The sequence below is a fragment of the Carya illinoinensis genome, chromosome 10 (assembly GCF_018687715.1).
Source record: "Carya illinoinensis cultivar Pawnee chromosome 10, C.illinoinensisPawnee_v1, whole genome shotgun sequence".
In the NCBI taxonomy this organism is placed as follows: domain Eukaryota; kingdom Viridiplantae; phylum Streptophyta; class Magnoliopsida; order Fagales; family Juglandaceae; genus Carya; species Carya illinoinensis.
In genome coordinates this window covers 24886240-24958328 of record NC_056761.1, presented here as the reverse complement: position 1 = coordinate 24958328, position 72089 = coordinate 24886240, and the positions used below count along the sequence as shown (strand labels likewise).

The following is a 72089-nucleotide window of genomic DNA, read 5'->3' as shown; positions in this document are numbered from 1 at the left end:
GTGCACGTCTTTTTAAAAGAAAAAATTGTTTAAATTTTAAAATAAGATATTAAGCATTTTTTCTCTATAAATTTTAAAATAATTGAACATGGAGAATCAAACGTGTGTTGCGCGAGGCCTCCTAACTTCCTAACTAGTTCTTATCAAAAGACTTGGTTCAATAGAGTTGTAAATCCATTTAGGTTGAACTTAGAATACGTTGGTTCAAAATGAAGGTTCTTTGTTGGTAAGGATATATAAAACTAAATACTTCCCAAATGGAACTTTTTTCCAAGCGAAGCTGGGACTACATCCATCTTATGCATGGAAGGGAATCTTTGAAGCAAAGAAATGGTTGCTAGCAGGCTATCAATGGAGGGTAGAGTCTAGAGCTTCTATTTCTATATAGAAGGATTATTGGGGTTCCAGGTCAGAAGAACATAAGAATGAGTTGTGAGAATGGGTTACCTGCTTCTCAAGAGAATGCAACTGTTGATAGTCTTATTTGTCAGGACACAAGAATGTGGAAGGTAGAAACTGATAGAGCTTTCTTTAATCCAATAGTAGCTGAGGAAATATTAAATATTAGATTGCCCTTCATGCCTTACAGAGATAAATTGTATCTGGACAGAGGAAGCAAGTGGTTGTTTTACTGTGAAAAGTGATTATAAATTGATTCAAGCTCTGAATTTGAGGGATATGACTGAGTCTTCAAGCTGGATGCGAGATAAGCAACTTTGGAAGAAGTTATGGAAGATGAATGTGCCACAGAAGATTAAAACTTTTGCTCGGAGAGCTTGCAGGAATATCTTACCGACTCTAAAAAATCTTAGGCAAAGTAATATTGGAATGGAAGAAAGTTGCTGTTTTTGTGAAGAAAGGGAAGAAGATGTTAATCATGCGTTGTTCTGTCCTCAGTTAAGGGGAATGTGGGAAAGGTTTGGTCCAACAGGGTTACGGCTCCAACCAAATAAATGTTTTATGGATAATGTGAAATATGTGCTGACTGAAGAAAGTGATGCAGATTTTACTCTAATGTTTGTGTTGTGTTGGGGCATGTGATATCAAAGGAATAACCTGGAGATGGAAAATGAGCATATCACTCCTTGTGTAGAAGCTAATATTGCTATCTCTTTGTATAAATTCTTTTCAAATTTATAAAGGTCTTGAGTGCTGAAAAAGTGAAGAATGTGTGCAGGTGGAAATCCCCTCCTAATGGTTTTTTGAAGCTTAATATTGATGGGGCGGTTTTTTCAAAATTTAGAAAGGCTAGGATTGGGATGATTTTACATGATAGCAATGGTAATGTGGTGATGGCAGCTACTGTCCCAGAAAATGCAGTGAATTATCCAACTACAATTGAGTTACTTGCATTTTTTAGGGGGTTGCAAATGTGCATTCCCTTGGGCAAGCTGAACATGAATCTCTTTGGGCTAATGGTAAATTAATTATAGAAGTTAAGAGTCTAACGAGCTTTTTCCAGGAAGTTATATTTGAACATGTAAATTGAGAAGAGAATGGAGTGGCTCATACTTTGGCTAGATATGCATGGAATGTTCTGGATGTTAAAATTTGGTGGGGGAATGCCCGAGTTTGCTGGTCATGCTATGTGGTTTGATCATGCTGTTATGTAATTGTTTTTCTGATTTTGAATTAAATGTTCTGTTTATCAAAATAATATAAAATAAAATTGTAAAAATGACAAGTTTGCTGGACTTCATGAGATTCACCTTATTGAAGTAAAACAGTCATAACTCTTGATCCGTGCATCAGATGAAACTTGCATTCATAGCAAAAATAATTACGCACGTTATAAATGGTGAAAACCCAAAAGGAAATCAGCCGGTTCCATTGGAAACGAGGACGAATAGGCACATAATATAAATCATGAATACCTATGGCATGCCTGTTTCAATGGAATTGGGGGATCAGAGAAAGAACCACCAACAATTTGATCAAAAACCCATTTGTTAGCAGCCTGAGTGTAGTGGACGCCATCCCAGTTTATCCAAGCTGCTGGATCTTTGCAGGGCTTCCCCACCAAAACCTCTTTTCCATGCACCTTTATCTTTCCCCCACATCCCAAATGCATGTTGTAGTTATACTTCCCACCGTGGCCACAACAAGCTCTCAACGACTCCTCAAACCCTGCAAATGCACGTCATCTTTATAAATGCGGCTATAAACAAAGAAATTTATAGCAATACTTAAAAGCATTTAACTGTTTGACGTGATTGCCAGTTGAAGTGGTGTCATATTTGAATTCTAATGCCATGACTAATGCAAGAGTTCCATTCATTTGACTTCAAACGATATTACTGGGTGCAAAGCCTAAGGGACCAGATAAGATAAGGAAGCACCCTTACCAATTGGAACACTGATTCCGGCAGCCTTGAAAAGCTGGACCATAATTTATTTTAGTTTCAAAAGTTAGCAGAAATGTATTTTTGCAGTTTACATCGCAAACTATCAGCAGTTTTGCACTTTACATCAAAGTATCGAACCAATACATTACAGTCTAATGCTCCTAAAAACTGACAAATAATGCCATCCATCGTCTAATTTTGACACAAAAGATGAATGAAAAGTGGGTATCATGACACAGTCAAGACAGTTTTTGCAATTTACCTTATTAAGGAGAATACTTTTAATAGTTTGAGATTTGCAAAGTAAAGTTACCAATCATCAGCACCATGGCCAAAGAACTCAAGAGTGCTGATAAATGATGGATAGAGGTCTTACGTACCATGTTTCTTTGCTTGACTAATGAGAGAGTACTTCACCGAGTAAACATCAACATAGGTGATCGCTGCCCGAGGAAGATCCTTCCGAAGTTGGACCACAACCTGTTTTAACTTCCTATTGAAATATTGAGCCACATCATTGAATGGAGTGGCACATCCAGCCTTGTCCACTTGTGCAGCTGTGAACTTGAGACGATCCAAGATATAAGGCAAACAACCAACCGGACCGGTATTATGTATCCAAAATGACCTGCCTCCTTGACCATAGATATACTGGAAATGCAAGCATTCAACAGTTAAGTTGATCCAGACTCTACCCCATCCATGTTGTTCACTTAGAATGGAGAAGTAACATAAATATGAGCAAAATTTTGTTTACTTTTTCTAAAATTACATGGTTTCAATATTAGAACATGGCGTTTTGTTAAGTGGACTTCCCTCATTTTTATCTCATCATGCTGATATGGTGCTCCATAATCCTTGGATCAACTCTCTTTATTCAAGAAAAAATTAATTGGTTAATAGGCAATGCTACGTCAACATAGTGGAATATGAGGATAACATGTAGCATAACTTCCTCTAATATATGCACCTTAACAATGTCTCTGAACTGAGCCAAGACATCAGGAACATATGCTCTAACTTGATCGGTTGACATATTGAGGAAGTAGCCTGCCGTCAAGTCATTCTGACCAATATCAAATGTGTATAAAGCACGAGAAAAATGTTCCTTCTTGGGCAACAGTTCATGGAAAACCCGTTCTACAAAAAGCACGAAAGTACACGTAAAGAGAAGCATTTTAGTATGTTATGAAGGCATACAAAAATGAAATGTCAATGTGGTAAAGGAAAATGTTACCTTTATTGAGAAAGACTTGTGTTCTACGATGGAAGTCGTTGAATTGATACCACTGAACATTCAAAGAGAAAGGACTAAAACCACTTTGATGAAGGGTTGTGTTCTGGGGTCTAACGGTGGAGCCAGCAGTGGCAAAGTTGGCCCCATGCGTGAAGTTCGATCCCACAGCATCAAGGTAAGCATTCAAATATGGCAATCCCAAGCTCTCAGCTGCAAATACCAAACTTCCTATCGGCTTGAATTTTTGAAATAAGTGGTAATTTCGCATGATATATATTAAAGCAGATATATTAAATTCAAATCCTAATTATACACTTCACCAATTTCACTTGTTAGACTCACTTATAAAGAGGAACTCTTACTCATTCGTGAGAGTATTAAGAAAAATATAAATAATTATATGTACCTTTCTACCAGTATAAGATTTTGAAATAATTGGTGATTTCACATTAATCAAATCTCACTCCGGACATTGTTCATCACTTTTTCCGACCCAATTTAAACAAAGCTCACATGAAAATATGTAAATTTCTTTATTTAGAGAGAGAGAGAAAAAAAAAAAATCAACAACAACAACAGAGTTTTTCTTCTTAAAGCTTCAATCTCTTTACCAAATAAGTCTCCGGCCCAATTTTTACCCCAGTTAAAACCTCATGTTGCTAAATTACTGTCCATTGAAAGTTCCAACTAATGTACAAACAAACTGTTTTTGTTTTCACGTCTCTTTTGTTGGAGCTATACTCATTACTCATGCTCTGTTTTATCAGTGAGTGCCCTCTAACTAGGGGTGGCAAATCGTGTTTTCACATCATGTTCATGTCATTTCAAGTCATCAACATTTAACTATATAGGTCAATCCAAACCCAACTCGTTAAGTTAAATGTGTTAAGATAACGGATCGTGTCGTGTCACCCATTTTGACCCATTTAATAATTAATTACAAATATATTAATACAACATATCATTTAAACTCGTTTATTGCATGTAAATGGATTAAGCTAAAATGCATAACTCATTTACTTGATTAACATAATTTCATATCAAAGTTAAAATCTATATTTATTAATAACCACAATATCTTAAAAAATATATCAATATTTTTCAAATTTTAACATATAATAAAACTAATATTACAAATCATATAATAGCAAATATGACGTAAGTCTAAAATTTCAATCCTAACAATAAAAACAAAAAAAAATATACATACTAAGAGATATCAATATTAAACTTAATAATAACAAAATCTTAATTTTGAAATAAATTCTAAACGGGCCAAAATAGATTAATTTTGTGTTAAGCAGGTTGACTTATTATTAATCCGTTTATAAATCGTGTTTTAATAAGTCAACCGATTTTGATCCGAACTCAATAATATCAAAACTCAAATCTATTAATTTCATATCACATTCGTATTAAATTTACAGATCATATCACATATTATTACTCCTAACACAACCAAAAGACATACTCTAATCCTCTAAGAAAAATACTCGTATTTCCACCGACTACCCTCGCATTGACCAAAGAGAATGGCACGTGATTTTATACCCGCAGGAAAACCCTCTCTTAAGACCGACAAAAAAGATGGCAGGCGATAGACGCATCTTTCCATAGAAAAAAAATATATATATACATACATATATATATATATATATAATAATACAAAAAAAAGTACGTGAAAATAAAAGCCAAAAGTAATAGCGTGATTTAGGGCGGTTTAAATTCAGAATTAATACTAACTTATCTCGTTTAATTATTATAAGTTTTTTTTTAATTTTTATACAAAATATAATAAATAATTTAATTTTTTTAAATCTTAAATTAATAATAATATTAAAATGTCGTTTAAATAATGAGTTAAGATGAAAATTAAATAAAATATTATTAAAAAAATATTTTTTTAATATTATTATTATTTTAAAAATTGAAAATATTGAATTATTTATTACTTTTGTATAGGAATTTAAAAAAATTATAATGATAAAATTAGATGAAACGAAATACTTTCAGCATCTAAAATTTCAATAACACTCTTAACAATAATACTTTAACAATACTCTTAACAATATTTTCATCACCTAAAAAATAATATTCTCGCAATATTTTACTTAATTTTTAACTTTTATCTTAACTCATATGTGACACAACCTGTGAATCCAATATAAACATGACACGAAATTAAACTGATTAGATTTTTAATGCTAACAGGTTCAGGTCACAACAGTTTGACCCGTTAAGACACGATTTATAAATTGATCGATAACAGGTCAACCTGCTTAACATGAAATCAATCTTTTTTGATCCCGTTTAAAATTAATTTCAAAATTTTAATTTTATCATTGTTAAGTTGTAAAATTTGTATTTCTTAATATGCTTAAATTTTTATTGTTTTTATTATTAAGATTGTAATTTTAGACATATGCTCATATTTGTTATTGTAAGGTTTATAATATTAATTTAATTATATGTTAAAATTTAAAAAATATTGATATATAATTTTTAAGATATCGTGATTATTAATAAATATAAATTTTAATTTTTATATGAAATTATATTAATTAGGTCAAATTTATACGTTTTAGTTCAATCCATTTATATTAAACAAACAGGTTTGAATAAGTCATATCATATTAATATATTTCTAATTAATTATTAAACGGGTCAAAATGATGTCACAAAATGACCCAACCTATTATCTAAACGGATTGAATTAGAGTTTAGAAGTTTGACATATTTAACTCTAACAGATTGGATTCGACTTGATTTATAAAATTGAATGTTCATAATTGAACCTAACACAAATATGATTCAAAAATACAATTTGTCACCCCTAACTTTGAGGGTAGGTCTAGAAAATATTGTTTTTTTCTTTTTCATAGTATAATAATGATCTATCTGTATATATAATATTATCAATTTAGAGAATACGACGCACGTTTATAAAAATAAAAGATGAAAAATTACAGACGAGGGCTTCACTCTTCAAAAAGACTTGTACGTTGGGCTTTAATATTTTATATTTTTGAAGGAACGTTTGAAAAAGACTATGGCGATGCAGTGGCCCCACTCTTTCCTCATAATCATTAATCTGCCACTAACTTAAAATAAGAATACAAAATAAACAGAGACAAATAAAAAGACAAATTTGCCATTCAATAAATAAAAAAACAAAAAAAGGAAAAAACAAAACAAAAAAAAGGCTCCATCCTGCCCTACTATTTATAAATTCTCTTTGTTAAGAAAAATAATTTTAAGTGTAGTTATTTTTATATATTTTAATTATATTATTTTTTTAATATAAAATAATTATTTTAACAACTCATATTAATTAAAAAAATACAATACATAAAAATTGCTTAATAACAGAAGTCTCTGGAGAAATGAAAAGCTAGAGAACAGAAAATAAATTCGGATTGAGCATCGTATTCCAAAAAACTCTAGGATGAACCACAACATAACTTTCCAATATTAGTAATTGCAAATTGAGAAAGTGCATATAAAAGGCTTTTTTTTCTTTTTCTCTTTTATGTTTTAGAAGAAAGAGATAAGAAATCTGGAAATGGTAGTGATGGATTGATTATCTAGTTAGAGGTGCAAAGGCTTTGTACAAGTTAAGGGAAAAGGATCGCATTGGACAATTTAAAAGAGCAAGTGAGAAAAGCAAAATGAAGTAATTTACCTATGAAATCAATGACCAGACGGCCATCACAATACCGTCCGGCTGGGCCATGAAAGTAGGACTCTCCATGTGGGGCAGCAGCTTGCCCAAATGCTGCCGACAAACCTCCGGTGTCCGAATTCGAGTCTCCGAAGTTGAAGATGGCTGGAAAATCACAGTGAGTTGAAGAAAGAACTGTCTTTCCAAGCGATGTCAGTGAGAGTGCAAGGCCAAAAATGACAAGCCAATGGGGTTCCATTTCTGTCTGTGAGAGAGAGAGAGAGAGAGAGAGAGAGAGAGAGAGATGTGAAAGTAAGATAAGGAAAGCTGTAACACTATATGCCAGAGGTAAGAGAGAAGAATAAGATAGCTTTTGCATACGGACAAAGAGCATGGAGACTGGGAGTATGGGCCATTGCTTTACTGTTTGTCCGTGGTCCCCCCGTTGATCCTATTTTAAGACACAGACGCCAGCTCAGTGAATTGGTTTCGACCCACGTAAATTGGACCGCCAGTTTTTACGGTGGGCGTGTTTATTAGTATAAATTTTTCTTTTTTTATAATTTTTTAATATATTTAAATATTTTTAAAAAAAAAGAAAAAATACACTAATATATTAAAAGTCACTTATTTAATTATTAATTTAAAAAATATTTTAAATATATAAACGGTGAAAATGAAGTTACAAAGTTAAGGAACATACTAGCATTTTCTAATTGAAATTGCACTACCTCCTCTTAAGTCTTGTATGGATTTCAATCATCTTAACTTCATCCAACTATCCGATTTGTCTTTTTTTTTTTTTTTTTTCTTTTAAATGTGTTTATCAAGCTCGTAAGGCCCTCAAATAATAGGTTGCTACTACAGCCCTCACAGGGAAGGCATTTTCTTGACTGAAGATAGAGATGTGCAACAAACCAGAGGTAAATTAGTGGATATAGAAGCTTAGGGAATCATTTTGGACAGATCCATTGCTTGAAGCCTCTCTCTCCACAGACCTCGGAGGATTTATTTAAATCCCTGATGAACAAGACCAACGACACAAAGTAATAAAAAGAACGTGTAACGTGCCCCACGAGCCCAAGAACCTACAAGGACACTGTAAGTTAACTACCACGAGATCATATTGCCCCTACTAAAATCATTATGGCAACTAATTCTAATAAGAGATATTTCTCGAGGAAAAGGGCGAGATATTCAAGATAGGAGAAAATCTAGACTTAGTCTGATCTGAACGCCAACACCACACACTGTGACATAGTGAACCCAATCTGACCACCATGTCATGGTTTTTCACTTACGCGGCTCGAAAGCCCCCCAAGTAGAAAACCCCCCAACGAGTCCTCTCCTTCCTTCATCTTTCTTAACCCCAACTCCATTTCTAATTTGTCTATTTTTGAATCGCAGAAAACCTAAAAACCCCAACACCATTTCTCCTTCTTTCTCAAATCCCAACTCCATTTCTCCTTCATTTTTCTCGGAAGCGTAGAAAACCCAAAAACCCCCCACACCATTTCTCCTTTGTCTTTCTCAACCTCTAACACCATTTCTCTTTCATCTTTCTCAGAAAACCAAGAAATGGCATTTCATCCTCATCTTTCTCTGAGAATTGCACAAACCCTAAAGGGGTATGTAGAGAACCCACTGTGAGTGTCTTTGACTATTCGCCTTCGTCTTTCTCTGAGAAGCGCAGAAATCCTAAACGGGTACGTAGAGAACCCACGGCATTTCTCTCTCTTGTCTTCGAGTGCTGCGTTTTTGTGCCCATTGGTGCGGGTCTTCCACTCCATGACGGTAACGTAATTCCTCTCTCGCTCTATGATAACTGAATAATTTTCTCTTTCTTTTCTTCTTGATTAACTCTTCAAGACCCTTCAAAGGCTTATAAGTTGTTGAGAATTCAAAGGGAGTTGGATGAAACTAAAATTATACTTGTAAGTGTTGAGTTATCACTATGATAGTTTGTTTAAAGTTGGACAATGACACATTGAGTTGCGTTCCTTCAGTTTTCTTGATTGTGGATTCTAGAGATTCTTTTTAATTAAGTTGGATATGTGCTTTTTCTTTAATTAAGCAATCATCCATTTTTAGATCTTTTGTTGCTATATAATTCTCAGATTAGTTGTGCATGATGTTTGGCAGATTTTTTTTTTTTGTTTAACATTCTAGCTTGGCTTTGATAGAAAATTCCTTCCCTTTTCTATCTTAGAAGGTTAAAAAGGAATTGTAGGAAGCATTAAAGACAAATTGCAAGAAAATATGTGTTTTTTTTGGAATGCTATTAATGAAGAATATATTGGAGAATTTGTTGGGTGGGGGAGACGGGGGAGGGGGCTCAATGTTTCTTTAAAAAAGGGGTTCAGTCTTGCATGGTTTCTTACATTTTGTTTCTACTTTATTTTTTGCCTCTCTCTCTAACTCATGAGCATGTCTTTTGTTTGATACAACATAAGACTATTGATAGTGTACTTGCACGGGGTGAGAAATTGGGCAACTTAGTTGAGAAGAGTTCAGATCTCAGTGCAGCATCTCAAGTTGGTTAAGAAAATTTATGTATCAGCAATATGCATTTGCCACTATACTCATCCTTAGATCTCACACAGTACTGCATGAGCTTATTAGTTTAACGCAATTATGTTTTTTGCTCATACCTCTAGTCATCTATGGTGCTATTGTACGCATTGTTAGAGTTGGAATTTGCTGTATTTTTCGCCTTCATTGGACCCATTTGTTGTCTGTAGTCTTGAGTTGAACAATTTACCTTCTTGAAACCTGAACACTATAGCAACAATATTGAAAATTGAAGTTGATGCTTTTATCTTAAGGTTGAAGAAGTGTCATGAAATCAATTCAATTATGGTCAAGTCTACTTTACTTTCATAAATTGGTTTAACAGTCTACGTTAAAACTCATATATCCTCTTGAAATGAACCATGGACCTAAACTGGTTGAGCTTATCTTGAATACTTAGACTCAAGTATCAGCTTGCATACAAAAACATTATTTCTCTCACCATTATTGTATTGTAAATTTGTCTAGACATTGGTTTTACTTGTACCACGTTAGAATATTGTTCACTGTTTCATTTAGATCACCTATGGCATCGAGTCAATCATTATGTGTAGTTGATGCATTCTAAATGGAACCACCAACCTATTAGTGTGACTTAAAAGCCCCATTAAAGACCTCTCAAACTAACAAAAATCCTTGAATGAATTTTACGCATGCCCGAAGTACAACACGGTAAAACATAGACTTTTTTGTCATACTTTTGTATTGCTTTTTAACGTGTCATATTTTATGTTTGTCAAATTGTCAATTTGTACTACAGGGAGAAGCAAAGTGCCAATTCTTCATTTGGGCAGATATACTTCAACTAATAAAGGAGAAAATTCACACAAAAAAGAGTGTAGTTCTAAAAGTGGAGGATGATTTATTGATGTGTGAGTATGAAATTCACAAAAAGGAAGATAAACTAGTTGGGAGAGAGAATGTTCTTTACAAGTAAGAGGAGAAAATTGGAAAGTTGTTCGTAGAGAATAAATGTGCATGCATATTATTGTGTATGTATTGGGTGTTATCAATTGTAATAATTTTTGGTTGGCTTGGACCATAAATGTATTTTGAAGAAGTTAATTGTAAATGGATGATTCGGATAATAATATATTAATGTATTTTTCTTTTTGTTATGAATGGAGATCTCGCATGCAGTGGATTGTAAACTTTTGTTACTCATGCAAGCACGGTTCTTGTGTGTTGAACATGGCCCGATATTGATTTTGAATACCGTCAGTTCTTTATTCAAACTTAACTTAGATTTTCCTTTGGTTTAACCAAATAATTCACCTAATTTGAACCTGACTAAAATGTTCCTTTTAGACCAAGCATTTAGTTAACATAAAAAGTGAGTGATTTTTATTTTCATTATACAAAAATTAACATGGGGCAAGCCTCCATGTTATTCTTGCCTTCACACTTGTTATGCCTATAACAAGAGCTAAAATCACTACCTGATATAACCAATACATCCTATAAATAAGGACACATTTCCAATTAAGACAAATACCACCAATATCAATATAGAATTTTCTCCTAGAATTATAAAGTAGAAACATCCAAAATACATCAAAATACATCACAACACCCAAAATACATCAAAATACATCAAAATACCCAAAATACATCAAAATACTTGCTTGCAGCCACAACCTCTCATCTCCTCATTACCCGATAGCATTGGTTGTGTGATAGTATTGCACTGTGTTAGAATAATAAAATCATCCTTGCTGTATTGCACTGTGTTAGAATAATAAAATCATCCTTGCTGGCACTAAGTATCTAAAAAAATTTAAAATAAAGAAATACAAATCTATTATAAAAAAAAAAAAAAATATATATATATATATATATGCATTCAATGAGAAGCAATATAGAATTAATGCATAAAAAAATTTATTACTTGAGCACTTTCTAGAGCTTCTGATACCTCACCATCCTGTGATGCATCATCAAATATTTTTCTGCAAGTTTAAATAAATTTTAAATAAAAAAATACACATCCGGTAGAAAGAAATATGCATGCAGTGAGAAGCAATATAGAATTAATACACCAAAAAATTTATTACATGAAGTAATCAGGCACGATATTGGTACAATGTAAGAAAACAAAAAGGTTAGAAAAATTTCTACCTAGCTCGTTTGTTGAACATGGCCTGACTCCTCCGCATTAGTGGGTAGATGAACGTTATTGGAATATGTGGAATTGGTGGGACTATAATCAGGCATGATATTAGAACGGGTAACAACGTAAGAAAATAAAATGTTAGAAAAATTTATGCATGGCTCGTTTGTTGAAGAAGGCCAGAGGCCTCCACATTACTCGACGAAGGGTAAATGAACGTTGTTGGAAACATTGACATTAGGGGGGATTGTAATCAGGCACAGTGTGGTGTTAGAACGAGTAATAATGCACTTAAGGAAAACAATTTAAAGGTTAGAAAGGAATCTACCTAGATCGTTTGTTGAAGACAGCCCAAACCCTCCACATTACTCGAAAGAGGGTAGATGAACGTTGTTGAAAAATGTGCCATTGGTGGGGCCTACAATCAGGCACGGTGTTAGAAAAGATAACAATGCACATAAAAAAATAAAAGGTTAGGAAGGAATCTACCTCGCTTGATGTAAATTTGCGGAATTGGAATCTCTTGAACCCACAATCAATTTGAAAATTCATTCAAAAAAGCCAAAATCAAGTCAATTGGATAGAAGAATCTAGACCCATTGAGGAACTCATTTCAAGAACCTAGATTACATTAAAATCCAAACCCCGTTGAAGAATTTATCTCAAGAATCCAGATTACAAAGAAGGGGTTATGATTTATTTTTGATAAGTTCAAACGTTCAATCAAAAACAAGAGGAGATAAATTCAACTTACAATCAATAAAATTCATTAATTTCATAAACTTTCATATATTCCAAAATGGAGCAGTAAAGAGTATTTAAACTAAAATCTCACAAAACCCTAGGTAAAATAAAGCCCCCATCTTTCAAAAATGTCCCTGAGTGAATAGTATCGCGGCTACAGTGTCACGCTACAATAACTTGGCTACAGTAACCCTCTTGAAACTCTAGTTCAACAAAATAATTACTTCTCCAACATACCCTTAAGTCCTTCTCATTATAAACCAAATTATTCTAAACTAATGAAATAAAACTTTTTAATAAGATAAACAAGTCCAAGGCCTTCAATCACATAAACATAACAATAGGTCATAATTTATGTTGCACTCTTCTATTACTTGTATCACGTGGATAAAAATTGAATCTCCTTCTCTCAAGCCCATCTTGAATATTGGGCTCTTGTTAGACTCATCCCTAGTGGATTACACCAATTTTTGCATTACTTTCTTACTCTTCTTGACTCTCGATCTTGTGATTGTCCCATCTGAAACTTGCAAGGGATCTTTAGGACTGAGTCCACCTTGGAGCCCATCATGACTTGTTTATTGAACACAACCCGACTCCTCCACATTACTAGACTGAAGATAGATGAACATTGTTGAAAACGGTGGCATTGGTGGGGGCTATGATCAGGCACAGTATTAAAATCGGTAATAAACAGGAAAAAAAATATGTTTCAAAAGCTATGTACCTGGATCATTTGTTGATAATGACTCGATTCCTCCCCACTACTCAACGGACGGTAGATGAACATTGTTGAAAATGGTGGCATTGGTGGGGGCTATAATCAGGCACGGTGTTAGAACATGTAACAATGAACTTAAGGAAAAAAATTGAAAGTTTAGGAACCAACATACTTGGCTACCCCATGCGTATGTATATGAATTTGGATATGCATTTTTGGATGCATCATAAATTGTAGATAGTAAGCATCTTTTGGACCATAATATCCCTACAATACACAAATAAAAATACATTAACTAGTTGAAATCGAGACACCTTCCTTTGTTGAATGACCAATATATCATACATGAGTCAGTGAAATTGGTGAAGGCCTGGGTGGCCTTTTTTATGGGCACCAAGGTAGACCAAGTCTTAAAGATCCTTTGCAAGTTCCAAATTGGGTAATCAAAAGATCAATAGCTAAGAAGAGCAATGAAGTAATGCAAGGATTGCTACAATCTATTTGGGACAAGTCTAGCAAAAACCCAATATTCAAGATGGGATTGAGAGAAGGAGATCCATATCTCATCCACGTGATATAAGCTATGGAAGAGTGCAATATAAATTAGGGTCTATTATTATGTTTATATGATTAAAGGCCTTGGACTTGTTTGTTTTATTAAAATAGCTTATTTTATTAGTTATAAGAATTAGTCTAGAATAATTGGGCTAGAGGATACTTGGCCCACATATATTTTATTTTGTTAAACTAGGGTTTCAAGAGGCTAAGTACTGTAGCGGTACTGTAGCCATGCACTATTCATTCAGGGGCATTTTTGGAAGAGGGAGATTTTTATGTTAGCTAGGGTTATGTTTTTAGAAGAGTTTAAATACTCTTTGTAGCCTCATTTTAAGAAGTTTATGAAAGTTTATGAAATTTGATTAATTTTATTCATTGTAAATTGAGTTTATCTTCTCTTGTTCTTAAATGAACTTTTAAACTTATCAAAGGTAAATCACAACCTCTGTAGTGTTTCTCCTTCATAATCTGGGTTCTTGAGATAGGTTCTTCAATAGGTCTAGATTCATATAATCTATGTTCATGAAACGAGTTCCTCAACGGATCTAGATTTTTCCATTGACTTGATTTTGACTTTCTTGGGTGAGTCTTCAAATTGATTGTGGGTTTAAGGGATTACATCCCCGCGGGTTCATATCACTTTTATCTTCATCTCTGTCCATCAAGCTATTTCAACTGAGTTTTTAGATCGACATTACAAGAAACAAAAACATTCCTAAGTTATTTCAAGTCCTGCTCCTATTTAATAATCTACTTAAAAAAGGTGTTGAAACTTGATGTGTTCTCCCAAGCTCCTCTCTCTCTTGCGCCCAACCCCATCCCAAATGGCCCATGGGAGAACATAAAAGTCTAGATAATTAATAGAATAATGAAGTTGGTCTTAAAACCAAGTTTGAAAAACTCCGTAGTCCAAAAAAAAAATAGAAAGGAAGAAAAGTCCAACATTAGTTATCATAATATTACTATGGCCACAGATTGAAAGAAAAAAACTCTAAGAAGAGGAGAAAAATTAGGGGTGAATTTGATAGCCTAGTGGTGCAAATTCTTCATTTGAATATATAAGTTAGACATTACAGTCCCACAAGTTAGTAGTGTTTATATCTCATCACTATCAATTACACAAAAATGCACAATAACTAAGATGAGAAACTAAACAGTGCAACAATAAATCATCTTTACAAAACCATACCCAACATGAAGATAACTGCCCAAAATCACAGCATGTATTACAAAGCAGGATGTTGTCAGGCTCAATAAATTTATTTATAATATGACAATGATTGAATAGAGTAAGTTCATAATGTTTAACCCTACAATATCACCACATTGAGAATCATTAAATCATGAAAAAATATCAAATAAATAGAATAAAGTACGGATCTTTAAGAGGTTTATTATCTTTGATAGCTGAGTAAACTATAAATGATTGCTGCTGCAATTGATATTGGACTCCTCCTGGAATTTGGCAAAAAGAAACCATCAATATAAACCAACCCATAAATCCCCATTCCCCCAACCTAGAAGAAATACCCACACAAAAAATGGGTGACCTAGCAAAAATAGCACAATAGAGGGCAAACGGCAGACCTCGTAGAAGATGGTGGAAGAGCAATGGGAACCAAGCAGGAGGGGTGAAGTTGGAGGGAGACCAAATTTGAATACACTGATTTCATTTGGGAATACGAGCAGATGGGAATAGATTTCATATTGAGTAAAACGCATACATTTTACTGTAGAAATAAAAAAATTTGAAAAAAACCACATAGGTAGTGTGTGGTGTTGGCAAAGTAGGAGGCTAAAGTATAGAAGAACTCTTCAAGATAAAAGACCGTGATAAGTTAACCCTTTCCTTTTGCTATCATATCCCAAGAATTAGGCAATCAAGAACCTGAGATTTGGGGAAAATCCACTATCCTTATCAAATAGTAATTTACCCCTATATAAAGGACCTTCACCAATGAACCCAAGTACGATAGAAAATTTTCCATTTTCCGTTAAGATACATTTATTCATTCCAAACTTAGGCATAAGAGATGTGTTTAGCCCACCAAGGCCTCCCCCATCTTTTGGTTCCTTTTGCAGGACATCAATTGGTATTAGTTAGTGGTGAAAAACATCATCAACAAACCCCCTACCTAAAACTCACCGAGTTTGGACCATTAGAGAGACGGAGAACTCCCTCTCCTATTCCCCAATCCTCCCAATTTACCCTGCACACAGCTACCAATTCCCCCTCTCTTTTTCCTCATTTTTTTATTGATTTTCTCTCCATGTTGGTCGAACAAAAATCCAAGATTCATCATTGTACAAACACCAACCACCGACACACGCCATGCATGTAGTTAAACTCAATATATATCCAAGAAGGAACTTATGATTAAGAGAACCTTAAAACTAAGTAAGCTCATAAGACATGTCAGCATTTAACACTATGAAAATCTTGACTTATGCTAAAATAAGTTACGATATAAATCCTAACGTCATGTCGAACCGAAGGAGCTACATCTATAGATTAATAGAACACGACTCAAAATGAGCAATGTGAAGCATAGGGACGTCAAACCAAAGTCATCTAGACATTAAGGAGATGCTTGGGAATGAGATGAGATGAAAATTTTGTGAATAATAGTAAGATAGTTTGTGAATAATAATGAAATGGTTTGAATTAAGTATTATTAAGTTTTGGAAAGAATAGAGAAAATGTTAAATAAAAAATATTATAAAGTTAAAATATTGTAAAATATTATTTTGTTGTGATATTCAAAAAATTTAAATTGTTTTTATTTTTTGTTTGGAAGTTTGACAAAGTTGTAATGATTAGTTTAAAAGTGTTAGTATTTGAATGATATTTGGAAAAAAAAATGAGATGGGATGAGATGAGATTAAATAAGATGTGATGGGATGAAAATTGTTTCCAAGCATCTCCAAGGTCTCATAATCCAAATGTTAACATAATCGAGAAAAGTTGCATGTTGTAGATTGCATCATCACACAATGAGGTGCCCAGTACCTTTAATGTTAGGCATGAACATCTCTAATCACAATAAGTGACCATGTTCCAATGGTCTCAAGAAAGTCACATTCTTGACATCCACAATGAAAAAACACATGTTCTCTCTACAAATAACAAAACCTATGTAGAAACACGATATTTTGCATGTAATTGACTATAGGAGGCTTAACAAATGACGAAAAATGTACCGTCCCATCCCTCGATAAAGGTCTGGTGAGGATCGGTAGTGCCAAAGGCGCCACCTAGTCGGCAACACATGGGTTTAGATCGGGAATAGGCGTGCAATTTTTATAAGGAAATGCATGTGTAAGCAAAATAGGCATATATGCATAAATCACAATGGAATAAGTAAAATTTAGTTAGATACTAAATGTTAGTTGTACCAGAGGTTTAAACCATAAATAGGTTCATTCATTAACACAAATATCATATGTCACTATTAGTTCTCAAATAATATTACACAATACAATCCATTCATTTCCTATGCTCAAGTACAATAGACCAAACATGATTCATTGCCTAACTAAATAGTACACCTTCCAAAAATACAAACAACTATTAACGGAGACATACCTCCCTTACTGTTGTTCGGGCAGGTTTGGTCTTCTTCCTTGGAGACCTCTCATGGGGCTACCACTGCATGAAAGTTTACAATTCTAACAAGCGAAACCATAGGTAGGTTAAACTGCTAATGAGAGACAATGCACGTAAAGATGTAATTCATAGTTTCATGTAAAAGATCAGTGAACACATATTTGTGTGTCGTGAGGAATTACCCCGAGGAAAAAACACATACATTCATAGTTATGGCAAGTAAGCACCCTTTAAATAAAACACAAGTATATAAGCATAGTGAGAAATTACCTTCTTTGCAAATTTTAAGTAAACATTTTATCACTGAGGCAAGGAATCACCCTCTTCTCAAGCACATAAGACTCACCATGTGGCGCCCCCAAAATCCCCACGCCCGAACACGGGGAAATTGAGACGTCCGGATGGTGACAACCCGGGTCACCATCCCATCGTCGGGTGCCGAGTGTGTGCAAGGCAACAGATGTGTACAGAGAAACTCGCAGCGGATAAAGAAAGTCATAACTAAGTACCAGAATTTTTCTTAACGTAATACAAGCTGTTTAAAACGTACATAGATAAATATTACAAAACACGACTACAGATTTAAACAAATATAAAGATAGCATCAGCAACCCGGCGGAGCCGCATCCTCGGGCTCAGCCTCCTCCTCTTCGTCCTCAAACTCTGCACCAAAAGCTACGGAACCACGAATGGTACCGCAGGTAAGTAAAACCCAAACACTACCAGATAAAAACACATAAAACTCATACAAGATGCATGAAACATGCCCAATGCACAAAGCCCACAAAAACCCAAGTTTTCCACATACGCCAAAAAAAACCCTTTTTGGCCCACAAATACATCCTTTCCGAAAAACACGCCAAAAGTCACATTTGGCCGCCAAAAGTCCATTTGGCCCAATATCTCGCCGGAAGTCCATCCGGCCCAATATCTCGCCAGAAGTCCATCTGGCCCACGCCAAAAGTCCCATTTGGCCTCATAAACCATTATCCAATTTTAACCGTATGCACCATGACCTCCCCTAGGGGTCATCCGCACACCCTGGCTCCAGTGTCACACCGTAGAGTACCACTACGCATATGACACCTAACGAGCGATGCCCAGTTCCGCGCCCCGCGCGTGCGTAGCCAAGCATCCTCTAGCCCTCGCCAGCGAAGGGCCACGGAGTCGGTGAGTAGGGCGATGCCCGGTTCCGCGCCCGGCGCGTTCGTAGCCAAGCATCCCCTAGCCCCGCTCCCGTCATCTCTCTCGACAACTCAGGGGACATCACTCAGTTTATTCCGCTCCCGAGTGACCAGAGGAGCTCCACCGAGATAATAACCCATCCCGGCTTGGGCTCGTGATACACACGCACCCGCAATACACTTACGCCAATACACATGCTTTTCACATAAATCCACAAACACGCGTGCATGCACCATGTAATGCCAAATCAATGCATAATAAAATAACCAACCAACATAATCAATTAAACAGACAACTCCGTCCTCCATCCATCCGACCCCCGAAACTCCTCGGACTCAGTCCGGAATCAACAACCAACAACAATAAATAAATTGAATGAGCGATATATATTTAAATCTGAAAATAGGGTTTGGAAAATACTTACAGCGCTATATGGCAATTTTAGAAAACAAGCGGCGTTGCAAACGGCGGAAAAACAGCAACGTCACAGTGAAAATTCACTGTGGCCGTGGGTCTGAAAAACCCACTTTTGAACGGGGACAAACTAGGACACGGGATTGATAGGGAATGGTCTAGAGATGGTTGTAAAGCTATTGGAAGTGACGGACGGCCGTGGGTGGCGGCGGAATGGCCGGAAATGGCCGAAAATGGCAAATCGGAAAACAAGCTCGTGGGAGCTGCTCCGGTGGTCGTTGGAGGCCGGAAATGGGTGGGTTAGGACGGCAAGAGGCCGGTGATGAAGTGGTGAAGAAATGGTGGCCGGAGGTGGAGCGACGGCGGCGGATCGGAGTGAAATCCGTGCGCCCTTTGGAAGCTTTTTCCGGCCAAATGGCCGGCCGGTTGGGGGTGGGTTTTGGAGGGGTGGTGCACCGGAGGGAGAGGAAGAGAATGGGACCGGTGGGAGGCCGAACGGTGGCCGGACGGCGGCGGTAGGGGCTGGGGAAGGTGACGCCAGCGTGAGGGAGAGGGAGGAGAGAGAGAGAGCACGGGGGGGGGGTCCGAATCAGGGAGAGAGAAGAGAGAAAAAGAAAAAGAAAAAAAGAAAAAAAGAAGGAAAAAGGAAAAGAAGGGAAAAAGAAAAAAGGAAAAAGAGAAAAAAGGAAAAAAGATGTGAAAAGAGATGAGGTCCAGTCCTCACTCCGGGAAAACGAAACAAACCGCCAAAAGATTAAAAACCACAAAACAACTAAATAAAACACAACATCAAATAAACTAAATTAAATTAAAACCCAATTTTTAAAACGCAATTAAATTAAAATAAAATAACTGATATATTAATTAAAATAAAAACAATTATTTCAGCGAAAATACACTTAAAAGCGGGTCATCACATCCTCCCCTCCTTAAAAAACAATTTCATCCTCGAAATTGCAAATCAACTACCAACTTAAAGCAAGCCACATAAACGCTCAAAAACCAACTGAGATCAAAATTAAAATACATACCTTCATCATTCGAACAGATACGGGTACTGCTCCCTCATGTCCGCTGCTCGCTCCCAAGAGAAGTCTTGAGCTAACGGATCTCCCCAAGCCACTTTAACTAAAGGTATCGTCTTGGACCTCAACTGTTGCTCCTTCCAATCCATGATCTGCGACGGAACAACTTCATAAGTGAGATCCGGTTGTAACTGAATACTCGTTGGTTCGACGAAGCGTGGCTCTTGCTGTCCAAAGCTCTTCTTCAGGGATGATACGTGGAAGACATCATGAACATCCCCAAAATAATCCGGCAAAGCAACTCTATAGGCGACGGACCCTACTCTCTCCAGAATCTGAAAAGGGCCGACATACCTCGGATCTAGTTTCCTTTTCTTACCAAAACGCTTAACACCTCTCATGGGAGAGACTTTAAGATAAACCCAATCACCAACATCAAATGACAATTCTCTCCTCCTGGTATCAGCGTAGCTTTTCTGGCGACTCTGAGCTGCCGCCATTTTATCTCTAATAATCCGGACTTGGCTTTGCATTTCCTGAATTATTTCGGGTCCAATTACCCTACTCTCCCCAACTTCATTCCAACACAAGGGCGACCTACACTTTCTCCCATAAAGAGCTTCATAGGGAGCCATCTGAATGGTCGCATGGTAGCTGTTATTGTAGGCAAACTCAATGAGCGGCAAGTGATTTTCCCAACTTCCTTGGAATTCCAGGACACATGCTCGCAACATGTCTTCCAAGGTCTGTATGGTGCGCTCTGACTGGCCGTCTGTCTGCGGGTGATAAGCAGTGCTGAACTTCAACTTAGTACCCAAAGCTGCCTGCAAACTCTTCCAGAACTGCGATGTGAACCTCGGGTCCCGATCCGACACTATACTCTTTGGTATGCCGTGTAGCCTCACTATCTCCTTGACATACAAACGGGTCAACTTACCCAAAGAGTCGGTGTTGTTAACAGGCAGAAAATGAGCACTCTTCGTTAACCGGTCCACAATCACCCAAACAGAGTTCTTCCCACTAGGCGTTCTCGGCAAACCCACTACGAAGTCCATCGTGATGTCATCCCACTTCCACTCAGGTATAGGGAGGGGTTGGAGCATGCCTGCAGGTCTCTGATGCTCAGCCTTTACCTGACGACACGTGTGGCATTTCTCCACATATAAGGCAACGTCCTTCTTCATTCCATCCCACCAGTAATTTTTCTTCAAGTCTCGATACATCTTTGTACTGCCGGGATGAACTGAATACGGGGCCGCATGAGCTTCCGCCATGATCTGTTCCTTGAAATCTGAGTCCTTTGGGATCACTCTGCGATCCCGGAACCGAAGTACCCCATCACTATCCATGCTATAATGCAACGGCCCTCGAGATTTTTGGACTCTTTTCCTGATGTTCAGCAGCTTCTGATCCTTTCTTTGGAGAGCTTTCAATTCTTCAAAATCTATTACCCGAATGTCCAGAACTGAAGACAAAATCTCTACTTGCTACGAACTCTCTATAAGGAGCCTTCTCATCCCATAAAGTAACGAATCCATTTCTGACGGTTCGGCTTCATCCTCCAAATGAGACTTCCGGCTCAAAGCATCAGCAACTATGTTAGCCTTCCCCGGGTGGTACTTGATCTCACACTGATAGTCACTGATTAGCTCTAGCCAACGCCTCTGCCTCATATTCAAATTTTTCTGGGAAAACAAATGCTTCAAGCTCTTATGATCAGTAAATACCTCACAAGCTTCCCCATACAAGAAATGCCGCCAGATCTTGAGTGCAAAAACAATCGCAGCCAACTCTAGATCATGCGTCGGATAATTCTTCTCATGGTCCTTAAGCTGACGAGATGCATAGGCTACAACCCGTCCTTCCTGCATAAGGACACAACCCAAACCGAACTTAGACGCATCACTGAAGACTACAAACGGCTTATGCGGTTTTGGGAGTGCTAACACTGGTGCCGTCGTCAACCTGTTCTTCAATTCCTGGAAGCTTCTCTCACATTTCTCTGACCAAACAAATTCTCTATTCTTCCGAGTCAAAGCTGTGAGAGGTCCGGATAAGCGAGCAAAACCCTCTACAAACCTTCGGTAGTAACCGGCGAGCCCCAAGAAACTCCTGATCTCGCGTACTGTAGTTGGGCGTGGCCATGACAAAATGGCTTCTACCTTACTAGGATCAACTGCCACTCCACCCTGGGAAATTACATGCCCAAGAAATTTAACTTCTTCCAACCAGAACTCACACTTGCTGAGCATGGCGTACAACTGGTGCTCTCTCAATTTCTCAAGTACCAGACTAAGATGATACACATGCTCTTCAACATCTCGGGAATAAATCAGTATATCATCGATAAATACTACCACAAAGGAATCCAGGTAAGGTTGAAACACCCTATTCATCAAATCCATGAACGCTGCAGGGGCATTAGCTAACCCAAACGGCATCACCTTAAATTCATAATGCCCATACCTCGACCTGAAAGCAGTTTTAGGCACATCCTGGTCTCTGATTCTCAGCTGGTAGTATCCCGACCTCAGATCAATCTTAGAGAACACGGCTGCTCCTTGAAGTTGGTCAAATAAATCATCTATCCGCGGGAGAGGATATTTATTTTTGATGGTCACCTTGTTCAACTCCCGATAGTCAATGCACATACGAAGGGTTCCATCTTTCTTTTTAACAAATAAAACTGGAGCACCCCACGGCGACGTACTAGGCTGAATAAATCCCTTCTCTACCAGTTCTTGCAACTGAGTCTTCAACTCTTTCAATTCAGCCGGTGCCATGCGATAAGGAGCTTTATGCACAGGAGCCGCTCCAGGTTCCAAATCTATGACAAACTCCATCTCTCGAACAGGGGGTAGTCCGGGCAAGTCATCCACAAACACATCGGGGAACTCTTCCACAACTGGAATGTCTGCCAAGGACTTCTTCTCAGACGGCGTGGACACCATCTGAACCAAGAATGCATCCGCTCCCCATGCAATCTCTCTTCTTGCCTGTATCGCCGATATAATCATCGGCTTTTCTTTTAATCTACTCCCCGCGAATTCCAGACAATCACCATCCGGAAGCTGAAAGCTAATTGTCCGACTTCTGCAATTAATAGTCGCAGAATATCGGTATAGCCAATCCATCCCGAGGATGATATCAAAACCCAACAGCTTGAATACCACCAGATCAGCATCCAAAAACCTTCCCTCAAAATTTAACGGGCATCCCAAAGCAACCTTGGAACACCACACCATCTCGCCATCGGGTAGCGCCACTACCATAGCCTTCGGCAACGGTTCCGTGACCAAGTTACACACCCGAGCAAACGTGGAAGACACAAACGATCGTGAAGCACCGGAATCAAACAAAGTACAAGCATAAAACTCATACAAACGGACTCTTCCTGAACCAAACACACAACCCATGAAATCCAAAAAAAACAACGAAGAAACCAAATGCACCAAAAATTAAATCCAACTTAAAAATTAAATTAATCCATACCTGTGATTACTCCAGCATCATGGGTCGCTGGTGCCTCATCGTCCACCTCTCCGGGCGTGACAGCATAAACCCGGGCTTGCACTGCTTGTCTCGGGTTGGTTCTTCCACCGTGTCTACCTCCACGGCTTCCTTGAGCTCTAACGGGGCAATTCCGAGCAATATGCCCCACTTGGCCACACCGATAACACTGGGGTCCGCTACTCGTCCGACACTCGCCCTCATGAGCTCTATTACAAACTCCACAAACAGGCATACGTCCTCCCATGCGAACACTGGAGGATGCTTGAGATCGGGTTCCAGTTCGCTGAACAAACTTCTGAGGCGAACCCGAGCTGCTTCCTTCACCAGAAAAACTTCGCCTCTTTTGCCCTGAAGGGGAGCCCAAACTCAGATTATTTTCCCTCTCTATAAGGGTGGCCACATCCACTAACTCCTGAAAAGTGGATATCCGATGGCTGACCACCATACGGCGTATATCAGGGCGTAGCCCTTCCTGAAAACGATCTGCTCGCATCTCCTCAGTGGCAACAAGATGAGGAGCAAATCGCTCAAGTTCTATAAACCTCCGGGCGTATTGTTCCACTGTTGCGCCCCCTTGGACCAGATTGGAGAACTCCCTTGCCTTTTGCTTCCTTACCGATGCGGGAAAGAAGCGGTCATTGAACTCTTTCTTGAAACGCTGCCAGGTCACCGCAGCGAAAGATCCCAATTCAGATTCCAGCATCACCCTCCTGGAATCCCACCAATCAGAAGCGATACCCTGCAAAAGATAGCTGGCGTAGAGTACTTGCTGAGCTTCAGTGCATCCACACACCTCAAAGGTTTTCTCCAGATCCTTGATCCATTTTCCAGCCTGGAGTGGATCCTCATTCCCAGTGAAGTGTGGGGTCCTATGCGCCAAGAAGCGCTCATAGGTGCATCCGGCTTGCACCATGCTACTGGACCCTCCTTGATACATCCAAGGCCCTCCCTGATATGGCCAGGGACCTCCTGGTTGTGGCCAATACCCTCCTTGTTGTGGACAAGGCTCTCCTGATGGTGGACAAGGCCCTCCTGATGGTGGACAAGGCCCTCCTGATGGTGGCCAAGGACCCCCTTGTGGTGGCCAAGGTCCTTGTGGTGGCCAAAGCCCTGCCTGTTGAGACCTCGCACTCTGTTGCATAAACTCCGTCATCTGCCGAATTGCTTCGGCTATGGAGTCATCCCTGGAGGTATTATCCTGTGGTTCCTGAGTATTTTTCCTTGGTCTCCCTGGTCTCCCCATAATCCTGCCACAACACTACTCTTGACCCTCCTTTAAGAAAACAAGAAAAAACCATCATAAAACCAACAAAAACAAAAACAGCACAACACAGCAAGAAACAAAAGAAACCAGCATGCCAAAACATAACTAAATAAATAAAAACAAACAAACAAGCTCACACAAATAAAACAAATAAGATAACTATACTTAACATAATTTTCAAAACACAACTTTAAAAACATTCTGGTACTACCTACGGGACATGTGGTTTTACCCAGAGCCAAACCGCTCTGATACCACCTGTGGCGCCCCCAAAATCCCCACGCCCGAACACGGGGAAATTGAGACGTCCGGATGGTGACAACCCGGGTCACCATCCCATCGTCGGGTGCCGAGTGTGTGCAAGGCAACAGATGTGTACAGAGAAACTCGCAGCGGATAAAGAAAGTCATAACTAAGTATCAGAATTTTTCTTAACGTAATACAAGCTGTTTAAAACGTACATAGATAAATATTACAAAACACGACTACAGATTTAAACAAATATAAAGATAGCATCAGCAACCCGGCGGAGCCGCATCCTCGGGCTCAGCCTCCTCCTCTTCGTCCTCAAACTCTGCACCAAAAGCTACGGAACCACGAATGGTACCGCAGGTAAGTAAAACCCAAACACTACCAGATAAAAACACATAAAACTCATACAAGATGTATGAAACATGCCCAATGCACAAAGCCCACAAAAACCCAAGTTTTCCACATACGCCAAAAAAAACCCTTTTTGGCCCACAAATACATCCTTTCCGAAAAACACGCCAAAAGTCACATTTGGCCGCCAAAAGTCCATTTGGCCCAATATCTCGCCGGAAGTCCATCCGGCCCAATATCTCGCCAGAAGTCCATCTGGCCCACGCCAAAAGTCCCATTTGGCCTCATAAACCATTATCCAATTTTAACCGTATGCACCATGACCTCCCCTAGGGGTCATCCGCACACCCTGGCTCCAGTGTCACACCGTAGAGTACCACTACGCATATGACACCTAACGAGCGATGCCCAGTTCCGCGCCCCGCGCGTGCGTAGCCAAGCATCCTCTAGCCCTCGCCAGCGAAGGGCCACAGAGTCGGTGAGTAGGGCGATGCCCGGTTCCGCGCCCGGCGCGTTCGTAGCCAAGCATCCCCTAGCCCCGCTCCCGTCATCTCTCTCGACAACTCAGGGGACATCACTCAGTTTATTCCGCTCCCGAGTGACCAGAGGAGCTCCACCGAGATAATAACCCATCCCGGCTTGGGCTCGTGATACACACGCACCCGCAATACACTTACGCCAATACACAGGCTTTTCACATAAATCCACAAACACGCGTGCATGCACCATGTAATGCCAAATCAATGCATAATAAAATAACCAACCAACATAATCAATTAAACAGACAACTCCGTCCTCCATCCATCCGACCCCCGAAACTCCTCGGACTCAGTCCGGAATCAACAACCAACAACAATAAATAAATTGAATGAGCGATATATATTTAAATCTGAAAATAGGATTTGGAAAATACTTACAGCGCTATATGGCAATTTTAGAAAACAAGCGGCGTTGCAAACGGCGGAAAAACAGCAACGTCACAGTAAAAATTCACTGTGGCCGTGGGTCTGAAAAACCCACTTTTGAACGGGGACAAACTAGGACACGGGATTGATAGGGAATGGTCTAGAGATGGTTGTGAAGCTATTGGAAGTGACGGACGGCCGTGGGTGGCGGCGGAATGGCCGGAAATGGCCGAAAATGGCAAATCGGAAAACAAGCTCGTGGGAGCTGCTCCGGTGGTCGTTGGAGGCCGGAAATGGGTGGGTTAGGACGGCAAGAGGCCGGTGATGAAGTGGTGAAGAAATGGTGGCCGGAGGTGGAGCGACGGCGGCGGATCGGAGTGAAATCCATGCGCCCTTTGGAAGCTTTTTCCGGCCAAATGGCCGGCCGGTTGGGGGTGGGTTTTGGAGGGGTGGTGCACCGGAGGGAGAGGAAGAGAATGGGACCGGTGGGAGGCCGAACGGTGGCCGGACGGCGGCGGTAGGGGCTGGGGAAGGTGACGCCGGCGTGAGGGAGAGGGAGGAGAGAGAGAGAGCACGGGGGGGTCCGAATCGGGGAGAGAGAAGAGAGAAAAAGAAAAAGAAAAAAAGAAAAAAAGAAGGAAAAAGGAAAAGAAGGGAAAAAGAAAAAAGGAAAAAGAGAAAAAAGGAAAAAAGATGTGAAAAGAGATGAGGTCCAGTCCTCACTCCGGGAAAACGAAACAAACCGCCAAAAGATTAAAAACCACAAAACAACTAAATAAAACACAACATCAAATAAACTAAATTAAATTAAAACCCAATTTTTAAAACGCAATTAAATTAAAATAAAATAACTGATATATTAATTAAAATAAAAACAATTATTTCAGCGAAAATACACTTAAAAGCGGGTCATCACACACCATATATCATCATATAAATCCCGCAAAAAATCACTTAACCATTCGACATGCAAGTTGAATCTCTCAACTAGTCAACGTGCAAGTTGACTCACTTGTTTCAAGTCGTCCATTACACACAAGATATACTGGACTGGCTCGAGGCATATTCTACTTGGTCAACTGATTTGAAGACACCACAAAGGATACACCCAAGTAGAATATCTCAACCCGTCTATCAAGTGAGACCAATACAAAAGCATTCCACCTCGATCATCATAAGACCAATACTATCTTAGAAGCTAACCTACCTCAACAATATTAAGAATACTTCAACAGTGCTGACATTGCTCCCTCTGTTGGCCTCTTTGAAGACTCCGACTCCAAAGATACTTCAACGTGTAAGATCTCAAAAGTGAGATTTATCCCTTATCCAATCCCTTTTATAAGGCAAGATCGTCAGGTATCCCTTCAGTCTTAGCCATCCATCTATAGGATGATAGAGATAGACTAATGGGATAAGAAACGCATATTTTTATGGCTTGACTTTAGTCCAATCCGTAGTCCCTTCTTGAAGAAGGGTCTCCCACGTGGCATCGGATCATATGTGGTGTATCGCTCCTCAATAAAGGGACTAACAAGGATCTGTAGTGCCAAGGGTGCCAACTGATCGGCAACACCTAGGATTTTAGTTAGATCAGGAATAGACGTGCAATTTTCACAAGAAAGTGCATGTGTAAGTAAATAGACATCTATATCGAAACTAAATAAATAAATGTTTACTAAGAGACTAAATACTATTTGTATCAAAGGTCTTAACCATAAGTTAATTCATTAGAAGACAAATATGCATATGTCACTGCCACTTCCCAAATAATATTATACAGTACCATTTGCTCATTTCCTACATCCAAGTACAACAAACCAATACAGAATTTGTTGCCTAACTAAATGATACATCTCCAAAATAATACAAAAGCATTAACAAAGACAAGCCTCCCTTTCTACTTGCTCAGGCGAGGTTGGTCCTTCTTCCTCGGGTACCTCTTTTGAAGTACCTCAACATCAAAGTCTACAACTTCAATGAACAAAACCATAAATAGGTTAAACAATTATGCAATCTAGGCAAAAATGCTTGTATTCATAACTGTGGCAAAGAACCACCCTTTAAATAAAACACGTGTATATAAACATGGTGAGAAATCACCCTCTGAGTAATTATCCCCTGTTGCAACATCACGTTCCTTCTTTCTCATATGGTTACAAGCCTTGTTCTATGTGTCAAGTCTTGATGGCTTGTTTATAAAGATATCAAGTGATTTTTAAAGCAAGCCCAGTATTTTAAAGTCTATGAATATTTTAAATGTCCTAGAAATATTGATATGGGATTTTTAGTGTTATTGAACGAGGCTTAATTTCAAATAACACAATTATAATATTTTTGAAGAGCTCCAAAAATATTATAATTGTGAAAAATCATTTTATTTAAATAATTTTAGTCATTTAAAAATATTATGAGATTTAAATTTATGTTAAAAAACTCTAATTAAATTAAATAGTTTTATTCTCTTAAAAGTAATTAACAGGACTTCATCATTTTATTCATGATGAAAGAATATTATTTTAATGAACTTTAGTTTATAAAATAATAATCTATCTTAATTCCTCTCAGTATTTTAAGTTAAATCAATGTTTACGCATTTTCAAATCAGTGTTTAAAAACTCACCGTTAAATGTTTAAACCCACCTTGTGCCACCTCGGCACCACCAAGAGGCCACAACTCTAAGACCATAACCAAACATTTCCCCGCTCAGATCCACACCTATAGCCACCTCTAATAGCCTAAACAACCATCGTATGCGGTTTAACCACCACGTACGACCCTTCCGATGCCTCGACCGTGACGAGCAGCAAGCAACACACGGGTTATCCTGTCAATGGTATAATCCTCTCTCCCTTGTTATAAATGTTAGATGTTAGTTGATAGGTTATGGACTATGTTGTTAATATTGTAGAGTTCGTTGTGTAGTGAAGTGTTGGGTGTAGTTGTGGGGTGTGCTGTGTAGTGTTGTGGACTGTGCTATGAAGTGTGGGTGTAAAGTGTGTGCTGTAGTAGTGATGTGGTGTGGCGTAGTGTGAAAGGAGTACACGTGGTGTGTACTCCATGTAGTGCAACGATACACCGTGTGGCATAGTGTGAAGGGAATACACGTGGTGCATACTCTATATAGTGTAGAGATGCACCATCTGGTGTGTATCATAATGGTGTATGGCATAGTGTGGATGGAAGAGAGTTCACGTGGAGTGTACTCTGTGCAATGTTGTGATGCATCGGATGGCGGGTCACAAAGGTTTGAATGGCGTAGTTAAGTAGCGTTGAGCGTATTGTGTAGTGTCGGGAACTGTGGGACAATTTTTTGATTTTGTTGTGACATGACCCTGTCATAGTGACAAGTGTCATGATGTAGCTTGAGGATAGTCTTGAGCTACGCGATGAGATCTAGGCATAGAATGAATGGGTCTTGTCGTGTAAGTGTTGAGATAAACTTGTAAAGGGGCTGGGAAGTAGGAAGGTCTTGCTGATCGAGTTTAAATAGAAGTTGGTATTAGAGTATGGAGCTTGTTTATACAAAGAAGTGTTCAACGGACTATAAGTTGATCTTAGGTGATAAAATGTAAGGTACATGCGCATCTGGTAAGACATGTGTACGAGACGGATTTACCATATATAATGGGTAATCTGTCCTAAGCATGGTTGCATGATGTTTAAGCCTTAAAGTTGGCTTAAAGTCATGTGGCATATATGGATGGGATTGAGGATTTAGTATGGGCTAGGATGCATGAAGTTAGTAATGAGTATGTAGTCTAAAATTGGAATGCGTGACTTAGTCGGTCTGAGTCATGCTTCAAAGTATGGTTAATAGGAGAGTAAGATGAAGGTCTTAGTCTCTTAACCCTAAGATGAATCATGAAGGTTCACTTTAAACGATGAGACCTCAAAGTAGAACGCTGAATTTGGAAAATGTGACCCAAGTAGGTCTCAAAAAGAGGAAACGTAAGTAAGGAAGACATAGAAGACAGAGGTAGTGACTGTAAGTGGACTCCTAAGGTTTTAGCATAGTAAATGACACGTAAGAACATAGGGATAGATGGAGTGTTCTAAGTGAAGTGTAGTTCTATTTCTAGTATAGTTGCTTATGTACTAGATAGAGAATGACATTAAGGTTGTGTATGCTGATTGAGCTGAAATGTTGCATATTTTAGCTATTTAAAACCAATGTATTTTAAATTTATCATGATATTATTATTGGTTTTAAATGGAAAAATGGTTAAAGTGAATAAATCAAAGTTGTGATTTTAATTGATTAAAAGCATGAATTTCTGCTTGAATTCTACCAACTATTGATTACTGTGCATTCTAGTCCATAATTTTTCTTGCTTTCTATTATCATTTGTGTTTGTACCATTGTTCTCCTTGTTCTTCATGTTCATAAGGTTTCTTGAGCTATCTTTCCATCTTCAAAAGATAGAAGCACTTCTTGCCAACCCATAACCATAGGGCATCCTTGGCATTAAATTCTTGCTACAAATTGTGTCTTATTTCTTTTTATTTTTCTCCCCAAAACAGATCAGATTCATCCAGCACCGTTCCAACTTCCACCAACAAGAACAGTTCAACATGCTCTTGTTTGCCGGTTTCCTCGTATTCAATCTCATTCCAACCTCTTCTATTCGATTTGTTTCCATTAGTTTACTACATTAAAGAATCTAAGAGTCAGTTAATATTTGAAGCTGTCAACGAGTTCATACTAGCTGGTGCCTGCAAGATTTGTGTGCAATATTTGTCTGTTAATCTCTTTTGCATTCGGACAGCACACAGCAACCAACTCACACGGATACCATGCATGGGACCAACTTACACATGCAGACAGCAAATCATTCGGACACAGCACGTTGCAGACGTTGTACAGCAGCAAAACAAACTCATTCGGACCACATGGACAGCAACCTGAACGTGCAGCAGCAAAGTTATTTTTTTCTTTCTTTTTCGTTCGGTTAGCTGGAGCAACTGGACGTGTAGCAACCTGGACGGGAAGCACATAACCTGGACATTGCAGACAAACACAGCAGCAAAGACACTCACACACGCTAGACAAACTCACACATACAGCAAAAGAAAGAAGACCCTTCAGACAGCACTCACACATGCATGCACACATGTACACAACAGAAAGCATACAGCACGTTACAGCAGACCAGCCTCATTCGGACAGCACACAGCTGGACCCACAGCAACTCACACATGCAAACCTTTGGACAGCTGAAGCAGAAAACTCACATGTGCAGCAGCAACTACAGCAAGAGAAGAAGACTCACACATGCAGAAAAGTGCAAAACCAGCAAAGCACTCGGACAACACTCATGCAGAACACAATGCACATGCAAACCATTCGGACACATGCAGACCAACATGCACATATGCAGCACCGAGGGCAGAAACAGCAGAGTTATTTTTTTTTTTCCTTTCTTTCTTTTTCATTCGGTTAGCTGGAGCAGCTGGAGATCAGCTATTTATTAGCTGGTAGCAGCAGCAGCAGAAGGAAGTTTTTGAATTATTTTCTTTTCATTTAGAAGACTAGCGGCAGCAGCAGAACCTAGCTAAGCTTGGAACCATTAGTTTGTTCTTTCATTTTTGCTTTCTTTTTTTGTCTAAGCTGGAAAACAGCAGAGTGGTGTTCGGCAGTTGCTTTTAACTTAAACATAGATTGGTGTTCGGCAGTTTTTGTTTTTGCCTACAATGCTTTGTTGTTTTAAGAATTTGTATTAAGTATTAAGAACTGTTTTAGAATTTTATCTCATTAATTGTAATACCTTAATTTCTTTCAAGTGTGCTAGTTGGTTTCATGCAACAAGAGAATTGTTTTAGAAGTTTTTAATCAAGTATGCTAGTTTGTTTCATGAAATAAAGGAATTGTTTTAGAAGTTTTTGATTAAGTGTGCTAGTTTAATTTATTGCAAGAAGGGTTTGGTAGAGAACTTTTGTTTTTGTTTTAGTTGGGTAATTTATTTGTTGTTTACTTATTTCATGTTATTTATTTTTATTGTTTCATTAAGTTTTCATTTTAATAGTGATTACAATTGCTATGGTTTAATTTGAGAATTTGTGATGAACCCTTGACCGGTGCAAAACTGCAAGTGCACAGTATCGTAGTTTTATAGTAAAGTAATAAGTAGAGTATCGTCCTCAGGGATTGGTACCTTACTCTTGCCAAATACCAAAATTATACTAATCTCAATTTTATCTAGAGGAATCGCTAAGGTTTTTGTAGTTGCAAATAAACTTAGATCAACTCAAAGAGAAATAAGCAAAGAAAATAAAACTGAATTTCAAAGATCAAATTCAATGGGGAAGAAAACTTCTAGGAAATCGATTTCACCATAATTCTTCACTATGCTTTTCTCATCCAGCTAATTTAACTTAAACCTCTTTTGTCTATTAGCAAATCTCTAATTCATCCAAAAGCCTCTTTCGATAGTCAATTGGAAGTGATTCTAGTTTATCAATTCACACAAGAGTATGCAAATTAAATAATCAAGAACGCAATAAGACCAATGATTTAATTACTACACAGGTTCATACAAGTCTTTCGATCTCTATACTTACCTATGCTGAAATATCCAAGATCTACCCTATGATTCCCTCTTTCGATAGCAAATCACAAGATTAATAATCATCTAATCAATGGCCAGTTAATTAGAAGCATTAAACTCAGAATAAATCAGATAAACAAAGAGAGAATTGCATTAAATTAGCATGGACAAACAAGCATAGTTCGGAAATAGGTTACATCGTTTTCCTAGAATAAAGAAAATTTAGCTCATGCTAGAAATGGAATTCAACATAAACGAATTCACCATAATTGTTCTGAGAAGATGGTAAGAAGAAAATAAACACTGAAAAATCCTCCTTGCAGCCTCAACTCGTCGTCAAAAGCTCAAGGGAACGATTCAACGCTTTTCTCCCGTCCGTGCCCGTGTATGAATCCAACGTACGTGCAATAAATTGGAATTCCGTCTCCAAAACAAATGATTTGAATCCCTCTAGCTATGTTTTTCTCTCCCAAAGAGTGTTCTCCAGTCAAAACTCGCGGCTCTAGAGTGAAAAATGGCTTTTATATGGTCCCACGGCGGAAAACCTAAAATCTGTCAAAATACGATGTTCGCTCGAGCGGGGTGTCGAGCGCGCGTCGAGCGTTCGACTCTGCCTGATTTCGCTCGAGCGTCCTATCGAGCGCACATCGAGCGTTCAACTCTACCTGATTTCGCTCGAGCGGCCAATGTCTCTGCTCGAGCGATCTTCGTTTTTCAGCAACTCGCTCGAGCTCCCTGTCGAGCGGCAGTCGAGCGTTTGAATCTGCCTGAATTCGCTCGAGCGGCCAAAAGCCTCCGCTCGAGCGAACTTGTAAAATCTGCAATATGAAATTTTGCAAGCCATCAACCCTAGATTATTGATTTTGAGGCTTTTCAATTTTCAGTACATGTTTTGTCAATTACTTTCTAATTTAGTTTAATTTTTGATTTAGTTTAATTAAATTTCTGAGTTTAATCTATTAGTCCTTTACATTCCAATCCGACAATCAAAATCTAAAAACATGAATCTAGTCCATGACTAGTAACCTCTTCCATCCATTGCACATATCATCCTCTTATTTTCTCTTTGTGAAGTTTTTCACATTCTTCAACGAGTTTAATTTTAAGTAACTTTTCCTGAGGAGACGATCTAGGAATTTATTCCTAATTATTACACGACATCCTCCTGCACTTGGGATAGCATTAGTGCTACTCATTTTTGAGTGAGTCATATGTATGTAGGTTGTCATCTAACACGCACATGAATGAACTGCATGAAATGAGTATGGCATGGAGTCCAGGTAAGTATTACATTCATATTCTTCTAGAGTTTTCTAAATAAATGAAAATGAAAACGAAATGTTTTTCCTTTACGATGTTTTATGAAATGACACGAAAGATGCTTTACGAAAGAATGCAAAGTAAAAGCTTTCAAGTATAAGTATATAACGGCCCTCCTTGACAGACCCTTTTTATGCACCCCAAGTATGTAAGTGTATGCATGTGAATTGATGTTATACGTAGTAAGTATTGGATGTATTTTCACGAAATGAAATATGAGGCTGACGCCTCATGCTTTAAGCGATGCTTTAAAGGACGCGAAGATGATGCTTTTAAATGATGCCATGAAATGTGATATTTAAGCTCATGCTTTTTTTTAAAAAAAAAAAAAACTATGAATAAATGGACTGAAGGACTAAAAGAACTGAAAAGGACTAAAAGACTGAAATGAATAAAAGGACTGAATGCTTCTAATGTATGAAAATACATAACGGCCACATGAATGTATGAATGGGTACCAAAGGACTAAACAGGGCAGATTGCAATGCCGGGTAAGTAGTACTGGTAGTACACAGTGCCATCCTGACGGAATGGATTCCTAACCCGTGGCCACAGGCGAAATCAAGGTCCAAAACACTGTTAACCCTGACACAATGGCGTAACAGTGTGCAATGGTCAATGAAAGTGATAAGAAAGAATGTATGCGTGTTAAGAAAGAATGATGAATGCTAAGACTCTTAAATAAAGGCAACGAGATGTGGGGAACTGTTTTACGAAAGAAAACCATTTTTAAAGAAAAACTCCACCTCGTAACATTTTAAACGAATGAATGTGATGACCCGCTTTTGCGTGTATTTTCACTGAATGGTTGCTTTTAATTTAATTAATATATTGCTTTATTTATTTTAAATTATTGCGTTTTAAAATTTTTTTTTATTTGTTGGATGTTGTGTTTTATTTAATTAGTCGTTTTGCAGTTTTTAATCTCATTTTCGGCGGATTTGTTTTGTTGTCCGAAGTGAGAATTGGATCTTATTTCTTCCTACATCTCTTCTTTTCCCTTTTTCCTTTTTCTCTTTTTCTCTTTTCTTTCTTTTTTCTTTTTCTCTTTTTTCTTTCTTTTCTTTTTCTTCTTCCTTTTCTTTTTCTTCTTCCCGCACATCCCGTTCGTCTCTCTCTCTCCTCTCTCCCACGCCAGTTGCAGCTCAGCCCCGACCCACCACCGTCCGGCCACCGTGGTCGACACCACCCCCGCCAGTCGAACCCCCTCCTGCCGGCGCACCACCCCACCAAACCTCAGCCCCATCCGACCAGCCGTTTTGTGACGCCCCCAAATCCCCACGCATGGACACGGGGAAATCGAGATGTCCGGATGGTGACAACCCGGGTCACCACCCTATCGACGAATGCCAAGTGTGTGCAAAAGCAACATATGTGCACGAAGAAACACGCAGCGGATAACGAAAGTCACAACTAAGTACCAGAATTTTTCTTAGCATAATACAAGCTATTTAAAACAACATAAACAAAATATTACAAAAACACAAATATAGTTTTAAACCAAACTATAAAGCATAACTTCGACTCAAAACTCCGGCGGAGCCGCATCCTCGGGCTCAGCCTCCTCCTCCTCCTCGAATCCTACACCAAAATCTACGGAACTAAAAATGGTACCGCAGGTAAATAAAATCCAAACACCACCAGATAAAAGTATATAGAACTCAAACAATATGCATGAAGTGATGCCAAAGCGCAAACCCATAAAAACATATTTTTCCACGCACGCCAAAAAAACCCATTTGGCCCAAAATCATATCCATCTCAAACCATTATCCAGTTTATCCGTATGCACCATGACCTCCCCTAGGGGTCATCCGCACACCCTGGCTCCAGTGCCACACCGCAGAGTACCACCACGCATGTGACACCTAACGAGCGATGCCCAGTTCCGCGCCCCGCGCATTCATAGCCAAGCATCCTCTAGCCCTCGCCAGCGAAGGGCCACGGAGTAGGTGCGTAGAGTGATGCCCGGTTCCGTGCCCGGCGCGTTCGTAGCCAAGCATCCCCTAGCCCCCGCTCCCGTCGTCGCCCAGCAACAACCTAGGGGACATCACTCAGTTTATTCCGCTCCCGAGTGACCAAAGGAACTTCACCGAGATAATACCCCATCCCGGCTTAGGGTCGTGATACACACATACCCGTAAGTCCACTTACGCCAATAAACAGGCTTTTTTCAATTAAATAAAAGCACACGTGCATGCACCATGTAAATGCAATATCAATGCACAAAAATAACCAACCAACATAAATCAATAAAACAAGCAACTCCATCCTCCAGCCATCCGACCCCCGAACTCCTCGGAATCAGTCCGGAATCAACCAACCAACATATAAAATTATTGAATGAGCCATATATATTTAAATCTGAAAATAGGGTTTGGAAAATACTTACAGCGCTATATGGTATTTTTAGAAAGCTTGCGGCGTTGCAAACGGCGGAGAAAAAGCAACGTAACAGTGAAAATTCACTGTGGCCATGGGCTGTAAAATACCCACTTTTGAACGGGGACAAACCAGGGCTTGGGATTGATAGGGAATGGTCTAATGATGATTATGAAGCTATTGGAAGTGGTGGTTGGCCGTGGGTGGCGGAGAAATTGTGGAGGGAGGCCGGATTTCCCAAAATGGAAAGCTAGCTCGTGGGAGCTGTTCCGGTGGCTATTAGGGGCCGAAAGTGGGTGGGTTAGGACGGCAAGGAACCGGTGATGAAGTGGTAAAGAAGTGGTGGCCGGAGGTGGAGCGAGGCCGCGGATCGGGGCAAAATCTGTGGGGCTTCAAGGGCGTTTTCCGGCCAAACGGCCGGCCGGATGGGGCTGGGATTTGGTGGGGTGGTGCGCCGGAGGGAGAGGCTTCGACCGGTGGGGGCGGTGTGCCGCACGGTGGCCGAACGGTGGCAGGTCGAGGGGCTGAGCTGGGTTACGGCGTGGGAGAGGAGAGGGAGAGAGAGAGAGAGAGAGAGAGAGCGCACGGGAGAGGAAGGAAGAAGAAAAAAGAAAAGAAAGAAAAAAAAAAGAAAAAGAAAAAGAAAGAAGAAATAAAGAAAAGAGAAAAAAGGAAAAAAAGAAAAAGGGAAAAAGAGATATAGGAAAGAAATGAGGTCCAATTCTCACTCCGGGAAAACAAAACAAATCATCCGAAACGAGATTAAAAACCGTAAAACGACTAAAATAAATTAAACACCACCTCAAATAAATTAAAAACAAATTTTAAAACACAATAAATTAAAATAAATAAACTAATATATTATTTAAAATAAAAACAACCCTTCAGTGAAAATACACGCAAAAGCGGGTCATCACACGTTTGGCCGGAAAACGCCCCACAAGCCCCACGGTTTTTGCCCCAATCCGCCGCCGTCGCTCCACCTCCGGCCACCACCTCTTCACCACTTCATCACCGGTTCCTTGCCATCCTAACCCACCCATTTCCAGCATCTAATAGCCACCGGAACAGCTCCCACGAGCTAGCTTTCCATTTTGGGAAATCCGGCCATCAACCACCGTTTTTGCCGCCACCCACGGCCAAACTTCACTTCCACTAACTTCATAATCATCCTTAGACCATTCCCTATCAATCCCAAGCCTTGGTTTGCCCCCGTTCAAAAGTGGGTATTTTACAACCCAGGGCCACAGTGAATTTTCACTGTTACGTTGCTTTCCTTCCGCCGTTTGCAATGCCACAAGCTTTCTAAAATTACCGTATAGCGCTGTAAGTATTTTCCAAACCCTACTTTTAGATTTAAATATATTTTACTCTCTCAATAATTAATTGTTGTTGGTTGGCTGATTCCGGACTGAGTCCAAGGAGTTCGGGGGTCAGATGGATTGAGGACGGAGTGCTTGGTTATGTTTGTTTGTGATTTGGTTGGTTATTCGTGCCATGAGGCGTGCGTTGCATATTGCATATTTGTGCATTTTATTTTAATCGAGAAAATCTCGTTTTATTGGCGTAAATGGTTTTTGGGTGCGTGTGTCTCACGAGCCCAAGCCGGGATGGGTTATTATCTCGGTGGAGCTCCTCTGGTCACTCGGGAGTGGATAAAACTGAGTGACATCCCCTGGGTTGTCGCAGGGCGACGACCGGATCGCACGATACGGTAACGTTGTTGTGTCGACTCCGTGGTCCCTAGAGTGGCGGGGACTAGAGGATGGCCTGGCCAGGTACGCGCGAGGCGCGAGTCTGGGCATCGCTCGTTTAGGTGGTACATACGTAGTCGTTACCTGCGATGTGGCACAGAGCCAGGGTATGCGGGTGATCCCTAGGGGAGATCATGGTGCATGCATAACCGGATTGTTTTTATGGTTTTCAGATGTGGACCATTTTCTGGGAAAATGGCGATGTTGGTTTTCGAGGCTTTTGATCCATTTTCTGAGAAAATTGTGGTTTGGGCCATTATCTGGGATAATGGCGAGACTTGGTTTTAAAGATATGTTTTTGTGGGCCAAATGGGTTTTTGGCGTGCGTGTAAAAATCATGTTTTATGGCGCATGTGCATTGGTTTTTATTCATGCATATTGTTTGAGTTTTATTGTTTTTATCTAGTGGTGTTTGGAGTTTACTTACCAGCGGCAGCATTTTTGGTACCGTAGATTTTGGTGCAGAGATCGAGGATGAGGAGGAGGAGGCTGAGCCCGAGGATGCGGCTCCGCCGGGGTGCTGATGTTATCCCTTTTTTTTAGTTTAAAATTATATTTGTATCTTGTAATATTTATTTATGTATGTTTTGAATAGTTTTGTATTAAACAAGAAAAATTCTGGTACTTAGTTATTGACTGACTTTTCGCTGCGTATTTCTCGTGCACATTCGTCGCTTTTTCACACACTTGGCACACGTCGATAGGGTGATGACCCGTGATGTCATCATCCGGACGTCTCGATTTTCCCGTGTCCGTGCATGGGGATTTGGGGGCGTCACAGGTGGTATCAGAGCGGTTTGGCTCTGGGTAAAAACCACATGTCCTGTAGGTAGTACCAGAATGTTTTAAGGTTGTGTTTTAATTATGTTAAGTAAAGTTATTTAAATTGTTTTCTTTGTTTTATTTGTTTGAACTTGTTTGTTTGTTTTTATTTATTTAGTTATGTTTTTGCAAGTTGGTTTCTTTTGTTTTGTGTGATGTGGTGTTGGTCTTTGGTTCTGTTTTTGTTTGTTGTTGGTTTTATTTGTTTTTGTTTTCTGAAAGGGGGTCAAAGGTTGTGGTGATAGGAAAATGGGGAGGCCAAAGAAATCTACTCAGGAGCCACGAGACAATACATCAAGAGATGACTCCATAGCCCAAGCCATACGGCAGATGACGGAGTTTATGCAGCAAAATTTTAGGCCACAACAGACAGGGCCTTGGCCACAACCAGGGGGTCTTGGCCACAACCAGAGGGACCTTGGCCACAACAAGGGGGTCCCTGGCCGCCACAAGGAGGGCCTTGTCAGCAACAAGAAGGACTTTGGCCGCAACCTGGACATCCTTGGCCATATCAGGGAGGGCCTTGGCTTTACCCGGGAGGATCTAGCAGCATGGTGCAAGCCAGATGCACCTATGAGCGCTTTCTGGCGCATAGGACCCCACACTTCACTGGAGAAGAGGATCCGCTTCAAGCTGGAAAGTGGAGCAAAGACCTGGAAAGAACTTTTGAGGTGTGTAGTTGCACTGAGGCACAACAGGTACTCTACGCCAGCTATCTGTTGCAAGGCACCGCTTTTGATTGGTGGGATACCAAGAGGGTGATGTTAGAAGCAGAGTTGGGATCATTCGCCGCTGTAACCTGGCAGCGCTTCAAGAAAGAATTTAATGACCGCTTCTTTCCCGCATCGGTAAGGAAGCAAAAGGCAAGAGAGTTCTCAAATTTGATTCAAGAAGGCATGACAGTGGAACAGTACGCCCGAAGGTTTATAGAACTTGAGCGATTTGCTCCCCACCTTATCGCCACAGAGGAGATGTGAGCTGATCTTTTCAGGAGGGACTACGCCCTGATATACGCCGTATGGTGGTCAGCCATCGGATATTCACTTTTCAGGAATTAGTGGATATGGCCACCCTTGTGGAGCGAGAAAATAATTTGAGTATGGGCTCCCCTCCAGGTCATAAGAGGCGAAGTTTTTCTGGTGAAGGAAGCAGCTCGGGTTCGCCTCAGAAATTTGTTCAGCGGACCGGAACTCGACTGCAAGCATCCTCAGGTGTTCGCATGGGAGGACGTGTGCCTATTTGTAGAGTTTGTAATAGAGCCCATGTGGGTGAGTGCCCTTCTGGTGGGGCTCGATGTTATAATTGTGGCCAGCAGGGTCACTTTGCCCGAGAATGTCCAAGAGCAGCTCAAGGAAGCCGTGGAGGTAAACGCGGTGGAAGAACAAATCCAAGGCAAGCAGTGCAAGCCCAGGTTTATGCTGTCACACCCGGAGATGTGGATGATGAGGCATCAGCGACCCATGATGCTAGAGTAATTACAGGTATGGATTAATTTGATTTTATGTTGGATTTAATTTTGGTGTATTTGGTTTCTTTTTTGTTTTTTTTTTTTTTTGGATTTCATGGGTTGTGTGTTTGGTTCAGGGAGAGTCCGTTTGTATGAGTTTTATGCTTGCACTTTGTTTGATTCTGGTGCTTCACAGTCATTTGTATCTTCCACGTTTGCGCGGATGTGTAATTTGGTCACGGAACCTTTGCCAAAGTCATTGGTGGTGGCTTTACCCGATGGTGAAATGGTATGGTGCTCCAAGGTTGCGTTGGGATGCCCGTTAAATTTTGATGGAAGGTTTTTGGATGCTGATTTGGTTGTGTTTAAGCTGTTGGGTTTTGATATCATCCTCGGGATGGATTGGCTATACCGATATTCTGCGAGTATTAATTGCAGAAGTCGGGTAATTACCTTTCAGCTTCCAGATGGTGATTGTCTAGAATTTACAGTGAGTAAGTTAAAAGAAAAACCGGTAATTATATCGGCAATTCAAGCAAGAAGAGAAATTGCATGGGGAGCGGATGCATTCTTAGTTCAGATGGTGTTCACGCCGTCCGAGGAGAAGTCTTTGGTAGACATTCCAGTTGTGGAAGAATTTTCTGATGTGTTTGTGGATGACTTGCCTGGACTACCCCCTGTTCGGGAAATGGAGTTTGTTATAGACTTGGAACCTGGAGCGGCTCCTGTACATAAAGCTCCTTATCGCATGGCACCAGCTGAATTAAAAGAGCTGAAGACTCAGTTGCAAGAGCTGGTAGATAAGGGATTTATTCAGCCTAGTACTTCGTCGTGGGGTGTGCCAGTGTTGTTCGTTAAAAAGAAAGATGGAACCCTCCATATGTGCATAAATTATCGGGAATTAAACAAGGTGACCATCAAAAAATAAATATCCTCTCCCGTGGATCGACGATTTATTTGATCAGCTTCAAGGAGCAGTCGTGTTCTCGAAGATTGATTTGAGGTCGGGATACTACCAGCTGAGGATCAGAGACAAGGATGTGCCTAAAACTGCTTTCAGATCGAGGTACGGGCATTATGAATTTAAGGTCATGCCGTTTGGGTTAGCTAATGCCCCTGCCGCTTTCATGGATTTGATGAATCGAGTATTTCGACCTTATCTGGATTCCTTTGTGGTAGTGTTTATTGACGATATTCTGATTTATTCCCGAGATGTTGAAGAACACGTGTATCATCTTCGTCTGGTACTTGGGAAATTGAGAGAACACTAGCTATATGCCAAGCTTAGCAAGTGTGAATTCTGGCTAGAGGAAGTCAGATTTCTTGGGCATGTGATTTCCCGAGACGGAGTGGTTGTTGATCCTAGTAAGGTGGAAGCCATTTTGTCATGGCCTCATCCGACTACAGTGCGCGAGATCCGGAGTTTCTTGGGGCTTGCTGGGTATTACCGAAGATTTGTGGAGGGATTTGCTCGCCTATCCGGACCTCTCACAGCTCTGACTCGGAAGAATACAGAATTTGTTTAGTCAGATAAGTGTGAGAGAAGCTTCCAAGAATTAAAGAACAGGTTGACGACGGCACCAGTGTTAGCGCTTCCAAAACCGCATAAGCCATTCGTAGTCTTCAGTGATTCATCTAAGTTTGGTTTGGGTTGTGTCCTTATGCAGCAAGGACGGGTTGTTGCCTATGCATCTCGTCAGCTAAAGGACCATGAGAAGAATTATCCGACGCACGATTTAGAGTTGGCTGCGATTGTTTTTGCACTCAAGATCTGGCAGCACTTCTTATATGGGGAAGCTTGCGAGGTATACACTGATCACAAGAGCTTAAAGCATTTGTTTTCCCAGAAAAATCTGAACATGAGGCAGAGGCGATGGCTAGAGCTAATCAGTGACTACCAGTGTGAGATCAAGTACCATCCGGGGAAGGCCAATATAGTTGCTGATGCTTTGAGCCGAAAATCGCACTTGGAAGATGAAGCGAGCCATCGGAATTGAATTCGTTGCTTTGTGGGATGAGAAGGCTCCTTATTGAGAGTTCGCAGCAAGAAGAGATTTTATCTTCAGTTCTTGATATTCGGGTAACTGATTTTGAAGAATTGAAGACTCTTCAAAGGAATGATCCAAAGTTGCTGAATATCAGAAAAAGGGTCAGAAAATCTCGAGGGCCGTTGCACTATAGTATGGATAAAGATGGAATACTTCGGTTCCGAGATCGCAGAGTGGTCCCCAAAGATTCAGAATTTAAGGAGCGGATCATGGCAGAAGCTCATGCGGCCCCTTATTCAGTTCATCCCGGCAGTACAAAGATGTACGGGGACTTGAAGAAAAATTACTGGTGGGATGGAATGAAAAGGGATATTGCCTTGTATGTTGAGAAATGCCACACATGCCGTCAAGTGAAGGCCGAGCATCAAAGACTTGCAGGTACGCTCCAACCCCTCCCTATTCCTGAGTGGAAATGGGATGACATCACGATGGACTTTGTAGTGGGTTTGCCGAGAACGCCTAGTGGGAAAAATTTTGTTTGGGTGATTGTTGACCAGTTAACGAAAAGTGCTCATTTCTTGCCTGTTAATAACACCGATTCCTTGGGTAAGTTGACCCGCTTGTATGTCAAGGAGATAGTGCGGCTGCACGGCATACCAAAGAGTATAGTATCGGATCGAGACCCAAGGCTTACGTCGCAGTTCTGGAAGAGTTTGCAGGCAGCTTTGGGTACTAAGTGAAGTTTAGTACTGCTTACCACCCTCAGACAGACGACCAATCGGAGCGCACCATTCAGACCCTTGAAGACATGTTGCGAGTGTGTGTCATGGAATTTCAAGGGAGTTGAGAAAACCATTTGCTGCTCATAGAGTTTGCATATAATAACAGCTTCCATGTGACCATTCAGATGGCTCCCTATGAAGCTCTTTATGGGAGGAAGTGTAAATCGCCCTTGTGTTGGGATGAAGTCGGGGAGAGTAAGATTATTGGATCCGAAATAATTCAAGAGATGCAAAGCCAAGTCCGGATCATCAGAGATAAAATGGCGGCAGCTCAGAGTCACCAGAAAAGCTACGCTGATACCAGGAGGAGAGAGTTATCTTTTGAAGTTGGTGATTGGGTTTATCTCAAAGTCTCTCCCATGAGAGGTGTTAAGCGTTTTGGTAAGAAGAGGAAACTGGATCCGAGGTATGTCGGCCCTTTTCAGATTCTGGAGAAGGTAGGGCCCGTCGCCTATAGAGTTGCTTTGCCAGAGTATTTTGGGGATATTCATGATGTCTTCTTCCACGTATCATCCCTGAAGAAGAGCTTTGGGCAGCAAGAGCCACGCTTCGTCAACCCAGAGGGTATTTAGTTGCAACCGGATCTCACTTATGAGGTTGTTCCATCGCAGATCATAGATTGGAAGGAGCAACAGTTGAGGTCCAAGACGATACCTTTGGTTAAGGTGGCGTGGGGAGATCCGTTAGCTCAAGACTTCTCTTGAGAGCGAGTAGCGGACATGAGGGAGCAGTACCTATACTTGTTTGAGTAATGAAGGTACGTATCTTAATCTTGGTCACAGTTGGTTTATGTGATTTTATGTAGCTTACTTTAAGTTGGTAGTTGATCTTGCAAATTTCGAGGACGAAATTTGTTTTAAGGGGGGGAGGATGTGATGACCCGCTTTTGCGTGTATTTTCATTGAATGGTTGTTTTTAATTTAATTAATATATTGCTTTATTTATTTTAAATTATTGCGTTTTAAAATTTGTTTTTATTTGTTAGATGTTGTGTTTTATTTAATTAGTCGTTTTACGGTTTTTAATCTCGTTTTCGGCGGATTTGTTTTGTTGTCCGGAGTGAGGATTGGATCTCATTTCTTCCTACATCTCTTCTTTTCCCTTTTTCCTTTTTCTCTTTTTCTCTTTTCTTTCTTTTTTCTTTTTCCTTTTTTTCTTTCTTTTCTTTTTCTTCTTCCTTTTCTTTTTCTTCTTCCCGCGCGTCCCGTTCGTCTCTCTCTCTCTCCTCTCTCCCACGCTGGTTGCAACTCAGCCCCGACCCACCGCCGTCCGGCCACTGTGGTCGACACCACCCCCGCCGGTCGAACCCCCTCCTGCCGGCGCACCACCCCACTGAACCTCAGCCCCATCCGGCCAGCCGTTTGGCCGGAAAACGCCCTACAAGCTCCACGGTTTTTGCCCCGATCCGCCGTTGTCGCTCCACCTCCGGCCACCACCTCTTCACCACTTCATCACCGGTTCCTTACCGTCCTAACCCACCCATTTCCGGCCTCTAATAGCCACTGGAACAGCTCCCACGAGCTAGCTTTCCATTTTGGGAAATCCGGCCATCAACCACCGTTTTCGCCGCCACCCACGGCCAAACTTCACTTCCACTAACTTCATAATCATCTTTAGACCATTCCCTATCAATCCCAAGCCTTGGTTTGCCCCCGTTCAAAAGTGGGTATTTTACAACCCACGGCCACAGTGAATTTTCACTGTTACATTGCTTTCCTTCCGCCGTTTGCAACGCCGCAAGCTTTCTAAAAATACCGTATAGCGCTGTAAGTATTTTCCAAACCCTACTTTTAGATTTAAATATATTTTGCTTTCTCAATAATTAATTGTTGTTGGTTGGCTGATTCCGGACTGAGTCCAAGGAGTTCGGGGGTCGAATGGATTGAGGACGGAGTGCTTGGTTATGTTTGTTTGTGATTTGGTTGGTTATTCGTGCCATGAGGCGTGCGTTGCATATTGCATATTTGTGCATTTTATTTTAATCGAGAAAATCCCGTTTTATTGGCGTAAATGGTTTTTGGGTGCGTGTGTCTCACGAGCCCAAGCCGAGATGGGTTATTATCTCGGTGGAGCTCCTCTAGTCACTCGGGAGTGGATAAAACTGAGTGACATCCCCTGGGTTGTCGCAGGGCGACGACCGGATCGCACGATACGGTAACGCTGTCGTGTCGACTCCGTGGTCCCTAGAGTGGCGGGGACTAGAGGATGGCCTGGCCAGGTACGCGCGAGGCACGAGTCTGGGCATCGCTTGTTTAGGTGTTACATGCGTAGTCATTACCTGCGGTGTGGCACAGAGCCAGGGTATGCGGGTGATCCCTAGGGGAGATCATGGTGCATGCATAACCGGATTGTTTTTATGGTTTTCGGATGTGGGCCATTTTCTGGGAAAATGGCGATGTTGGTTTTCGAGGCTTTTGATCCATTTTCTGAGAAAATTGTGGTTTGGGCCATCATCTGGGATAATGGCGAGACTTGGTTTTAAAGATATGTTTTTGTGGGCCAAATGGGTTTTTGGCGTGCGTGTAAAAATCATGTTTTATGGCGCATGTGCATTGGTTTTTATTCATGCATATTGTTTGAGTTTTATATATTTTTATCTAGTGGTGTTTGGAGTTTACTTACCAGCAGCAGCATTTTTGGTACCGTAGATTTTGGTGCAGAGATCGAGGATGAGGAGGAGGAGGCTGAGCCCGAGGATGCGGCTCTGCCGAGGTGCTGATGTTATGCCTTGTATTTAGTTTAAAATTATATTTGTGTCTTGTAATATTTATTTATGTATGTTTTGAATAGCTTTGTATTAAACAAGAAAAATTCTGGTAATTAGTTATTGACTGGCTTTTCGCTGCATATTTCTCGTGCACATTCGTCGCTTTTTCACACACTTGGCACACGTCAATAGGGTGATGACCCATGATGTCATCATCCGGACGTCTCGATTTCCCCGTGTCCGTGCATGGGGATTTGGGGGCGTCACAATGAATGTCTATGTCTGGTATGTATGGAGTGATGAATGTATGACTGAAAACCTATGTTATAATATCTTAACTATATGAAATAATGCTTACAAGTCTTCGACTCATTTTAGTTTGTGTGTGCTCTCCCAGGGACAAAATGAATGGTACGCATCAAGACAAACATGGCCCAAGGGAGAACACAGAAGTGTAGATAAAATGTTTTGTACGAAAGACTTTTAATTATAAAATTTAATGTTTACTGTTGTAAGTCTCTTTAAATTAAGAATTACATTTTATTTCATTCAACATGGAGTCTTTCGTATCCTGTCATAGAAGGAAAAAATTTTAAATGAACGGTAATTCCCGTCATCTTTCTTAAAATCATTTTCTAAAAATCTCACCACAAGGAAGGGCGTTACACCTGTGCAAATCTCAAGTATACATATTGTCACTAAGGTGAGGAACCATCCTCTTCTCAAGCACATAAAACTAATCATATAAATCAAATAACATAAAATGCCACATAGAGAAATCACTTTTACCATTCCGTCTGGGGAATCACTCCCCCTGGCCAACGTGCAAGCTAATTTGCCTGTTTCAAATCCTCCAACATGCACCGAAGTATACATGTTGCCCCAAGAAAGCCCTTCTACCCAGTCAACCAACTCAAAGACACCACATAGTATACGCCCAGAGAATCTCTCAACTTATCTATCAAGTGAGACAATACGAAAGTGTTCCACCCCGGTCATCATGAGGACCCTTACTCCTTTATATGAAACTCATGGCAACATGTAGTAGGAATGGCATGAGGACTCCTCAACCCATCCGTGATGATTGACACATGGTAAGACTCACGCACCCAAAAATCTACAACGTTATCAATCTAAACCATTCAAACTCATAATCTCAAAATCATAGTGTACAGAAAATCCATAAACATAATGAGGTAAACATATATTTTTTCATGAAAAAAAAAAAAAAGGAAAAAGTCACAAAATATGAGGTTAAATCTCACAACATACCCACAACATTTACCCCATATTCCTAGTACTGTCTTAAAAACTAACTAGCTTCAACAATATTGAGAATACAAAGTGGTGTGGGTGGTATTAACAACTCCCATATCGATAGTGCACATGATAATGTTGAGATCCAAGTGACATAACCCCAATAGGAAATAAGCGCACGTATTGTAATGGACTTGCTGGTTGTAGGTGGCCGGTGGAATTTCTTTTTTGACTTGCTAGTGGACTTGCTTGTGTTTTGACTTGGTCTATCGTAATGAACTTATAAATATAATGAGGCAGCATCTTTGTGTTGCTAGTGGCTTACAAATGTAATGAGGCACCATCTATTGTAATTAACATGTTGGTTGCTCTAGTGATTTTGTAATGGATTTTGATAAATTTCATTAATGAAGTCTATGTGGTTTGTAATGGATTTTGGAATGAAAGTCTGACATATAATGCAAGGATCATTGTTTTCATGTTAAAGGCAATGTTATGATGCTTGTGACATATACAAAATGTGTCCAGATAATATATTATTGATAGCAAGGGATTTTAAGCAAAATGAAGTCTTCATGCATTATTACTTTTAATCTCACAATTTATTATGCTTTGTCCATAATTTAACATATGATGGGTAGAATTTTAAAATATGAAAAAAATAAATTACATAAAAAAATATTAATAAAAAATATTAAGTTAATAATATTTTATTACCATATAGATAGTATATGGATAATTCAATGTGGATAGGATTTGAATGGAATAGACAAAAGGCAAAACATGTAAGATTAGCCAAAATTTGACTTTGTCTTTGCCTAATCCAATGAGAATGTTCTAAAGAAACACCACTCGGGCAATCCAAATTTTCACAAGTTTGGTTTCGTGAGTTGAATCAGTTGATTTTTCTTTAATTGGCCTCACATGGTTTGATTCTATTCTCAAGGATAGAGAGTTGCAGAGTTTCTTTGCCAAGGGGTGTGTGCTTCTTCACATTTTCATAGCTATTTTGAGTAGGGGTGTAACCGGTCTGGTTTGATCCAATTTTGTAGAATTTTTGGAACCGAAGCGGTTACACTAGTTTTGCATTTTCAAGAACCGATTCCATACCGATTATCCTCCTAAACCGATACTTCCAATTTTATTGATTTGGTCCGGTTTTTCAATTTTAATCAAGTGTCAATTTATATTATATATTAATATATCATAGTGTTATAGTGTTACTACTATAAATTATATTATTATGCTAATATCATAGTATAATACTAATATATATCATAGTATCATACTATACTAATATCATAGTATTAATACTAACATATTAAGTTAACTATATTATGAACTCTTATAACCTATGATCAAATAAATTACAAATGTTCATATTTAAGATTGAAATTTTATGTTATAAATTATAATATAAAATTATTTTATATATGATATATAATTATATATAAAAAATTTCATATATATAAATTTTATATATAATATTAAAAATTTAAATTTTATATATATTTAAACTGGTCCGGTCCAATTTTGGTACGATATCGGAAAGCACATAACCGAAATCAAATTGGGTCCGATCGGTTTTTACAATATAGAAACTATTTCTAGAATGAACCAATCCGATTCAAGCCGGTCCAGGCTGGTTTTCCGGTTTTCCGATTTAAACTTTCACTCATACAGGCAGGTAGTTGGGGATATTGCATTGGCACTTTCATGGGTGTTTTTCTTGTATACTCATGGAGAGAGAAGTATGATTAGTTTTGTAATGACTTTATTTTTTCTTGTTTAATTTTTCTTCTCACAGTTTGCCAAAACCAAATGATTAAGAAAAAAAGAACTAGTCCAACAAAAGCTATATCCCGAGATAAGAATTAGGGTTCAAGACCTAAAGCAAAGCTAGTTCAATGCCTAGCAACAAGTCAACTGAAGAAAGCACTAAACCTTCCAATTATAAGCAGATGAAGTATAAGCATTAAGCAGTTATATAAAACTAGTATATTTGTGAAGCTTGTATACAGGCCTGTTTTGTGAAACTATTTGTAAGCCATATGCTAACGTTGTGTTTCGTACGCCTTTGGATCGTGTCCTCAGCAGCTCGTGTTTTAAGTCTTGGACCTATGGACAAAAAGAAAACACAACAGGACGATGGTCGGGGAATCTCCAATACTAAAGTCAATATCGTCCTAAGGCAAAGAGTAGGAAAGTAAAGAATTTAGAGTGTCTAGAGAGAGTTCTGATACCTGAGAGTTGCCTTTTTATACCTGGTCTTCGGGATTAGACACTCATACTCTATGTCAGAGGGTGATGTCCCTTCCACAGTTCCTTCCGCCATGCTCATTTAATGCAGCGTGACTCTCTACCTTGTTCTGCCAGGGAATGTGCGCCATCAAACTCTTTCTTTTTCTTAGGGATCAAAGAATCTCCACGATCTGTGCCCGCTTGTCCCCTCAAGGTTACCCGGGAGTTCAGTTTCGATGAGGTGGCATGCTCCTCCCTGCTTCACTCAAGCGTGGGCTTTTCGTGATTCCAAGGCTGTCTGCCGACCTCTACTAGGGGCCAGGATTCCTTTAACTGGGCCAGTGGAATGTCCAGTCGGCCTGAACCTCTCATGGTATCAAACTCAAATTCTCAACCTCAGCCCTTAGGGTAGGAAACCCCCTAACACCATGTTTTTCAGAATGCTAGAAGATGTTGTATATTTGTGAAGCTAGAAGATGTTGTAATCCATGGTTTTGTGAAGCTAGTTTATTTGTGATCGAGCACCCGTAATTTACAGTAGATATTGTATTGTACTTTTAAGTGTTGTTGTGAATCTTTGTTTTAAACTTCTGTTGGGGTGCATCTTTGATTTACAATAGATGGATAAAATGATGCTGCTCTACATGATAGTGGTAATAGCACATGTAAAAGCAACACTTGCGATTTATAAATTATGGAATGTATAGACAATAAATTAATTAGAATATAATTATTAATTAACATATCATCGGTAATGAAAAATATGACAACATAAATTAGATAAAAAATAATAAATAATATTTTATTATTATACAAAAAGGAAATGGATAATTCAAGGTGGAAATAAATTTCAAATGTAGTATGCAAAATGCAAAAATATGTAGCATTAGCCAAAATATGCCCCATATTTCTTATTTATATTTATGGACCATTTCACAGTCTAAATGCCCTGAAATGCTCGTACGAGTCCCAGCCTTGAATTTTTTATACCCAGAATGATTATAGAACAAATAGTGTTAGGAAGGGAAGGGGCAGGCGGGTAGATCGGTGGACCTCATTGGTTGTTGTAAGAAAGCGATTTTTTATCCTACAGCCCTAAAAGTCGAAATACACACCTCAAAATATATTTCTGCAGCTAAATTTAACAATGTTTAAAAAATACGGAGAAGCCTGAACACACGAAGACCGACAAAGAATTTAGCGGCCTTGCACTTTGGTTAAAAGTAAATACACAAGGTTTGACGACTAGAAAAAAGAATAAAAACGAATTATTCAAGCTCATAAAAAGATCAGATAAACAACTTTTTTTAAAATAAACTTCTACAAACTGATCGTAATTAAAAATATATAAATAATCCTATGCAAAAGGGTTTCCTCCAATCGAAGCAACAGGCCCCTGTGATGGGACATTCCTGCAACATAAACATCATTAAACTTGGTACACGGGATGATAAAGGTGACACCATGATAGAACGCGACCACCACCACAATGCTTAGAGCAAAAGAAAACCACTTACGCTATTTTATTAGGGTTTGGTGCTTGCCCTGCCATGTATGTTAAGCCACCTACAGAATCCAAACCAAACGTGGATCAGAATTTCAATGACAAATGTTTGGGATGGATCTTCATTTTCTCCTGTAGCCTCTTGGCACATCTTCATGTACGTGCATGAGGTTCTCGAGCGAGAGAAGTGGAGAAATGAGTATTGATCCAGAAAGAACAGTGCAAAGTGGGATCGGTCAGGACAGAATACAGGTAACACTGATATCATCATATTACCCTACGACTTACGTACTTTTTTCATTTTTCTGTTAAATGTTTTGAGTTATACAACAGTGAATGACGAACTCTTCCAATTTTTTTGGGAAAAAAATTCTTGATGGAGAGATCTAGAGGGTTTGCGTTACTAGTGATGGAAATGAGCTCCAAACGAGATGCATCAAATTGTGGTGCAACTAACGAATAGAGCTCCAGCACTAACCGTAGCAAAAAAAGAATGCTAAAAATAATATAAAGTTTCTCCAAGAGTTAATAAAATGCACCTTGTCCTGCAGCTGAAATATATGAACTAACTGGATTTTGAGGGAACCATGGTTCAGATACACCACCATGAAAGGTGGATGGCAACTGGGAACTGGGTAGAGCAGCTTGCAAGGAGTTCACGTCCAAAAACTGCATATAAAAAAAATGAAGAAAAATGGGGCATGATTATCGGTAAAAAATCATGAGAATGAGGGCCTATTGTAAAATTCTGGCAACAGCACCTTGCGAAAACCAAACAAAGCTTTCCTTAGACAACCATTTTCAAGAATAGTTTTTCGTTCTTGAGAATGGTTTCCCATTTTTTATACCAAAAACACAATTTGTCACCCTTTTCAAAACTCTTCAAGAAAACCAACACCTCCATGTTAAAGGGGAAAAAGAAAGTACAGGGGAGGAGCGGGCAATGGCACTGGAAGTAGTTGAGAAATGGAGCTCCCTGCCACCAAAGAGACTCCCCTTCTACGGCGCTTGCTGGCAGGGAAGATCTCTCTATGCAGCGGGGCAGGTCTCTCCCACCATGACAAAATAGAATTCTCTCAATTTCACTTGAAATGAGTAGAGTATCTATTTAGTGCAAAAATACTCTCAAAAGCTATAGTACAAAAACACTCGCAAAACATTTTGAAGGATGCAATGATACCCAAACAAGAAAACACTGCTACAAAATAGTTGCCAACCAAATGAATATTAATCACATACCATATTACTCTGTTCCATATCTGAATCGTTAGGAAGATCAAATGGGTTTGTGGATTTACGATCCATTGCATATGATTGTGTCTCTCCCTGAGAAAATTCATAAATTACTCGTAGAAAAATAAAGTCTTAAACTGGCCAAGATCGTGCCCAAAAAGCTCAATCAACTGAAGTACACAAACCATTAGAGGAAGTGTAGGAGTATAAAACGGCCCCATGGCAACATGTGATGGCACACTAGGATCCATGGACCCACCATGAGAGGCAGCTCTTTGAATCTCCTCTTTATTGGAGTCCTGTAAATCAAGTTTACAATTGAGCCAAAGAAACTAAGCAGTTTGACAGAAACTAGTTTTGATATACAAACCTCTAATTCTCTTAAACCGAAATACTGATCAGCACTTGATGAAAGACTCGTTTCTAGTTGTAGTTCACTACCTTGCTTATTGCCTTCCAAAGGAAGATGCCCATTAGTATCTTCAAAAGCCTTCCACCCCTGTTCAGAAACAAAAGACACAACGTGGGTTATATACCAATTTACTGCATCCCAACTACAAATTAGGGGAACAAAATATAACATGCAATGTCAATGGAGACAAGCAGTATAATTTTCTTAAACCAAATACACACCAAGTGCTAATTGCCACCATTCCTACACACCAAAAATACTTCAGGGGGGGGGGGGGGGGGGGGGGGGGGGGGGGGCATAGTTTAAGACTATGGGAAAGCTTACCTGAGTGCTTGCTATAGTGGAAGCTTGAACATTGTGCAAATTATCATGCCATTGATTAGACATTGTCGAAGGTCCATAGACACTCTCAAACTGAAATGAGGGCCATTCCATGTTTGTATCCAAGGAGGAAAAGGGATCAAACTTTTCCAATGAACCAACATCACTAGAAGGAAGATGTTCAGGATTAGGATTTCCAGCATGTGTAACAGATGGAGTGGGCTTAGGTGTATCAAATGTTGCCCATCCTCCATTCTCAGGTACAGATAATTGTGGCGTTTCTTTATCCAAGTTTGTCACTGACTGCTGCTGAGAAATGCCCTCAAATAAATCCAAGGATGACAAAGGGAAAGTTTGTGGAGGTTGATATGCATTCACAGATGGAGCCGGAGATATCAGTGATGGTTGAAATAAATCCAGAGATGGAGCTGCTGATGCTGCCGGTGCTTGCAATGAATCAAAGGATGAAGCTGCAGAAGGCTCTGGTTCTGAGACAAGTGGTGTCTGAAAAAGATCCAAACTACCTGAATGTTGACTGTAAATAGATGATTGTGGAAAAGTAGAAACTTTATTCTCAAAGGTTACAGCAGATTGTTCCGGTTCTGAGACAAAATCTGTTAAACCACCCAAATTATACGAATTGCGAGACAGGGAGTTGCTGTCCATTGACCCAAAGCTACCCAAAGATGCAGTTCTCTAAACAAAGGAACAATTTAAGTCAGCTGATTGAAAAGGTGTCCATGATCAACATATAAAAAGATATGGCCAAAAAGTTTAAATTAAGCAGATAGAGAAAAACCGTAGAATGGACATGCAAACAATAGTACTCAAGGAGTCGTAATATTGTACCCACCACATCAATGAGATTTTTATTTTTATTTTTGCTATAAAAAATCTCACTGAAAAGCGCAAAAGGCACAACCCAAATACACATGATGTATGCAAGATAGCAACCAATAGGAGCAGATGCAAGAAATGAAAATTATGTCCATAAAAATCTATAGCCGTCCAAAGGAATAGAGTATTGTAAAGGAAAGTTATGAGCTCCTTCGGCGTCCATTCAGGGTCCTCAATTCTATTATCCGTTTCCCTTCAAATACACCAAATCAGGTAAGTAGGAACCATTTTCTATACAACTGCCGGGCTGCAACCTAACCCTATACAAGAGTCAAAAAGTCCACTATTTCTCACAGCACAACCCAAACTGAACCAACTGAACTAAAAAGGTCACTCCACAGGGCACAATCAATCTCACAATGACCTAAAAGAATAGGTGTTAATCAAATTAAGTTAATTTTGACCCAGAAAAGCAAAAACTTTGATTCATTATCTAGTTTTAGGTTCTAAAGAATTCAAATGCGAAGTCATATCCAAGAATATTAAAAGGCTAAATTTGCATAATCAAAATTTCATGTTTTATTTGCATGTTGATCCACAGCTGCTGTTTGATATTTTTTGTTATTAAACGATTTTGTTTAAGTGTTCATTGTTATAATAAGCAAGTAGACAAAACTATCCACATTGGATTCAATTCGAATTTATTGTAGAAGGAAAGTTGAAATAATTTTCAAAATCAGTTCAAAGCAGAGTAGGAAAACTTTCCTAAAGTTGTAAGAGGTTCTAAATGACAAGGCTGCCACCCCTTGCTGCAGCAGGCTGCCTCACTTGGAAATACACAAGCTTCCTAGAAATCCCAAGAAACCTCTCTGTCAAATATCTACAAGTTGGAAAGTTTCCCAAATTAAAAATGGGAAAGGAGGCTACTATGAAGCACTATTCCGGAGTCCATAGAAGCCATTAGGGTTAGGCTATTTCTTGTAATCAAGTATAAATCTGCCATATTTCGAAACCCTAATTCCCTCTAAGCCTGCCACCACTCCCAGCCACTCTTTCTATCAAACTCTCATCAAGAAAGTAAAGGAATAACATTGGAGACCATCCCCCCAGTATTAACCCTCAAATTTCAATGTTTTTTTTCTTGCATATTTCAAATGATGGCGACTGATTTTTCCCCTTATTTCCATCCAGAATTGAGGCACCAATGATCTGAAATTCTAACCTCTCCTCACTCTCTTGATGCCACCATAAGAGGGTAAGTGAAATAAGAAGTTACAGCTCAATCCCAATAAGAAAATCACCGCTGTCCATTCCAACAATTTGATTAATGGTATTAGCTCTAACTCTTCTCACTTCCAATCACCTTCTACAGGCTGTGACCTTCCAGTGGAATTAGACACTATCACTTGCTGTCCAAGTCATAATCAAGACCTTTGGCTAAATATTTCAATAGTACTTTTTTTGACATATAGAGTTTCTTATTAATAAACCTAAGAAAAGTTCCCTTTGTGTTCTCCCTAATCCCATGCCCCAAAACCTTTTGAATCATGAAGTTCTTGCATTAAAATTCTGCTGCAGCCTACAGGTGAGAAAACTTCAAATCCTGAACACTCTTGTCTATTCATTAATCAAAAACAGTTGCTTGCCTCCCTTTTTGTTGCAGTCCAGATTTGATGCCCTTAATTGAGTCCCTAACCTGATACTTCTCATTGCTGCCACCACTTTTCAGTGAGCAAAACCAAAATCTCTCTCACTTTTGAATGAGAGAAACCCCTGATTCCTGTATGGTAGTGAAATCAGTATAACCAAACTTGTTTTCTTCTGTTTGTAAAGTCCTACAGAACTTTGTTCCTGAGCCTTAAGAGGGATTTAGAGGCTGCAAACCATTGAACTAGTTTAGGATAAGATTTCTTCAAAAAACCCAAGATTCCTTCACACTCAGAGCCCACAACCAGACCTAACTTTGAGGCTATAAAGTGACCATGAAGCCAGATCTGACAAGCTATGAAAGATGACATTGTAGAGAATTTAAGCCTAATGAAACCCTAATAAGTTTGGGCTGGAACTTTCTAGACTAAGTGACATTATCACTTGGGTTAGGGATTGATTCATAGGTTGAGTGCTAGAAGTCCTTAGGCCCATGACAGAAACTTGAAAGCCATGTTTGAGGACTTAAATGACCATAGAAAAAACAGAGAACGAGTAGGGTTGTGTTGACAAAGCAAAAGCATAAAAAAGTCATATTATGAATTGTATGTTGAGCAAGTCAACTACACGTGATAGTGCGATCATCCATCAGAAAGAGTTGTTTCTGGAAAAACTAAGTATTAAGTAAGGAACCGGGATCTATGAAAAACTTGTGAACTAAGAAAAAAATAGCAGTAATGATTGTTTTTATTTTTCCCTAGATTCCAAAAGGATTGATATGGTACAAGCTAAGAAAACAAAGTGGTAGGATCATGCCTTTTATGAGTATTGTAAGATGGTATATAGTTGAAAAGTCTTGTTCAAGCTACATATTGTTAGCCTTTTCATGTAAGCCCCTTTATGCACTTATGATATGATACATTATGCAAGTAAAGTCTGCAAAGGCCTTAACATGATGCATATGCTATTAATTATGTCATGGTTAGCCTAATGTAATGAAGACCATGCAAATGTTATAGCTTATGATATGGAAGTCATGTAGAAAATAAATGATGAATGAATGCATGTCATGAATGTTTATATGTTGGCCATATGATGATGTTGGTTACCAACGCAAAACTATGGGTGGGTGTAGCACCCTCCACACTGAAGGACGTTGAGAAGAGCAGTCTACCTAGGATGAATACATCCAACATTTTACTTTTTCTGTGACATGATATGCAAAGATATGCATCTCAAAAGTGCAGTGGCATTCCATTTAAATGGAAAAGCCATATCAAGCCAACTAAATCCACTGCTGTGTCAAAACATAGGATTCATATGCTGAATACATGTGATTATCCAATTGCATATAGTCATAAAAGAAAGTAAAATAAGTGTCCTCACACACAATCACTCTATCTACTCCAATATTTGTTCCTACAATTCCAATTGTAAGTTGTATTCCAGACAAAGTTCTGACATACACAAATATGCATGCACAAACATTACATTCAATAAAAGTAGTGTATGATCCCAATATTAAGACTAGAGATCTAGAGTTCAGTTTTCTGTGACTAATAGTGACCGAAAGAACTGCATGTAATGTATGTGCATGCATATTTGTGCATGCCTGTGTTTTTCATCTACCCAAAGACAAACACATTGAAGAGCAGCAATGTGTACAAACAATAAAACAACAGACTTTTAAGTGCCTCGTAGTTCTCTCACAAGTATGTGTTTGTGTCCAGTCACAAATGTGGCCCCCCTCAGTTTATTTCAGTGTTTTTATGTTTGGGGAAGGCAGAAGCAATGGCAAATTGTACCCTCTGACAAGGCAAACCATTAAGACTCAATGCAACCATTAAGACTCAATGCATAAAGTCTAAATCTTTTGGTTTCTTATTTGCAGTTTATTATTTGCGCATATGGTACTTCAAAAAAATCTGTATATGGAAAAAAATGAGCAAAGAAACTAAACTGTAAGCTGCCAGGTAGTTTGGTTCCCAATAGCACATTGTGGAGGCATGTCAATACATATAAAGTATTACAGTAGGTAAAAGCATAATACAACAAAATAGCTTATACATATCAAGCATGACTTAAGGTGAAACTAGAGGCAACTCATATCACCACATGCAACTATTAAGCCACCTGCTTTGTATATCCCTACTTATATACAAAAACTAATCAGAAAGTTTTTCTTTTAACAACATTACCCTAGTAAACCATAAAGCATATCCAAATGGTATCAGAGGTTAGAGAATACAAATGTGTGAAAAGAGAAACCACATCAACTGTAAAATTGGTTTGATAAAGAAAAATAGTAGTAGAGCTGGAATAACAGTTAGGTGGAAACTCTGTCCTTATCCATGTCTGCATGCAGAGCATAGGAGGTAGCATGTGCCACAAGGCACATACATATTTGATGAATAGAAGTATATATTCCTTCATGCATGCAAGTATGCATCTGAGTAAGAATCGGTGGATCATCACTTAGTCAATGAATATATATAATGAAAAAAAAAATACAAATAACGGTTTGTCCTTTAATTCAAAATAAAAAAAGCAGAAACAGAAAAAGAATCAAAATATTTCAATTTATAACTTCTAACCCTTTTTTTTAACTCTTTTTGGTTAATTCTTTTTTTGGAGTCCAGCAAGCGAGATCTGAATATGAAATATGAATCATAGTTATAATAGTTTGTAATCTATTTCATATATTCCGCACGTTCCAGATACTAGAATGAATATCCGACGAGGTAAAACCATCTGTATCAAGATGACAGAACCGATTTCTGTAGTATCCATAGGATCAATTATAACAAGTCACACACTCATATTCCGGAAATACAGAAACAAAGAAATTCCACGGTCGAACTACCAAAAAATAGAATGGACTAAAAGCGACCTAAATGCTTCACTTGGTTTTGTATTGAAAAGCTATTTAGTAGTTCTTGTTAATCTAATTCATTGAAATTTCGTCCAGTAAAATGGAAGAATTATAAATCTCCAAAATAATAGATAAGAATATCGCAAATAGAGCCATTGCGATACCCATCAAAGGAGTAGTTCCCCAACCGGGAGCTACTTTACCATATTCCGAATTCAATAGTTTCAATAAATCCCCTATAATAGTTCGTCTTGGACCAGATCTAGAACTATCCTCAACGGTTTGTGTAGCCATAAATCCTATTTTGTATTCATTGAGTCGTCGACTTTGTATACCATTCTATTGTAAATAAATGATCTTATCATAGATCTGTTGTAGTCTTAAAATTATATAATAATGGAAACAGCAACCTTAGTTACCATCTCTATATCTGGTTTACTTGTAAGTTTTACTGGGTACACCTTATATACGGCTTTTGGGCAACCCTCTCAACAACTAAGAGATCCATTCGAGGAACACGGAGACATACATCTTAAGATCAATTGGAATGTGTTGTGATGTTATTAGCTTTCATTCTTTATTATGTTGGATAAGATATGGAGGTTAATATGTTTGGCAGATCGCCCTTCTATGGTGAACAGCTACTCAAGACACACCAAAAACATTTTACAACCATAAGACAAAGCTCCGATAATATTTGATACTTTCCTTAAAAGGAATGAAAAACTTCAAAGCCAAATAAATCATTCAAAAACACTCATTTTGTTTTGTCAATTACACAAGCAAGTGTACAAGAAACATAACCTGTGCACGTGGAATTCCATCTGCATCTCTCTTGGCATTTGCCTCAGAAGATGTATTTTTCTCGTGAAACCAAACTTCACTTAAAGTACTCCTCAAAGGCCGAACAGGTGGGCTGCTAAATCCAACATCTTTTTGAAAATTAGGAGACTCTGAATTAGATCTGAATGGATCCCCTGCACTAGACACAGAGTAGTCTGAAACTCTAGAAATGGAGCCCTCATTTGCAAACCTATCCTCAGAGACTTTATCACTTAAGTGACCAGGACTGTAGATAAAACTAGACATCTTCCCTTCATAGTGGCCTCGATCTGACCCTGGCTTCCTGGTCAGGGCAGCAGGTTGCTTTCCATACCGTCGGTCTTCATATTGATAATCATAAGGCGGACTCTGAGAATAAGAATGATATGAACTGGCCCGTCTCGTATCCCCTTCATTGAGTCTCGTGTTCTGTCAAATTCAATAATAACTAACGAATGCAAAGTTTGTATACAAGCTTAAGTGAGATAATTTACAACAGAAGATAGAGCCTGCTTTACTCTCTTCTGATAATGAGTTTTGAAAACTTTCAAAAAGCTCAAGAAATGAGTAAAATTATATGATAACTCACTGTTATCTGCATTGTTACATTTATCTTCAACGGAAACAGAGAAAAGGCCCAACGGTTGGTGAAAGGGGTGGGATCAGAAAAAACATCTATTTGGACTCTCTTCAGAAACTAGTCGTTTCAAAAAATACTTTTCAAAAAGAAACTACCAGATGAGTCAACTCCCATTTCATTTTGTCTGTTTCTTCCAAAACACAACCAAAAGATACCATAAATTTATTTGAGGGTCTCAAAAACCTTTTTGAGATCCCAAAACAGTATCAAATGTTCTTCATAATGTAATCAGTGAAAATTTGGATATATTACCTGCATATCTCTTGGAGGTTTGTCAGATGTCTTTCCTGCAGCATAAATTCTATCCTCATACACATTCTTTATAAACTCCCGTATTTTATCAACATTACTGCAAAAGAGAAGAATTGCTACAAAACATTATATATTTGATACACTTATAACTAAAACCTTAATTATAATTTGCATATCATGCACCTGCTGTCAGGCAATCGCTGCATTTGAAGGTCCCAATCCTTCAGATATATTTCCCTTGCACGCTGAAAAGAGGAAATGTCCCATCAGAATGGGAAAAGCAAACCCACTGTGGCCAAAGAGAGAAAATTCACACTTGTACCTGGTTACCACCGTTTTGAAGTGCCTCAACTTCTTGAGAAGTAAACTTCGCCATGGAGACAGACTTCACACGATGAGTAAATTCACGACTGTATGACAAAAAAACATTTATGGATACATTCATAAAACACTGAAAATCAAAATGTATCAGATGTTTGGTAGTTTGAACAAAACCACCAAAGCAACAGAAAGTTCCATTGAATAGGGAGAGAAATAGATGGACTAAATGGCCGATAAAAAAACAAATACATTTTTTTTTTAGAAGTAAGAAGATAAAAACACAAATACATGGTCCAAAAAGGAGCATGATATAGAGAGGAATACATTGTACGGAATTATTCAACATTTCACCCTATGTCAACCTTTTTTTTTATATCCGTGGGTAAAAGTAGGATGTCAACTATTCATTCATACATTTACTTATAAAAAATAATTAGTCATCCATACCTACCAACACCCATTAACAGCATACACAGAGAGATTAAAGGTTCTCTTTTGTGGCAATCCAATAAATTTCAACCATAAATATAGGACAAGTCGGACTTTAAGACATCATACACTTAGGATAGTGTTGGTATATATGATATCTCATATGATAAAGATAAGGGTAGGTGATGTATGAGATCCAACATTGTTTGGGAATAAGAAGTTCTTGTTCTTTATAAGGTTCCAATGAGGCTCCAATTATATTATTGACTAATTATTTTGGAGTATAGGTCATGTGGTTTGGGTCTTCTATTGAGGCATTATAAATGGTATCAAAGCCTATCCCAAACAAAAATGTGAGACTTGAGCTGTGTCACCTACAATGGACTGGCCTAATGACGACATTAGGAATTTAAGAGGGGGAAATTGTGATACCTCATATGATAAAGATAAGGGTAGATGGTGCATGGGACCCTGCATTGCTTGGGAATAAGTTCTTACTCTTTATAAAGTTCCAATGGGGCTCAAATTGTATCATTGACTAGTCCTTTTAGAGTATAGGTTGTGGTTTGGGTCTTTCATTAGAGCGTTACAGAATAAAAAAGCATGATTCTTAAAACAATGTGATTATTCAAAACAGACAATTTATGAGGAAGAGAGAGCATAAGTCTTGTCAATAGACCTTTCTGTTTTTCCCATTAGTATGTTTTAACTTTTCTTATAAAAGAAATTAAATGGTGGCTTAAAATTCACAACTAAAAGAAAAGATCTGCAAGCACACTTAACTTGTTTTGATGTATTTAGGATCAAATCCCCAACCCCCCCCCCCCCCCCCCCCAAAAAAAAAAAATGCATGACAACATCAAATGGAAGAAATAATGATCCATTATATTTCCTCATAATGATCCCTTAACATATTCCTTTAAAATAATGATCCTTGTGGGATGAACTTTTCATCAGGGTGGGGATGGCATGGGTAATGTCCGGGAGGGTGGTTGGTCTTCTCCCAGTTGGAGGAGTCTTTATGGTGTTCAGCAAATTGCAGCAATTTGGAAGATGGTCCCATATGCCTCCCATATATGTATTTGAAAGGAACAAAATGACTAGACATTTGAAGATAAAGAACGTTCGATGGAGGAGCATAGTAGCCTTTTTTTCAAGACATTATTTCTGTAGACAATGGCTATAGATTTCAATGGTCTTAAAATTCATGAGTTCCTTCTATCTATTTCTTCCCCTTCTTCCTAACTAGGTGTGAGAATCTTATAAACATTCTGTGTTCTTGGGCTTTTGCCTAGTTTTCCATCACTACGTTCTTTTTTTTTTTTTTTTTTTTTTTCAAGTCAGAAACTTTATTGAAGAGAATGAAACTAGGCAAAGCCCATGTACACAGGAAGTATACAAAATGAGACACCTAATTACATTCTAGAAAGCTAAAAAAAGACAAAAACTCATTAACATTCCCTCCCTTAAGAACAATAGCAGAAAACCACTGAACAAGAGAAAACACAAAAAAATGCCAGATTTCCCCCACTGCTCACTCCTTCATGTTGAAACACCTATCATTCCTTTCCAACCAAATGCACCACATTAAGCACAAAGGTATCAATCTCCACACCTCAGCCAGTTGAGAGCTATTATGATGCCTATTCCAACAAGCTAATAAATCCTCCACACTCTTAGGCATAACCCAAAACAACCCAGCTCTACTGAAAATGCCAATCCATAACTCCTTGGCCACTTCACAACGTAAAAGTAAATGGTCAACCGATTCCCCATTCTTCTCACACATACAACACCACTCCAAAACAATCATACCACTTTTCCTTAAAAGACTTTTTTTTTTTTTTGATAACGTTTCCTTAGATTATTAACCGTCAAAATCTTCCCAAGAGTAGCAGTCCAAATAACATAAGCCACTTTAGAAGAAACATGGACCCTCCAAATGCTCTTTCACGGAAAAGAAAGTTGCTGTTGGGCATTCAGCACCTTGTAAAAGGAGCTAACAGAAAAGTTATTACTCCCCTTATGCTTCCACAGCATACGATCCGTCCCAACCCCAGCTGCCTTCACTGGATACAGAAAACTGAAAAAATCTGCAAACTCATCAAGTTCCCAGTCTTGAGCATTTCTAGTGAAACAAATATTCCAGTGCACAGTCCCATTGTCACAACACAACACTTCTGAAACAGCAGCCTGCTGGTTTCCAGCCAAGCTGAAAACAAACAGAAAAACAATTTTAAGAGGTCTCTCACTACACCATTCATTGTGCCAAAACCGAATGCACACACCTTCTCCAACCTTAAACTTAATCTGTATTGCAATAAAGCTCCACCCCTTTCTAATGTATTTCCATAAACTAACACCATGAGGCCCCCTCCCCTCCTTAGAACACCACCCCCCCTACTCACACCTGTACTTCCTATCAATCACCACTCTCCACAAAGAATCCCCTTCCTGATGATATCTCCACAGCCACTTTCCTAATAATGCCTTATTAAAAAAACTCAAGTTACGCACCCCCAAACCACCATTAACAATCAGAAACACACCCTTTGCCAACTTACTAAATATTTTTTGATAGATAAAAGAGATTTTATTGATCCACGTAAAAAGGCCCTTTGCCAACTTACTAAATGAAATTTATTCTCTTCCCCAAGCCTCCCCAAAAAAAAGCTCTGAACAATTTTTCAATCCGATTTGCCACTCCCATCGGTAATGGAAATAAAGAAAGATAGTATGTAGGGAGATTGGAAAGGGTACTTTTGATAAGGGTTAATCTACCCCATTTTGATAAATAAATCCTCTTCCAACCCGACAAACGTTTCTCAACCTTTTCTACAACTCCATCCCAAATATTCTTGGCTTTAAAAGACGCCCCAATTGAAGCCCAAGACATTTCATAGGAAGAGAAACTACTTTACAACCCAACAAATCTGCGAGAAAGTTAATATTCCTTACTTACCCCACGGGAACCAGTTCCAACTTTCCCAAGTTCACCTTGAGACCCGAAACAGCTTCAAAACACAGTAAAACAGCCCTTAAAGCTTGAATCTGACTACTTTCAGCATCACAAAAAATAAGAGTATCATCCACAAAAAGTAAATGAGAAATTGAAGTCACCCCATTACTATTATTACCCACCGAAAAACCAGCAAGAAAACCCCCACATACAGTCGCCTCCATCATATGACTCAAGGCCTCCATAACAATAAAAAAAAGAAAAGGGGATAACGGATCCCCTTGTCTTAATCCCCTCGAATTCTAAAAAAAACCACAAGGAACACCATTCACTAGAACTGAGAACCGGGCACTTGAAATACAATGTTTAACCCATCCACACCACCTATCCCCAAAGCCACATCTTCTAAGCATATAAAGAAGAAAACCCCAGCTCACATGATTGTACGCCTTTTCCATATCCAGCTAGCAAAGAACCCCCGAACTGCCTTCTCTCATCCGGCTGTCCAAACAATCATTCGCAACCAAAACTGAATCCAGAATTTGCCACCCCCGAACAAAAGCATTTTGAGGTTTTAGAAATGATTTTGTCCATCACCATACTCATACGATTAGCTAGCACCTTCGAGATAATTTTATAAATCCCGCCAACCAAACTAATAGGACGGAAATCTTTCAACTCTTGAGCACCAGCAATCTTCGGAATTAAAGCAATGAAAGTAGCATTTAAAGACTTCTCAAACTTATATTCAGAATGAAAATCATAAAAAACCTGCATCACTTCATCCTTCACAATATCCCAACACTCCTGAAAAAAGCCCATAGAAAAACCATTCGGACCCAGGGCTTTATCTTTGCACATACCTCTAACAACTGAATGCACTTCCTCTTCTTCAAACGGCCTCTCCAGCCAGCTGAATGGTGCCCTAAGCTTGATGGGTTGTTTTTTGATCATCGCCATATCCAGCTTCCATCACTAAGTTTTTACTTATAAAAAAAACATAATATCATAGCCACCTTACAGTGGACTAAAAGATGATCCACAGATTCCTCATCTCTCTTGCACGTATAACATAATCCTTTCACCATAACATATTTCTTCCTCAAGTATCCAAACTAACGATCTAACCTAGTGCAGCCGTTCAATTGTAGAAAGCCGCTTTCAAGGAAGCCTTGCTCCTCCAAATAGCATTCCAGGGATAAGTAATGTTGTCATGGGGACTAACACATTAAACCCATATGTATGATCTCACTACACGAGAACTGATCTCTGAATGGAAAGGCACATATAGGACATTGTCTCGAATATACTAACAATTTGAGATTCAAAAAATCAGATCATGGAAAAAAATAACGTGTAAATGTTATTCAGACAAAACATCAAATGGAAGAACCAGTATCCTTATTACGTATAAAAAAAGAACCAGTATCCTTATTAGTAAAAATATTTAATGGTAAACTTCTATAGGTCTATTAATATTTAAGACTGTCGATTATCCCCCCTCAAAACATATAAAAATAACAAAACAAAAGAAGTAACATAAAATGATCTTGGAGCAGTTGCAGTAATTACTAGTTTAAAAAAAAAAAAATAGGAACTACAAAATTTATCATCGGGGTTGCACAATGAACACTGAAATGAAAGAACCAAAGAAAAAAAAAATAAAACAAAATAAAACTTCTCATAGAAAAAGAAAAGTACTCACTGTATCCCACTGCAAGTCGTACAGACGAAACTCCAAAAATTCGTACAAACATATTGAGGACCCTGGAGAAAACAAATAGGGACGACTAACTGAGAATCGATAGCAACACCAAAGAATGAAATCTTGATGGGGAAAAACCTTTAAAAAGGCACATAAGAATAACAATCGAAGAACTGAAATGAAGGAAACTCATGTACTGAGAAAACATTTACCAAGCTGTTGCAGTTGATGCATCTCCGATTGGGCGGGAGCTTCATGAGACCGCGTATAATCCTCTCATTTCTCTCTTCTTCCCTTTTGCTTCCCATTTCAAAGCAGCCCAATAGCTTTCGGAATCGAATCCTAGACGGAAAATTTTCGTCTTTCAGACACGGTGCAAGAATCGACGAGCTTGAGCAAAATATATAGGGCTCCTGTACAGAATTCCGTACCGTAAATAGATGGTCTTCGAGACTAGGAATCTAGGGTTTGGGAGTGACTGTTGAATTGACAATCATTGATTGCTCTCTTTCTTTTTCTAATAATGGAGTCTGAGAAGAAAAAAGTCCTTCCAAGGAAAATGAGGTGATTAGCCAAGGTACACGCTCCATAGTGTAAATATCAGTGACTTAGACGCGTCTCGTTTTTTTTTTTTTTTATGTACTATAATTTCTATTGATAAAAAATGCAAAGACAAAAAATTCTTTCACTGTTACATAGATTGTTTATTCAAAACAGTAGACATAACCTACATTGAGCCATCCTCTATTTAAATTTGCTCATTTTTAAAAACTAGAGCATGTTTTCCTAGCTGAAGAAACACCATTAGCTTCACAATAAACAAAACTCACCTGCCAACTTGGTTTTTCCGAAAGCATAACTCTAACATCATAGATTACAGGTCCATAGTTAGTACATAACTCATTTTCACTGATTGCAACCTTCACAATAATCTGTGAATCACCTTCAAAAACTACCCTGACAAATCCCAGCTTTGCACAAACTTGAGAAGGGTCATCCCTTCTGCAATCACAGCCTTAATACAAGGCTTAATTTCTGCACAAACACATGCCATAACTTCCCCATATTCAATCCTGAAAACAATGTAAATGCCTACTTTATTCTGTTTTGTACACATAGAAGCATCCCAGTTAGCTTTTAACCATTGATGACTTGGCTTCTTCCATCTTACCTCACTTCCATCAAGTGCACTAAGAATAGCACTTGTATCTTCTCGAGCTATTGATATCAAAAAAGAATCCCTATCTAATATAACTATCATTACCACCTATTGAGAACTCTCAAGATCTCTCCCATGAACTACATAGTTTCTTCTAATCCATATCCTTATTAAGATGAAACAAGCTAGTTGAAAATATCCACAAATAGCTTAGTAGACATATATGACCATAACACAGAAATTTCTGGAAATGTAGCAAATTGGACATTGAGAAACAGCCCATACATCACTTGCAGCAAGACAAATCCACAAAACATGCAAGACTGATTCAACCTCTCTTTTACATATCCCACATACATCATACTCAATTACTCTTCTTATAATCAAATTTTGTGAAGTAGGCAGAATATCATGTACAGCCTTTCGCACAAAAAGTTTAATCTTCATGGGCACATTTAAATTCCACATCTGCTGCCAATTTATCACCCCTGCTGATACACCATAACATTCTCATTTCATTTGTCTTGTAAGAGTTTGTTGTAAATAATAAGCACTTCTGGCACTAACAGATCCATTTGCAATATAACCCCATATCAATTTATCTTGAGCATTTCTTCTACCTAGTGAAATCTAACAAATCAATTCCACCTCCTCCATCTAAAAAATCTGAGATAACACTTCCTTCTTCCAACAACCCTCCTCTTTATTAATCAATTATGAAACAGTAGCATCACTACCCAGAATTTGTATAGGAGATTGTATCTTACTAGGAACTTTTCTAGGAATCCACTTATCATGCAATATTTTAATATTAATCCCATCCCTAACTCTCCAAAGGCAACCAGCTTTTAGTAAAGGAATTGAGGACCATAAACTCTGCATATCATTGAAGAATTATTAAATTTTTTTGCATTGAGTACATTTCCATTTCTAAAATACTTGTGCCTCAGAATTGTTGCAACAAGAGAACTTGGATTATGCAACACCCTCCATACTTGCTTTGCCAACATAGCACAATTGAAAATTTATAAATCCCTAAAGCCCAATCCCCCATCCTTCTTAGCTTTCCTCATGCTCTTCCAATTCTTCCAATGGATCTTATTCTAATTATTACAGTTTCCCCACCAAAACTTTTCCATTATCAAATTAATCTCCTCTAGCAATCTCTTTGGCAACTTGTACACACTCATACTGTATGTTGGGACAGCTTGGATCACAACTTTTAACATGACTTCTTTTCCTGCCTGAGATTAAAAAAAATAAAAAATTATTCTTCCAGTTTGAAATCTTAGCTCATATCTTCTCTTTGATAGCTCTAAAAGATTGATACTTAGACCTACCAACCATGGTTGGAAGACCCAAATACTTGTCATAACTATTGCTTGCTGAAACACCAACTGCATTAACTAATTCATAGGTATTCAACAAGCCTTGTATCCGTAGCCATTCATCAGTAGTTGCTCTATATAACAGCAAACTATCATCAGCAAACAATAGTTGAATAACGCTCACACCCCCTCTAACAACTGCAACACCTTTAATCTCTCCTCTTGTTTCTGCCTGAGTTAATAAGGCACTAAGTCCTTCTGCACATAAGAGGAATAAGTAAGGATATAATAAATCTCCTTGCCTAATCCATCTTCCTGGTTTAAAAGATCTTCCATATTCACCATTCACTATTACTAAGTAACTTACTGAGGGAATGCAGTCCATTACTAGATTTATCCATCTACATCCAAAACTCATGTTCTTCATAATTGCCTCCAAGAACCTCCATTCCAATGGATCATAAGCCTTTAACATGTCCAATTTGATTGCCATAGTACCTATTCTTCCTTTCTATTTTGTTTTCATAGAATGTAACAACTCATAGGTAGTAATCACATTATCTTTGATTAACTTGTTTGGAATAAAAGCACTTTGATGACTTGAGATTATGAGGTGCAGAACATGCTTCAATCTATTAGCTAACACTTTTGAAGCCAATTTATACAGTACATTACATAAACTAATTGGCCTAAATTGGTTAACAACAGTAGGCTCTTTAACTTTTGGAATTAATGCAATAAAAGTAAAGTTCACTCCCAAATCCATCCTACGCCCATTAAAAAATTGCAATAGAATTTTACATATATTATCCCCTACAATGCAATATTTTTGAAAGAATTGAGCATTATAGCGATCAGGTCCAAGAGCTTTGAGAGGTGCTATTTGGTTAAGAGCTTCTTCTATTGCCTCTCTAATGAAAACTTTCTACAATCTGTCATTCATTTCACTTGTTACTCGCTCATTAATGCATCTCAAACATGTGTCCAAGTCTTCATTAGTTAGTTTTGAGGACCTAAAAATCTCTTCAAAGTATTGAGAAAAGCAGCTTCAATATCTGTCTGTGACTCCCATGTTCTACCTTGCACATCAGTAATAGATCTGATTTTATTCTTTTTTTCTTTTTTGTGTTGCACATAAATGAAAAAACTTCGTGTTTTTGTCCCCGATTTGGTACCAGTTGACTTTTTCTCTTTGTCTCCACTTAAGATCTTGTTTTTCTAACAATAAATCAATTTCTTTTTGCAAAGTTTTTATAGTAGCTATATGCTGAGGGCATTCTTCATCCTGCAATTTTTTGAGTTCCTCAGTTTTTACCAGTATTTCCTTCTCACAATCCATGTACTTCCCCTTAATCCATTCAATAAGCTTTTTAGAACAGGTTAACAACTTACCTTTAACACTATCCCAACCATTCAGCACCTTCACCACCCTACACCACCCTTGTCTTATCGCATCCTTCCCCTCCCTATCCTTAACCCATTTTGCCTCAAATCAAAACTTATTTCTTTTTTGTGTATGCTGAGGATCATGTCTATGACAGTTCAATAAAATTTGTCTATGATCAGATCTTCTAGCATTTAGAGTTTCCACACTATACCTCTTGAACATGTCCTTGCATTGAGAATTGGCCAAAACACAATCCAACCTTTCTTTAGTATAGTTTGAGCCTTCCTATTTATTACTCCATGTAAACGAGCATCCATTCCACTCCAAATCATGCAAACTATTACAACAAATAGCATGTCTAAAATCTTCCATTTGTCTCTCGGGCCTTGGTCTTCTACCAACTTTCTCATGAGAAAACAGGATCTCATTGAAATCTCCCATTACAGACCAAGCTTGATTAAAACTTGGTCTGATCATAGATAAGAGAGCCCAAGTACTGCTTCTTTTATTGGCTATTGGATGTCCATAGAAACCTATGCAAAACCACTTCCTCTGATCCTCTTGTTCAGTAATTAGAACATGTATATGGTTTTGAGAATAATTAATAACCTCCACTGCATAAATACTATGCCACATCATAGCTAGACCACCTTGTGTAAAGAGAATCTACTACAAAACACCAATCGAATCCAATCTAGACGTGTCTTGTTGATCGAATAAATCTATATATATATATATATATATATTAAACAATAAATCTATATATGTATTTTCTTTAATTGATCGAGTGTGTGTACTTGCATGTAACGACACATAGTCATAATCTTTTATGAGAAATAATCAACTTGTTAAATATGCATGGGTTTATTTTAATCAATGTTTTAAGTTCCGTTCTAGTTTAAGTACTAGATCAGAATATTTTGATACTAATTCATTTCGAGATATCATTTTGGGATTAAGTGATACATATATACATATATATATATATATATTGTTAATTAATAAAATAAATATATACACATATAATATATATATATATATATATATATATGTAAGTGTGCATTGTGTATGTGTATATATATATGAAAAAATTGAAAATTTATAAAATAAATCTACGTTGAAAAAATTAAAAAAATATAGATATTAGTGTTAAAAGATAATACTAAAAAAAATCACAAACCTGAGTTGAGACATAAAAACAAAAACAAAAATAAAAGAGCAGAAAAACTATTAAAATAATGATATTTAAAAAAGGGAATGAGAGGACATATTTAAAGTTATAAAACAAATTAAAATTATATAACTACATTTTATATTTTAGAATTAATTAACTACCAACTATATTTAAAATTTACAAAAATGCCATTCAAATTTAAGAAAGCTACAAAACTAAAATAATCTGGAACAAAATTTGACTACCAGAACAAACCGAAATTTGAAACGAAACAAAATAAAGAGATATAATGTACTAGGTTCTATACAGGAATGAAAAATTCCAATTGGAATTATCGGAATGGAATGTGATAGCCCCCAATCTTTGCTTGGGATGGAAGGAGATCAATTCGAAATATCGGGACATACAATACATGGTTACATACCCCCATTCATAACAAATAATATGTAATATATCCTAATATGCAAATAGTAATATACAATAATTGCAGCAGAAAAATTGTGACTTCTAAAAAAAACTTGCATTAGAATGAACTAAACATCTCAATATTCAAATTAAACATAGATAGTGTCTTATCTAAAGAGGTCTAAATAGCAATGCATAAGTTCAAACATAACTTGGGAGATAAAAATCTCCTTATTATAGATAACTTCATTGGGGTTCCATAAGAGAGCAAACCAAATCATCTCTCTGGGTGATTGGAAAATGAGATGAAATGATAATTTTGTAAATAGTAGTAAGATGATTTGTGAATAGTAAGACAGTTTGAGTTAAGTATTTATTAGAGATTTTAAGAAATGACAGAGAAAAAGTTAAATAAAAAATATTATAAAGTTAAAATATTGTAGAATATTATTTTTAATATTATTTTTGTTATGTAATTTGAAAAAATTGAATTGTTTTTTATTTAAAAATTTTGAGAGAGTTGTAATAATTAGTTTGAAAGTATTTGTATTTGAATGATGTTTGGGAAATAAGTGAGATGAATTGGGATGAGATAGAAATTGTTTCCAAATATCTCCTAATATGCTCATGGTGAACAAGACCATCTCTAAGAACATTACTATTAAATCTAGGGGTGTAACCAGTCCAGTTCGGTCTGGTTTTATATATTTTTTGAAACCGAACCGGTTACACTGGTTTTGTATTTTCAAGAACTGATTCCGCACCGATTACCTTTCTAAATCAGTACTTCCAGTTGTACTGATTCTGGTCTGATTCGGTCCGGTTTTCCAATTTTAGTATAGTGATTTAATATAGTATTAATATTATTATAAGTTATAGTGATTTAATATGGTATTAATATTACTATATAAAAGTGATTTAATATAGTAATAGTATTAATATTAAATCAAGCACTAATATAACATAGTAC

The 72089-nt window shown here is 38.5% G+C and overlaps 2 protein-coding genes across 3 annotated transcripts; both read right to left on the bottom strand.

Moving 5' to 3' along the window:
- Nucleotides 1-1690: 1690 nt before the first annotated feature.
- LOC122280151 (GDSL esterase/lipase At3g26430-like) lies at nt 1691-7567 on the bottom strand. The gene is made up of 5 exons (XM_043091152.1): nt 7265-7567; nt 3583-3792; nt 3316-3485; nt 2726-2996; nt 1691-2127 (listed from the first exon to the last, which is right to left on the bottom strand). The coding sequence occupies exons 1-5, from the start codon at nt 7500-7502 to the stop codon at nt 1865-1867; spliced, it is 1152 nt and encodes a 383-aa protein (XP_042947086.1). The 5' UTR covers nt 7503-7567; the 3' UTR covers nt 1691-1864.
- A 43241-nt stretch (nt 7568-50808) lies between these two features.
- Nucleotides 50809-66239, bottom strand: LOC122279010 (probable ADP-ribosylation factor GTPase-activating protein AGD14). Of its 2 annotated transcripts, XM_043089249.1 has the most exons (14): nt 66098-66239; nt 65879-66008; nt 65667-65728; nt 60575-60662; nt 60436-60497; nt 60253-60349; nt 59343-59789; nt 53186-53878; nt 52820-52948; nt 52635-52748; nt 52456-52542; nt 51756-51885; nt 51230-51278; nt 50809-51124 (listed from the first exon to the last, which is right to left on the bottom strand). In XM_043089249.1, exons 2-14 carry the CDS (start codon nt 65972-65974, stop codon nt 51070-51072), a joined length of 2109 nt encoding a protein of 702 aa, XP_042945183.1. In that variant the 5' UTR covers nt 65975-66008; nt 66098-66239; the 3' UTR covers nt 50809-51069. The 2 variants fall into 2 exon arrangements, with proteins under 2 accessions (XP_042945183.1, XP_042945182.1); XM_043089248.1 differs by having other exon boundaries at nt 65879-66227.
- Nucleotides 66240-72089: the final 5850 nt, after the last annotated feature.

Bases quoted from the DNA above. Each gene is read 5' to 3' on its own strand.
- LOC122280151 (XM_043091152.1), bottom strand. From the start codon at position 7,502: ATGGAACCCCATTGGCTTGTCATTTTTGGCCTTGCACTCTCACTGACA. The intron at 2,997-3,315 runs GTGCATATATTA...TTGCATTTCCAG, and splicing joins AGTTCAGAGACATTGTTAAG to TATATCTATGGTCAAGGAGG. The intron at 2,128-2,725 runs GTACGTAAGACC...GTGCATTTGCAG, and splicing joins TAGTCAAGCAAAGAAACATG to GGTTTGAGGAGTCGTTGAGA.
- LOC122279010 (XM_043089249.1), bottom strand. From the start codon at position 65,974: ATGGGAAGCAAAAGGGAAGAAGAGAGAAATGAGAGGATTATACGCGGT. The intron at 52,949-53,185 runs GTAAGCTTTCCC...GTTTCTGAACAG, and splicing joins CCACTATAGCAAGCACTCAG to GGGTGGAAGGCTTTTGAAGA. The intron at 51,279-51,755 runs GTGCATTTTATT...TGGATTCTGTAG, and splicing joins TATTTCAGCTGCAGGACAAG to GTGGCTTAACATACATGGCA.